At 37.1% G+C, this 60,309-nt stretch overlaps 4 protein-coding genes and 3 long non-coding RNA genes across 14 annotated transcripts; 4 read left to right on the top strand and 3 right to left on the bottom strand.

Annotated features, from left to right (window-relative positions):
- Positions 1-3,017: 3,017 nt before the first annotated feature.
- LOC126616259 (uncharacterized) lies at positions 3,018-12,784 on the top strand. 7 transcript variants are annotated; one of them, XR_007621070.1, is made up of 8 exons: positions 3,018-3,405; positions 3,489-3,648; positions 3,754-3,822; positions 4,522-4,916; positions 5,021-10,565; positions 10,671-10,739; positions 11,438-11,496; positions 12,593-12,784. It is a non-coding gene; the product is annotated as an uncharacterized LOC126616259 (long non-coding RNA). The 7 variants fall into 7 exon arrangements; XR_007621072.1 differs by having other exon boundaries at positions 3,018-3,648; positions 4,522-4,684; positions 4,733-4,916; XR_007621073.1 differs by having other exon boundaries at positions 3,018-3,648; positions 4,522-4,812; positions 4,865-4,916.
- Positions 12,785-14,190: 1,406 nt separating this feature from the next.
- On the top strand, positions 14,191-15,833 carry LOC126616251 (serine/threonine-protein kinase UCN-like). Its single transcript, XM_050284267.1, has one exon. The coding sequence runs from the start codon at positions 14,313-14,315 to the stop codon at positions 15,543-15,545; it is 1,233 nt and encodes a 410-aa protein (XP_050140224.1). The 5' UTR covers positions 14,191-14,312; the 3' UTR covers positions 15,546-15,833.
- A 7,555-nt stretch (positions 15,834-23,388) lies between these two features.
- LOC126616246 (uncharacterized) lies at positions 23,389-28,728 on the top strand. Its single transcript, XM_050284260.1, has 8 exons — positions 23,389-23,532; positions 24,020-25,031; positions 25,285-25,474; positions 25,896-25,999; positions 26,098-26,200; positions 26,297-26,604; positions 27,004-27,309; positions 27,884-28,728. The coding sequence occupies exons 2-8, from the start codon at positions 24,108-24,110 to the stop codon at positions 28,292-28,294; spliced, it is 2,346 nt and encodes a 781-aa protein (XP_050140217.1). The 5' UTR covers positions 23,389-23,532; positions 24,020-24,107; the 3' UTR covers positions 28,295-28,728.
- Positions 28,729-37,407: 8,679 nt separating this feature from the next.
- Positions 37,408-43,901, top strand: LOC126616245 (uncharacterized). Of its 2 annotated transcripts, none has more exons than XM_050284257.1 (12): positions 37,408-38,740; positions 39,113-39,315; positions 39,409-39,606; positions 39,965-40,036; positions 40,205-40,300; positions 40,561-40,640; positions 40,797-40,872; positions 41,356-41,566; positions 41,784-41,980; positions 42,353-42,458; positions 42,591-42,683; positions 42,765-43,901. In XM_050284257.1, exons 1-12 carry the CDS (start codon positions 38,215-38,217, stop codon positions 43,505-43,507), a joined length of 2,601 nt encoding a protein of 866 aa, XP_050140214.1. In that variant the 5' UTR covers positions 37,408-38,214; the 3' UTR covers positions 43,508-43,901. The 2 variants fall into 2 exon arrangements, with proteins under 2 accessions (XP_050140214.1, XP_050140215.1); XM_050284258.1 differs by having other exon boundaries at positions 37,410-38,740; positions 42,594-42,683.
- Positions 43,902-44,909: 1,008 nt separating this feature from the next.
- On the bottom strand, positions 44,910-45,821 carry LOC126616261 (uncharacterized). Its single transcript, XR_007621077.1, has 3 exons — positions 45,687-45,821; positions 45,106-45,176; positions 44,910-45,010 (listed from the first exon to the last, which is right to left on the bottom strand). It is a non-coding gene; the product is annotated as an uncharacterized LOC126616261 (long non-coding RNA).
- A 1,097-nt stretch (positions 45,822-46,918) lies between these two features.
- On the bottom strand, positions 46,919-47,689 carry LOC126616260 (uncharacterized). The gene is made up of 2 exons (XR_007621076.1): positions 47,539-47,689; positions 46,919-47,294 (listed from the first exon to the last, which is right to left on the bottom strand). It is a non-coding gene; the product is annotated as an uncharacterized LOC126616260 (long non-coding RNA).
- A 1,635-nt stretch (positions 47,690-49,324) lies between these two features.
- LOC126616252 (DNA damage-repair/toleration protein DRT100-like) lies at positions 49,325-50,807 on the bottom strand. The gene has a single exon (XM_050284269.1). The coding sequence runs from the start codon at positions 50,640-50,642 to the stop codon at positions 49,539-49,541; it is 1,104 nt and encodes a 367-aa protein (XP_050140226.1). The 5' UTR covers positions 50,643-50,807; the 3' UTR covers positions 49,325-49,538.
- Positions 50,808-60,309: the final 9,502 nt, after the last annotated feature.

The following is a 60,309-nucleotide window of genomic DNA, read 5'->3' as shown; positions in this document are numbered from 1 at the left end:
GAGATGGTAAAATCAATGCCTTAAGTTACAAGTCATGCCAAATTTCCCTCTATTTTTTTAACTAGACTTCCTTTTTTATATCATTTGAAGAGGTTGACCCCAAAAAAATGGAGCGAACAGACTTCTTTGTTTACACGCCTTTAGAGTATAGCTGTGTATTTATAGTTGGAATGATTATTTCTTACTAGCTAGTAACTCTTGGTCTTCGTATAGGTATATATCATGTCCAATATGTATAATTCATTGACACACACAGTATGTTTTTCTATCCGTTTAGGTATCCAAAAACACATCCTAAGTGAAGATTCGTCTTTTGTTCATGGTTGAATATTGTCCTTATCCGAAGATACAACAACTCGTAGAGGTCTCGAGTCCATTTAGCTGAAGTATATAATAGCTAGTCATCAACTTACCATCATCACTGTCATTAACCTCATCAGTCCAATAATGGTCAAATATTTAAAACCCTAAATTATAAAGTCCTTAATCAATAGTAAAAATAATTAAATTGTATGTTAAAGAAAGTTGAGGTTCCATAAAAAACTAATTGGGATTATGAATAGCGGTTCAACTTACTTATAAACTCATGCAAGGTCCCTCATCCCATTAATGTAGAATTCATTCTCAACTCACTTGTGTGTGGCAAATTTTCAAGCCTAACAAGTGAACAACATAAAAGGCCACACGTAGACAACACAAACGGGATGATGTAGAGCACGTATGGTCTTTGGGTTTCACACGTGGAACAACCTACTTTGGGACCATGAAGAAAGTTAAGGTTTCACTATAAAACCAATTGGCAATATGGAAAGTACCCCAACTTACTTATAAGCCCATGCAAGTTCTCTCCTCCCATCAACATGGGAATCATTCTCAACATATGCAACCTCCAAATCAATATAAAAGTAAATATACTTTAATATTAATTGTCACCAAAATTTCGATAGTTTTATTTTATTTTTTATCATACACATAATTTTGAGCATGTTTACATACTTGAAATCAGATAAGTCATCCATCAAAATTATACGTATTGTTCAAGTGTGAGATAAACTACATTTCTTAAGTGATATGATACATGATTATTGGTGATTATGAGATAACTGATTGTAACTGTAGGACTAACTTATCTTTTAATTCCTTATGTGTCAATAAACATAGAATGTTAGGTATTGAACTAATATTGATACCTTGCATACTCATTTTTGATAAGTACTAAGGATAGAGCTATTCACTTACCTATTTTTACTTTCTACATACCCTTGTTAATTTTTTTTTCATTAATCTTCTAAAAATCATTCGATCCGACGACCAAAAATTAAAAAAGTGTATAAAAAGTAAAAATAGGTATATGAATAGCATTCCAGTTCATCCAACTCCTTCTTAGACTGATATATATTCTTTCCCTCACCCGAAGGTAAATACCTTTTTAATACAACCGTCGGTGAAAGCAAACACACATAAACACATACACATTGTCCCTATCTACATTTCATGCGCATTTTCTCTCTATGTCCTTATATTATGTGACACTCCTAATTAAGAACATCAAATTCAAGGCCCCGCAAAGAAATATGAACAACATAAAAGACAAGGGCATAGCTTGACTTGTGACTAATATAGCCAAAGTTCAGGAAGAGTAGTCCTTAATACATGCACCCAACCTTAACGCGACATACGACATTTCCCTAAATTTGATCAAACTTACTCTAAGCAAATTATTCACTGTCGGCTAACTAATTAATAAAGGTCTCTTCATCTTATCTAATATTAATTGGTAGTGTAGCACACATGTTCACTTTAATTAAAAATGAAAATAACATAATTTAAAGAGAGAATAATTTTTTTAAATCAAGTAGAGTTTAATCTTTAATAAAGCAGATAATATATCTATTGTCTATACATAAAATAATATTATATATAACTCAAGCGCTATTAGTTAGTAACTTATATGAAGTTAACCACTCATATAGTCTCCCATTATGAGATTTCCAAATGGAGTGAAACTTTTGCAAGAATGATCTAAGAATAAGGACTTAAGAACTGAGCTGTTCAAATCATGAGATTGTTTTGTGAAAAAAAATGTATAGATAATTAGTTCATGCTGTATTATAAGTTATTAACTAGCTAGCGTTTGTGTACTCCTCCGTAAATAAAGTATAACGAATGTATTATTTCAAAAATTAATGCAATGAGTAAGAGAATAGGAAGGTGGCGACCGAGGACATTCCAACAACAAACCCTAGAAGCTTATAAATAATAGAGTGCACGTTGAGAATTTGCCTTAGATCATGGCAGCTCCCATGTGAGAACCGTACGTACAAACAATTTTCTTGGTCATTTCGTTTGGCTCTATGCATTTTTTTTGTTATGTCTTACACGTGTGTCCTCATTTCTTTTGCTTTCTTGGGGAAAAGCTCCCATCCACTTTAACCAACTCATTACACTAAGACCTCTAAATTTGGTAGAATAATTATATTTGTAATGGTACAAGCACCAGGTGCAATTATTTGTATATAAATACAGCCGAAATTAGATGATATTTGGTACCTAAGTTGGCCCCCTTTGGAATCCTACGTAATATGTAGAAATCTACGTGCAAAGCATGACCTAATTATAAAAAAGATCGTTTCAAAATAATTTGTATATTTATGGACTGAACAAAAAAAAAATTGTTTCACAAATACTAATTTAAGTTGCGGTGTCTAATGCATGAAGTAAGTTATGTAACTTACGTTAGACCAACATTACAGGCGTGATAAAGATGAATAAAATGTTATCAGTGCACTACTTATACAACTTTCATGCCAAACGTGATACTAATGTTGATCCCGTGATGTGCTATGAAACGAGCCAAATTAACAACACGAGTATAACACTTCTATTTTAAACTTGAAATTATTTATCTTATGTCAAGCACTATATCTTATTTGTTGATTCCTTTCAAAATATTTACATACATTTTCATTAATGAATAAATAAATATTGATACAGGTACTTATACATGGGGTGTCACAGCCCGTCCCGGAATTTTTAATTCCGAGGACATGAAATTACGGAAATGTCCCTAATACGTGACTAAGGTATAATTTTCACGTTCGTTATATCTAAGCTCCAAAAAAATTTGGTAATTAGAGTGGAGACTTAGACTTAAATTTTATGATGGAATTTTATGAAATTGGGATTGGTTTGGACATGTGGGATCCCCACACCTCAAAACCCTCCCCATTTCCCGTATACTGTCCTTCATACTCTCTCTCTTCCTCAGACCTCACTCTCTCTCTCTCTCACCCTCTCGAACACACAGGCAACCACCCAAAACCACCTAAAACTTATACCAACGTCGGATTTAAAGCTACCATGGCATTCCTGAGGACTCCACGATCACGTAGACACCAATTTCAGGTAAGTTTTACTTCGGAAAACCTAGATTCTAAACTCCCCGTGAAAGTGCACTGTTCATGATCTTCGAATTGACTTTGTTTTAGGACAATCCAAGCTCATAGCAAGCTTGGTGAGGTCCCAAGGAAGCTCGGAGTGCTTCGTTGGAAGTTTTTGGACGTAAGAACACGGAGATCGACAAGTTCAAAGTTTGGCCGGAGCTTTCGAGGCGTTTTCCGGCGAATCCCCGGCGAGTTAGGAGTCAAGGTAGGTATCAATCTCTTCGTCTCGTCAAGTACTACAACTTTCCTTTTTGTTTCACTCAATTTAGTTGAGTATTGAAGAAGTTATACTCATTTGAAAAATACCCAGTTTCCGGCGACCTCCGAGGCTTTCGAGGCAGTTTCCGGCCAAAACACGGCGAACTAGGTGTTGTGCAAGGTACCATTCTCTTTGTATATTCAAGGGCTACAACTTTCGTTTTTGAATCACTTGATTTCGTTGAGAAATGACAAAGTTATGGCAATTTGAAAAACTGCCCAGAAAACGGCCGCCGGAAAAACCAGTCCGGCGACCCAAGGAAGAAGAAGGTGCTACAGTAAAAATAAAAAAATAAAAATAAAATTATTTTAAAAATATGTCGACGTCCGTGACGTCGAGTAGATCACTGTGGTATATTCATATACCTAAATTGAACACCGTATGAGAAAGTTATTGAGGATTGTTGGTTAGGTGTTCAAATAACGTTTTATAGTTTTCACATTTAGGTGAAAATGTGAATTGATGATCCGACCGTTGGATCATCACCAAACCTTGATACGTTGTAATACGTAATATTTGAGGATTATTGGAACTTACAGATTGGGAATCCGATTTGCGGATCTTCCGGAATTGGAATTGTAAGTCCATAATATAAAATGTTAACCGTCACTTAGTTTTGGAAATTGACGGAGATCCGACCGTTGGATGGTAATGAAATTTTAGGATGTTGTCCTAGAGGTATAATGTGGACCTCTGGAAGTTATGGATTTAAAATCTGAGTGGCAGATCTTCCGGATCGATCAACGTAGTGACATATTTTATATAAGTTATGTATTCTATCGATATGAATTCTGAGGTTGGATTTGATTACTATTCTAGGCGGCGATCGTCATGACGCCTTGATGTGTGGTGCTAGGGAGTTGTTGGACGAACTCCAGGTGAGTGGGCAGTTTTGTTTTCCGTATATATATATATACTTAACGTTTTCCCAGAAATTGAAAATGCATGAAATTATGTTTAAAATGAAATGCATATGAGTTATGTGGAAAAACGGGAAGTGAAATACCATGCATAGAATTGATATGAAAAGTATATAGAAATGTGAGTTGAAATGCCATGCATGAATTAATATATGATGCATATGTATGAATTGGTGCGGTGGACGCACAAGTAAGAATTGATTTATGATGCATATGTATGAATTGGTGCGGTGGACGCACAGGTAAGAATTGATTTATGATGCATATGTATGAAATGGTGCGGTGGACGCACAAGTAAGAATTGATTTATGATGCATATGTATGAATTGGTGCGGTGGACGCACAGGTAAGAATTGATTTATGATGCATATGTATGAAATGGTGCGGTGGACGCACAGATGAGTATTTAATTACTGTTATGATGATGATGATATATATTGAGCTCAAATCCTGCACCATGGTTTAGTGCTTATAGTATTCACCGCATCGCACGCTCGCCTTGGATCCAAGTAGATGCTAGTCGTACAGTCCACGCGGAGTGGGTACGACAGACCAGTCGCGAGAGTGTTAGTGAGATTCCGACTGGTGGGTGACCTTAGATTATGTGCACAGATGATTTATGAGAAGCACTAGAGCGTAACTTGTGTGCAGAAGGCCGGACGGGTCACAGAGGTGACTCCGGTAGAGTGATAATGATAGATTTTGAGCTCTAGGTTCAACCGTATAGGGCTATTAGAGGGCCTACGGTTGATTACTTTCTTGCATCTGATATGATTATGTTGATGCATTCATACCTTATTACTGTTGAGATGATGTGGCATGGCATAATTAATATGAGAAATGTTGAGATGACATGGCATGGCATGATTGATAAAGAGATAATGTTGAGATAGTAAAAATGAAGTTTTGAGAATATATATGTATATTTATATTTTACATTTCTGGGAAAGTATACAGGTTTTACGGAGAGGGGTTACAACGTTTTGAGAAATGTTTGGATTTGGAAAAGAATTGTTTTACTGACCCACTCAATTTTGGTTTTGCGCCCCTCCAGGTTCAGGAATCACAAAGGTGTGGTGACTACGAGGAATACGGCGGGGTTCTGACAGATTGGACAAAATTAGGACTCACCTTCGGGTGTATCAACTTATAAATTGTATCTTAAAGCTTCCGTACTGTGCAAATGGTTACGTCACTCTCACGTGACGGCCAGCATGCCCTCATTCGGGACGGGGTGTGTCAGTTGGTATCAGAGCATGGTTGCAATCTTGGACATCTTGAGAAGTTTCTAGTGAATTCTGTCAGAACTACACCGCCTCGTAGCACACCACGTAGTTAGAGGAATTTAGTCTCCCTAATATAGCGGTTTTGGGGGAAACTATTACTATGGTGATTCAGTCTATTGTCTAAAGGGGCATTTTAAGATGGGTTATGAGTTGAATTTGAATCACTTAAGAGAAATGATGAACCTGAGGGAGCGAAGTAACGGTTTAACCATTTGGAAAAGATGTTTCGGATTATGCAAGTCAAAGGAATCTTCCTTCTGACAAGGGGTCGAGATGACTACCTGGTTTGAGTTATGAACGTGTATCTTGATGGAAGCAGGAGTATTAATTGTTGTCACCAGAGGAATCAGTCGATTTAAAATTGTTTAAGGACTTGTTTAAGGAAAAGTTTATCCCTCCGGCATTTATCGATGGTAGTAAACAAGAGTTTACAAATATGAGACAAGGAAGGTGATGATCGAGGGATATTATAGAAAGTTTTCAGACTTGCCTCGTTCCATCCAGATATTGTTGTTAATTTGGTGGAGGTGTTATGTTGTTTTAAGCTGGGTGGCAAAAAGGGAAGTGGTATTTTGGGTGACCACTATCCATTATACTTCTTACCAGGAATATACGAGATGCTGTTGAGTCTTGAGGACTCTGAGAACATGAGCAACGAGAATAAAGAAGAATAAGAAATGAATGGGAATTAAAAGAAGACGATAAAGTTAATGATTCGTCATATCAAGGAGATAGAAAGATTCAGAGCTTCGAAAGAAGTGAAGCTAGAGTTAATTCTTCCAGCTGAGGTTTTAATGTCGCTGGTCAGAGTAAAAGTGATGGATATACTGGTAATCCCAGATATTTGAGACAAGGTGTCTCGAGTAAAGGAAATGTACCTTGTGCAGCAGGTACAAAATTAACACTTTGGGAAGTGTGAAATTAATGAATGTGTTTATGTGAACAGAGGGGACACAGAATTGTGAATCGTCCCTAGAATCAGTTGTACTCAATAATTTTCCATGATATCATAGTGTCGATTCAGAAGAGTTATAAACTTAGTAGTTTGGTCGGATTGACTGTGAGTACAGAGAGATTTGATGAGTTATATGTTCAGCCGTACAGACCATGAGAAGTGGATTCGATTGACACATGAGAAATTGGTGAGTTATAGGCTCGGCCGTACCGACCACGCGGAGTGGATCCGGCTGACGTATTATTGAGATAAGAGTTGAATCAACCGTATTGGTCATTCTAGTTGACTTCGGCTGATATATTTCTTATTATGTATGTTATTACCTAGAGAGTAGTAAATAAATGTAGTTGAGACGAGTGTATGTATTTTGCCTTGAGTAACAAAATAGTAATGTTATATCTTTGAGAGTGGTTGCCTACTTATCGAGACAACGATGATTTATCAGTATTGCGGGCTGCAGACCGTAATATTAATAACTCATTCGTGGATTCGTTAAGCAAGCAAACCGGTAGGTTATTTTATGTTAGTGTTGTACTTATTTAGAATGCTTAATAATAATAGAATATATATTGTATCAGTTAATTCTGTTCCATTAGATTGGTTGGTTATAATTGTGACAAGACGGAATGTTACGGGAAACCAGTACTTTCCATCGATCTGGATGACCAGAGATTACTTTTGTAAGTATGCAAAGTGGATTGAGTCAGGCCGTTATTTATGCTGTGAGAGCAAAGAGATTGTTTTCGAAAGGCTGTCAAAAATACTTAGCTCATGTGGTGCTAAATGATGTTGTTTGGAGTAGTGTGAATAATGTCGAAAGAGTTAGACTTTTCTTGATGTCTTCCTTGAAAGTATACCTGGATTGCCTTCAGGCAGAGATATGAGGTTCATTATTGATTTGTTGCCAGGTATAAATTTATATTGGAGATTGGTTCATGATGAGTTAAGGGAATTGGAAATTCAGTTGAGGGAATTGGTTGATAAAAGTTTTATTCAACCTAGTACAACACTTTTGAGGAGCCCCAGTTTGTTGGTGAGAAAGAAAATGGACTTAGAGATTGTTCATTGATTATAGACAATGAAGTCGGGTAACGATTAAGAACCGTTATCTATGGTGATGTACTGATGTTTATTTAACCAGCTCAGAAGTAATTGCGAAGATTCAAAGATTGAATTGAGATCTGGTTACTACCAATTGAATATTATAAGTGACGTTGATCATAAGATGGTTTCTGGACTTGTTATGATCCTTATAAAGTTTGGTGATGCTATGTGGATACTCATGCAGTTTTATGAGTTGATGGATGAAGTATTCCAATAATGCCTTGATAATTGATATCATTTTCATTGAAGATATTCTGGCATATTCTGAGCCAGAGCAGAGCATGTAAACGTATTAAGTCGGTGAAGCAAAGATTAAGAGAACGTTGGTTGTATGCTAAGTTTAGCAAATGCGAATGTTGGATGAATCAAGCAGCATTTCTGGGATATGTTATATATTCTTAAGGTATTCAAGTGAATCCTTAAAAGGTAACAGAAATTAAAATTTGGAACAACCACGAGTCGTAATTGAGATTTGGAATTTCTTAGCTTACCAGGCTATCTTGGATGGTTGTGAAAGATTTTTCAGTCATTGCTTTGTCATTGACGAGACTGTTGAGAAAAGAGGTTAGGTATGAGTGGGAAGGAATTGTAAGCAAAGGATTCAACAACTGAAGTATTTCCACACTCATGCACGTATTTTGGTATTCCCAGAGAATAGTGGTAATCATAAATTTTTAGTGATGTTTCTTGAATGGTATTGGAGGCATGTTGATGCAAATGTTAGGGTGATTGCATACGTTTCACGATAAATGGAATCTCATAAGATGAATTACCCTACTGGTGATTTGGAAGTCACGATTACCATTCTTGCTGTGAAGTTATGGAGACATTATATTTTAGTGGGAATGCAAGATTTTTTTTTTACGAATCCAAAAAGTCTTCAATATCCATTACTTGGAAGGATTTTGATATGAGGCAGCGAAAGTGAATTGTATTGCTTAATGAACATGATTGTACGATCAGGGTGATCGTAAAGTTTGTTCTAGCTGAAGCACTTGGTGAGAAGACTACAGTAAGATTAATATCTGGCATGTTTGCCAAGAGTATCATCTTGTGGATTGAAAACCAACGGAAGAAAAATTAAGAATGGAAGATCGAGAAGAAGTTATACTTGTTAAGTAACAAGTTAGTACATTTACTCCAGTGTTGAGTAACAACCTTTCCCAGACAGTGCAACACTACTTATTTGTTTTATGGAAAAGAGAATTGGATTACGGAACTGCTAAGTTTCTTAAGTATGTTGGTTGTGCAGTTTCCGAAGTAACGCCATAAGGACCATGAAATGTGTCACGTGAGTCAGTTTTTGATGACTTGTGAATGGAATGTTTCTGGGTAGAGAAAGATTCGATCAAGAAAGAGTTTTAGTAGACCCTGAGACTATGGATGAGTCTCCTCAAAGTATTCAGGTGATTAAGTTAACCTGAAGTAACCAGGAATGGCAAAAGAGATCAACAGATGGATATGCCACTAATCGAGTGTGTAAGGTAAATGGTTTGATATTTTTGGAAAATTCACCACGAACAGAAATGACGAGAATTGGAAAAGAGACAAGATAAGATTTAGACACATCAGACCATTTTTTTTATCACTAAAGGAATCAATAAAGTTGCATACAAGTTTGTGATGCCTTCAGAATTGGCTAAGGCACATAATGTATTTTGTGTTCGATGCGTTGTCACTAAGTGGCAGGGTCGTTACATGGGACTTTGGTGCAACTATTGAGAATTAAGCCGGATATGATTGGTAAGGAACCAAGGACGACTTTGGATTGGAAAAAGAAGGTCCTGAGAATTAAGACAGAGTAAGTAGTAAAAGCTTTGTGAAGGAAATCATTCAGTAGAAAATTATGTGGGAGAAAGAGAATCGGATGAGAGAGATTTATCCGAGGCTATTGTATGAGTATAGATGATTTGGTTGGTTGCTGGAATTTCGGGGACGAAATTCTATAAGGAGGGGAGATTGTCACAGCCCGTCCCGGAATTTTTAATTCCGAGGACATGAAATTACGGAAATGTCCCTAATACGTGACTAAGGTATAATTTTCACGTTCGTTATATCTAAGCTCCAAAAAAATTTGGTAATTAGAGTGGAGACTTAGACTTAAATTTTATGATGGAATTTTATGAAATTGGGATTGGTTTGGACATGTGGGATCCCCACACCTCAAAACCCTCCCCATTTCCCGTATACTGTCCTTCATACTCTCTCTCTTCCTCAGACCTCACTCTCTCTCTCTCTCACCCTCTCGAACACACAGGCAACCACCCAAAACCACCTAAAACTTATACCAACGTCGGATTTAAAGCTACCATGGCATTCCTGAGGACTCCACGATCACGTAGACACCAATTTCAGGTAAGTTTTACTTCGGAAAACCTAGATTCTAAACTCCCCGTGAAAGTGCACTGTTCATGATCTTCGAATTGACTTTGTTTTAGGACAATCCAAGCTCATAGCAAGCTTGGTGAGGTCCCAAGGAAGCTCGGAGTGCTTCGTTGGAAGTTTTTGGACGTAAGAACACGGAGATCGACAAGTTCAAAGTTTGGCCGGAGCTTTCGAGGCGTTTTCCGGCGAATCCCCGGCGAGTTAGGAGTCAAGGTAGGTATCAATCTCTTCGTCTCGTCAAGTACTACAACTTTCCTTTTTGTTTCACTCAATTTAGTTGAGTATTGAAGAAGTTATACTCATTTGAAAAATACCCAGTTTCCGGCGACCTCCGAGGCTTTCGAGGCAGTTTCCGGCCAAAACACGGCGAACTAGGTGTTGTGCAAGGTACCATTCTCTTTGTATATTCAAGGGCTACAACTTTCGTTTTTGAATCACTTGATTTCGTTGAGAAATGACAAAGTTATGGCAATTTGAAAAACTGCCCAGAAAACGGCCGCCGGAAAAACCAGTCCGGCGACCCAAGGAAGAAGAAGGTGCTACAGTAAAAATAAAAAATAAAAATAAAATTATTTTAAAAATATGTCGACGTCCGTGACGTCGAGTAGATCACTGTGGTATATTCATATACCTAAATTGAACACCGTATGAGAAAGTTATTGAGGATTGTTGGTTAGGTGTTCAAATAACGTTTTATAGTTTTCACATTTAGGTGAAAATGTGAATTGATGATCCGACCGTTGGATCATCACCAAACCTTGATACGTTGTAATACGTAATATTTGAGGATTATTGGAACTTACAGATTGGGAATCCGATTTGCGGATCTTCCGGAATTGGAATTGTAAGTCCATAATATAAAATGTTAACCGTCACTTAGTTTTGGAAATTGACGGAGATCCGACCGTTGGATGGTAATGAAATTTTAGGATGTTGTCCTAGAGGTATAATGTGGACCTCTGGAAGTTATGGATTTAAAATCTGAGTGGCAGATCTTCCGGATCGATCAACGTAGTGACATATTTTATATAAGTTATGTATTCTATCGATATGAATTCTGAGGTTGGATTTGATTACTATTCTAGGCGGCGATCGTCATGACGCCTTGATGTGTGGTGCTAGGGAGTTGTTGGACGAACTCCAGGTGAGTGGGCAGTTTTGTTTTCCGTATATATATATATACTTAACGTTTTCCCAGAAATTGAAAATGCATGAAATTATGTTTAAAATGAAATGCATATGAGTTATGTGGAAAAACGGGAAGTGAAATACCATGCATAGAATTGATATGAAAAGTATATAGAAATGTGAGTTGAAATGCCATGCATGAATTAATATATGATGCATATGTATGAATTGGTGCGGTGGACGCACAAGTAAGAATTGATTTATGATGCATATGTATGAATTGGTGCGGTGGACGCACAGGTAAGAATTGATTTATGATGCATATGTATGAATTGGTGCGGTGGACGCACAGGTAAGAATTGATTTATGATGCATATGTATGAATTGGTGCGGTGGACGCACAGGTAAGAATTGATTTATGATGCATATGTATGAAATGGTGCGGTGGACGCACAGATGAGTATTTAATTACTGTTATGATGATGATGATATATATTGAGCTCAAATCCTGCACCATGGTTTAGTGCTTATAGTATTCACCGCATCGCACGCTCGCCTTGGATCCAAGTAGATGCTAGTCGTACAGTCCACGCGGAGTGGGTACGACAGACCAGTCGCGAGAGTGTTAGTGAGATTCCGACTGGTGGGTGACCTTAGATTATGTGCACAGATGATTTATGAGAAGCACTAGAGCGTAACTTGTGTGCAGAAGGCCGGACGGGTCACAGAGGTGACTCCGGTAGAGTGATAATGATAGATTTTGAGCTCTAGGTTCAACCGTATAGGGCTATTAGAGGGCCTACGGTTGATTACTTTCTTGCATCTGATATGATTATGTTGATGCATTCATACCTTATTACTGTTGAGATGATGTGGCATGGCATAATTAATATGAGAAATGTTGAGATGACATGGCATGGCATGATTGATAAAGAGATAATGTTGAGATAGTAAAAATGAAGTTTTGAGAATATATATGTATATTTATATTTTACATTTCTGGGAAAGTATACAGGTTTTACGGAGAGGGGTTACAACGTTTTGAGAAATGTTTGGATTTGGAAAAGAATTGTTTTACTGACCCACTCAATTTTGGTTTTGCGCCCCTCCAGGTTCAGGAATCACAAAGGTGTGGTGACTACGAGGAATACGGCGGGGTTCTGACAGATTGGACAAAATTAGGACTCACCTTCGGGTGTATCAACTTATAAATTGTATCTTAAAGCTTCCGTACTGTGCAAATGGTTACGTCACTCTCACGTGACGGCCAGCATGCCCTCATTCGGGACGGGGTGTGTCATGGGGTGTGCTAGCTATCTACACACTTCTTTTTACTTCACACATACCCCTCTCAAATTTTTTTCGTTGGATCAAAAAATTTGAAGAAGATCAAATGAAAAAAATTAACTAGGAATGTGTGAGCCCTTATACATATCTACTACACTATATTTCCATATAGCTACTACATTACCAAAGTCATTAAGAGTTGGTGTGAAGTTGCTACAATTAATTTGTTAATTTAGTAACAAATGTAAGAACCACCATGTTGAATAAAAAAAAAGAAACTTGTAGATTTATAAAGCAATGGATGAACAGAAAATGCGATGCTTTTAGAAAAGAAAAAGGTTGCGTCTAATAGGTTACTAGAGTTGGATTCTTTTTTCTTTTTGGTGAGAACTATAGCTGGATTCTCTCCTTATTTTGTTCTTACTTAACTTTTGATGAAGGCATATTACTTACAAATCTGGAAGGGCTGGTTTGATAGAGATGATTGATTTGGGTATATGATTATTTACTATATAGAAAGCATTTTAACAGAATAAATGAATGACAAATTTCTTTTTTTTGTCCAAGTTAAAGGTTACTCATGAATAAAAGATATCTTACAATCCCAACAAAAATGATATCTAGGATTAAAAGGGAAAACTATTATTCACGAGTAACCTTTAACTTGGACAAAGTAAAAATTTGTGAATCATTATTTTCTTTAAAATATATTTTATACAGTGATTCTTCTTTAAAAATAACTTGGATAAAGTAAGAAATTTGTGAATCCTCTCGATCAAACCAGACCTAAGAATTATCTTCTGTATTTTCACGTCTACTATTATACTCTAAAATAAAAATAAGAATTGTTAGATTTGTAATTCCATGCAATGCATGCAAAAACTCACTAATTACTATTTTCGACAGCAAAAAGACTAAGCATTGCATTTAATCCGCAGAAGTGGTCAAATTGAAAGTTAAGCACAATACTATACAGCTGATTTGTAAGACAAATATAGAATTTTACTCAGCAAATCTGCATTGAAATTCTTTTAAAAGTCGTAGGTATAAGTGTATAACTACGTGTAAACTCACTACGCACGTTATTTATAGAATTTTTTTTTTCAATTCAAGTGATTCATTTTTATTTACAGAGATTTGAAAATAAAAAAGTGAACTTGAGACATCGAATGTACAAGTTGATATTTTAGTTAAATTAAGAGGAAAAAATTCGATTTTTAGTGTACATACATCTCACTCTTCGCTCTAACCAGCTTGACTACATCTGTATCTGCATACTATTTTAATCTCTGGACTAGAAAAACACAAAAAAGAATTAAAACTAAAAATTAAAAATACACACGGATACATCAACCAACAATCACTACCCAAAAATACGCGCATAAAAACGAAAGAAAAAATGGAAAAAGAAACCAAAACCAAAAGAAACGAAGCACGCATCATCTCCTTATATAAGCCAAAAACCAACGCTCTCAACCATCTCTCTCTCTTTCCTCTCTCTCTCTCTTTCTCTCTCTCTCTCTCTCTCTCGCTCTAGAACCAGCCATGGACGACTCGCCCTTACCTACAGAAACCTCGCCGGAGCTCGATCTCGAAAACCTCAGGGCCCTCAAAGTCTTAGGCAAGGGAGCAATGGGCACCGTTTTCTTAGTCCACGACCCGTCATCTGACCCCTCCGCCCGCCGCCCGTTCGCTCTCAAAGTCGTTGACAAGTACTCGCTCCGCTCCAAGCTTGACGCCGAGCGCCGCGCCCGTTGGGAAATACAGGTCCTGACCCGACTATCCGCCCCCATCCCGCACCCGTTTCTGCCCTCCATCATGGGGTCCTTCGAGTCCGACGAGTTCATGGGATGGGCCGTCCCTTACTGTTCCGGTGGCGACCTCAACGTCCTCCGGTACCGGCAAAACGACCGCGTTTTTTCCCCCGCCGTGATCCGATTTTACTTGGCGGAGATCGTTTGCGCGCTCGACCACCTCCACAGCATGGGAATCGCCTACCGAGATTTAAAGCCCGAAAATGTCCTCATCCAGCAATCCGGTCACGTGACACTCACAGACTTCGACCTCTCGATTAGCCTCAAGCACCGGACCGCCAAGCCCAGCGACTCCGTTCCGGAAAACGACGTCCCGGAGATTCGCCGCAAACACCGGCGGAACTTGACACGTTGGATCACGATTGTAAACGACAATCACAAGAACGGCGGCAGCGGGAAGGGGTTGAAGAAGGCCAAGTCGGCCCGAGTCAGCCCGATGAGTCGACGGAAGCTGAGTTTCTCGGACGGCGAACGCGCGAACTCGTTTGTCGGAACGGAAGAGTACGTATCCCCCGAGGTGGTGCGCGGGGAGGGCCACGAGTTCGCCGTTGACTGGTGGGCCCTCGGAATTCTAACTTACGAGGCGTTGTACGGTACGACGCCGTTCAAGGGGAAGAATCGGAAAGAGACATTTGGGAACGTCCTGACGAAGACGCCTGAGTTTATCGGGAAGCGGACGGCGCTAACGGACTTGATCGAGCGGCTGTTAAACAAGGACCCGATCAAGAGGCTAGGGTACCACCGGGGCGCGTGCGAGATCAAGGAGCACGAGTTCTTTCGCGGGGTCCGGTGGGAACTGCTGACGGAGGTTTCGCGGCCACCGTGCATTCCGTCGCGGGAGGATGGTGACGTAATGGATAAAGCAACGGCTGGCGGGGGAGTGAGCGTGAGGGAGTATTTTCAAAAGTTACGGTCTCCCCCCTCGGTGCCGCCATCGCCGGATTGTCAACTAACGGAGTTCTGACGCACTTGCGTGAGTTTGCATGTGTAAGAAATACGGTAACTAAAAAAAGTGTATCCTCTTTGTATAGTATAACGGTAGATGCCCGTAACTTTAAATAGCAATAGATTATAGTTAGCTATAGATTCCAATAAAAAAAAAGCAAGAGACTTGTACTATATACGAATTCAAAACGGTGTATAACCTTTTTTCCCGGGTAATTTGGTACTCGTTCCACGGCGGCGCGTGTTTGCCATGCTCTCAAATTTTTGTTGTTGCGGAAGCGGAATGAATAAAATCTCATTAATCGAACTCCCGGCTTCCAATTACTATGATGCACAAGTATAGAAATAGCTGAATTTTGACAACTTCAATATACTTGTTCAAACACTGTTGCATCGCATAATCCACCTTAATTCTAAAGCATTTTTTATTTAATTTAACGTCACAGTTGATTCAATTATTCACGCACGAAATTTTGTTTGAGTGCAAAGGAAGTGGTGAAAAGATGGTTAAAGTTAAAAAAGGTTGGTTTTGAAATTGGAAAGCCCTTTGTGCAAGGTTCGTTTAACTTGAGCTTTAACTTACTTTGATTCATTACCTTACAATGGAAAACTCGTCTTTCTTGAGTGAAAAGTTATTGGTAGGGTCAATAACTGTAATCGACATCATTTTACCTACCAAAAAGATAATTATAGTAACAACTAGTTTTGTTCCGTGAAGAGTGGTCTTATGGTAATTAACCCATGATCATCATAATTAGGAAACTATATATAGTTGGACAAGAAATTATGAATGGCTATTCCTTTTGCACGTGCTCAAGTTCATTGGCTTTGATTGCTTAAATTGATCGATTTTTTTTTAGAATGGTGCTATCTACACACTCATTTTACCTTTCACACACTCCTCTCAATTTCTATCGATCGAATGAAATGAAGAAGACTAATGAACAAAATTTAACAAGAGTCTACGAGTGATATAAAAAAGTGTGTGAATAATACTACCCTTTTTATATTGTTTTAGTTTACTAGTTTCTATAGTATGTAAATTGGGACTCAGCAGAATTAACTTTACTAGTTTATGATCTGTAAACTTGGACTAACCAAGTGATTAGTTATAGCAGTGTGCTCTCTCATTTGTACCTAAATTTGAATTTCGCTTCTTATAGTTAAATGAATTTATTGTGGGATATCACTTATATCATAAATAAAAAACCTTGTTTCTCATCTACAAGTAGATTCTATGAGTTTGATATTGAATTGTGACGTTTTACAGTGACATGTTATTGTAGTGGGCGTATTGACATGTCATAAATATCTTTATAATTTTTTTTTATTCATTTCTAATACTCTGGTTGAAATATCTCTAAGCCAAAAGATAAAAAAAAAGAGAGCGACTCTAGCCTAATAAGGCTGTTCGTTTTGCAAGGATGGAGAGGGAAATGTCTATCATATGCAGCCTTACTCTTGATTTGGAAAGAGACTGTTTTCACGAGCCGAGCATGTGACCTTTAGATCACAAAAGAGCAAGTTTTTTGTTGTGTCAAAGCTCTCAAATGGTTACTTGTATAAGGATTACAAATAAACGACTTACTTGTATACAGATTACAAATAAACTAGCAAAGAGGTTACTTGTATAAAGATGATCACTTTGGACACAAAAAAGGTGAGAGCTTATGTTATGATTTGGGGACAAAATGTTCTTAAATCACGCGGTTTATTAGTAAATTATGGTCTTAGTTCCAACTTTACGAAGCAATTCATACGACTTAATCCATGGCGCCCAATAGAAAGCTGTATTAGTAATGATTACAACTTTGTGAATAAAATTGCAATTTTTTGAACTTGAAAAGGAAATATTGGTAGGCCGAGAATTAGGGTTAAATTAACATAATATTCAGAGCCAGTGAGGCACCAGATGAATATCTAGCCAGCAAATCCATGTATGGACCGTTTGGTGGTGAAGGCTTAAAGGGTACATTTGAATATAAAAAAGACAACCTCAAGCTAACAAAAATTTCTGTTTTGTGAAGGCCATAGTAACGTTTATCGTACACATCATTACCTTTGTGCAAAAAAATTGTTTTCATGACTCTACCCATTGCATGTTCAATCATAAATGAACAATATTTCTGTTGTGACAAGACTTCTCAAAGGATAACATTGAATATCATTTAGATAATGTGGGAAAATATGAGAAACCCGAAGCACAGGATCGATTATTTTTTCGATAATTCAGGGACCACTCGTGTGCAATAAAACTAGCTGTGGGAACTGTTGCAACTCCAGCTTTTGCGAGCAAGTGGATGAAATAGTTAGCCTTTAAAAATGGCGCTCAGCAAACTTTCCGAGGAGAAGATAATGGCAGTGGTAATTGTCTTTAGAGGATTTTCCACTAACATATATAGTGGTGGTGGATGAGATAATATGCTTTGGAGTTTGTAACAGTGAATCTGTCAATGAGCTCTTTGCTAATGACAGTTTAAGGGGTAATTAGCCACAATAGATATGTTTTGACATGTGTTGAACTTTGGACCACACTTGTTAAGGATCGTTTTGATCAAATTTGCCTGTAAAAAGGCAAAAATGTCCTTCATGTGTACTAACATGCTACGGTTATCATATCGTTAGTAAAACCCTAGCTGTCTAGAACAAAACTTGAAGAAAAATTCTCTACCATCAGCCTCTTGCTTTGGATTTGGGGTTGGTTGCAATCTTTTTGAAAATCATTACGGGTCACTTCCGTTTCTCTTTCCGTTTACGTTGTTTGATGTAAAATTATCACCGTGAAATGCTGTAGTCACTATAATAATCATCGTTTTGGCCTACGCACACAGTAAACACAAGATTTGAATCCAGTTATCACCCTCGATGCAGAGTTGAATTTGGAAGCCATATAAACACCAACCATCATTTTATCTAATTACCATATATAACTCTTTGACCGATCTTCATTGTCTTCCTCTGTTCCTCATATTCAATTCCCTTGGCACTATATCCCTAAGCAAACTTGTAATGGTTGTTCTTGCATAAGTTGATCATGGAAATTTAATTACCAAATGAGAGAGGCGCGAATTATATACTGATAGCACTCACGAGCATGATATAATAGCAAATTTAATTGCATTATTTTAAGTGATTGATCAGGTCAGTACTCTAACCCACCAATAATCCCAAAATTGAAGGGAATATTAATTTATCACCTTAATGAGCTTAGGGCAAAACGGGAATTACAGAAATAATTAACATATCTAGGGCAAGTTTGCATAGGTGGCATAAAATCAATGGGTCTAACCTAATGACCAGGACTAATCTATGAAAAAAAGTGAGTCTTAATGAAACACTTTCGGTACTGTTCACTTTTAAAGTTAAGGACTTTTTTGCCTAAAAAATCACTCATGGTACTATTCACTGCACCTTTATTTTGTCATTTTGATCTAAAGTTTTTGAGGATTTTTCGTTAATTATCCTATGAAAAAATGGGAGAGGTTTTATATTCTCTTACAATACTGCTAATTTGCTAAACCAATCTTAACCAACTTTAACAAACGTATAATCAACCAATATTGAGCTGCCACGCGCTCGCTCAATCCTTCACACTATCGTTAAGTTTGAACTTTCTGAAGTATCTGAATTTTTATGAAATGTGAATAATTTTTTTTTACCCATGATTAAATGTATTCGAATTTACTTTAATCAAGGCCTTGTACTTGATGAGAGAGAGTGTATTATGTGTATTTTTTTTTCAGTTAAAAAGGTAAACAAAAGAATATAAAAGAGGGCTGTTCAAAAAAAAAAAAAAAAGAATATAAAAGAGGAAAAGAAGAATAATATATTTACATCAATCATTTGTGCATGAACAATGTTAGCGAGATCAAATTTTTAGACCAATTTGCAAATTATGTGATGTGCTATCAATAAGAAATAAGTATGTTAATTAACATTTAAGTAATAATCTAATCATCTCTCACCTAGGCTTTTAGGGTTTTCTCTACTAGCCACCTTTGGGCCTCTCATGTTTGAGCTTTTGTGGAGGATCTTTTTTCTTTATGGGTTGAAAGCCTTTATGTTATTTCATTTATGTACTATTTTGCAATTGTTGCAACGAATAACTATTACTCGTGCTTTGTTTGCATAAGTGACGTCTTCTTTATATACTTTAGTCTTTTTAGGACTACGTGCATACTTTGTAATATGTCCGTCAAAACTTTATTTTACTAATGTTTCTCTATCTTTGACCCCTAAAAAAAGATGGTCTCTCCTGGTCATTACCCTTGTAGGGCAGAATATAAGCACACATAAATTATAGAGATGTAGTAGGGTAGAGGAAGATCACATCAAGCAGAAAAATATCGAACTAGATTTCCTATGAATTATATATAAAAAACAAAGCCACAGTAGTAGAGCAATTACAAAAAATGGAAATCCATAACAAAGACGACAATAGAATCAAAATATATACAATGTCAGTACTTGTTTGACAGTATATATAGCATCTGGTGCTGAAACCAAACAAGCAATGCTGGAATCAGATGCCAATCAGCATGCAATCAACACGAACATATTATTCTATTTGTCAGTAAATTTAGTGCTCCTGTGACTTTGAGGCCCCAAACACTGAATGAGTACTGAAAACCAAGTGTAATCTTTGTCTTCTACCTCTAGGCTCTAGGGTTAATTGGTTCATATATATCTGCGTTTTTATTAGGAACTGTTCTTGCGCTAAAAAACAACCCACTTTTTCCGGCCATGCATGAATAGGACAAGAGTGAGGCTTTTATGTCTAACCCTAGCTACGCTAGCAGACAGTATCTATTTTCAGCTAAGAATAAAAAGAAAATGTACATGGTAAGCCTTTGGACAATGGATTTGCTCTTTACTTTCCTTCTTTTTTATTTTGTTTTTATTTTTTATCTTTACCATGGCTACAGGTATGGGAAACCTATCTCTGCATCATACCATGAGTTTTATTTTTGACGTTGAACATGGAATCTTTATATACTTGCACCATATTTTGTATGTTGTTTAAAGGGAAAAACTCATACTCAAGTTAAGGAAGCTTTATAGCTTTTAGACTATAGTCAAAGAAAAGCTTTTAGAATGTGACGATGATCACCAATAATTCCTATATATCTATATATATCTTTGTCCATCTCATCCAATAATGTGGTATATCTTATAGTACCACAATGCACCATGATGGTTTTGAGTGAGGAAAAAAAATTAGGTTTCCTTTCCGACAGTAGAACAACTATTAATTTTTTGTCGAGACATATAACAACCACATCCAATACAAGAAAGATATGTGGGCTCAACATTAGGGTTTTATTCTTGTGATACGCTGAATAAATAAGACGTAGTCTGCTCTAATAAGGTAACTGGACTTTTATGCCACTAAAGACATGGGCTATCCAGGTCACTCATAATAAGTCTTGCCATCAGGCCATACCTTGTCCAACAGTGGCAGGGTACCGACTCTTCGGAGTCTCCCCTTGGGTGTCGGTGCACTTGTGCTCTTGCCAACGTGGACCTTTAGGACTACTAGCTAGCAGGATTGCGCCTACATTATCAAAGACTACATAGTATGCTCTGCAGCCTCCCCTCTCCGCTGTCACTAGGGTTTCTTCCTTATAAAATAACCAAGTTAATAAGAGAAAACGATAATCGCCATTTATTACTTATAACTCTTGTTTCTCTCTACTACTTGTCTGACCTATGCATCAAAGGCCTTTTGGCAGACACCCTCCCCTTTGTTTAGTGTGTTCGTCTATTAGACTAATGATATTTGTTCTCTTATAGATGAACTTCCTCAAATCAACCGTGTACGAATTTAGGGTTATGAAAGGTCTTTCAATTAATAAGTAGTTTAATCAACTTTCAAAGCGTTTATTTATTAGGCTATCTTTTCAACTTAACAAAAGCAGACATGACCCACTTCTAAAAGCTTTTCTTTGACTAGTGTTTATCTTCTCCATAAATGTTTCAGCCATAAGAATTGCCAATATAGCCAAGGGGGACTCATAGAATAGAGTAGTTGAACGCATTCAATGACGTTACTATTTCATTTTAGTTATAACTCGCAAAATTATTAATATACCGTAGAAGTTGAATATTTTAATTATATCGTTTATTTTTATTATAACATGATATAATGCATCATATTGTGTTCCTAATACATAAAAAAAAGTTCTTTTTGTAGGCTTTTCATTCAAGAAGAGAAAAGTAAAAATATTCGTAGTAAATCACACTTTACATTCTTCACACTTAATTTACATTCGTCACACTTGCCAAGGAAGCTTTCTAATTAGCTTTAGTGTGAAATAGTTATGTGAAATCTTGGGTCTCCTTTATATAACTCGAAAGTAATTCCAATCAAGAGGGGAAGCAGAAACCAAAGTAACTTAGACTTCTTTAGCATATAAGTCCAAAGAAAAAAGAATATTGATTCGAGGAGGGATGTGCATGCAAGTGCAACCCAGCTCACAACTTGTTAGAATATTTCACAATGAAAAATGTTAAGAGACTCTTAAAAATGAGACTTTTTATTGACTTTTTGTCACCTTATAATTTTACACAATGTTTTCTAATATTAACACGGAAATTGACGTTAAACCGTCAGATGACAAAAAGTTCATAAAAAGTTCAGTTTTTTAAAGAGTCCCCTCAACATTTCTCTTTCACAATTTAATTACTTTCAAATGCATGTCAATCCAATTTATTCTCTAGGCCTAAAATAGTATCTAGCATAATATTGATATAAACAGCTGTTAGTCTACGTTTTAAGGTTGCAAGAATGTCTCTGAGATTTAGGAACTTGAAAGTAACTAGCACTTGCTAGTTTCTTGTAGGAAATATACAACTGTTTACGTAGGAATATTTTCGATATCAACATGGAGAAATTTTTCATTGTGATGGGGATACGAGTGGTACATCACGTGTTCTTATGTAAGCTGTGGGAAATTTTATTTTTTAAGTTATTAACTTTTTAACACATATATCCCACCCTATATATAGTGACACATGATATACCACCCGGTGTGTCAATACATTGAAATCTCTCTATCAATATAGGCATTAGGATAGGTAGTTTGTCTCGAAGAAAACCACATAGAACAAATCTCCCGCCGGGGGGGGGGGGGGGAGTGCCACACATGACACAAACTAACACATAAAAAACGCCGACGTTTTTTTATGTGCATTACACAACTCTACTTACTATCAGCACCATTCTTCTAGACCAAGATAAACAAGGTTAGAAACGAAAGATTAATTAAAATATAGTTACCTTTTCCCAACATTTCCAAGTAAGGAAAACATTACTTCATTCCCAAATTCTATGCATATATATATATGCATTAGATCTGGCAAACGGGTCTTGTTGTGTCATATCCGTTATCTTAATGAGTCGTGTATGTATAGACCTAACAAATGAGTTATATTCATGTCGTTTTCATATCATACTTGTTATCTTATCGAGTTCTTAACGTGTAAACCGATAACGACCATTCATTAACAGGTTCTTAACGGGTGACTCAATATCCAAATCTTTAACGGATTGACTAAAAAAAAAACGTTTTATTTACATGTTGAGCTAACGAGTCGTACAAGAAATTGACAGACCTGATAATATGCATAGGAAGTCCGTACCCAATGAAGTCATTCCTCAAACCAAAGTGGCCCTAAACTATCAACAAAAGAAATATATATTGGGCTTTCTCAAAAATAAGAAAACGAAAAACCAACCATTGGGCTTTCTACTTGTTTTTGGGCTTTTTTCTCCTCCCTTTCTGGTTTGGAGTCCATGTTGTTAATTAATTAACTATTTACCAGAAAAAAAAAGAAAAAAAAACTAAAACACACGTTCCGTCACGCTCTCTCAAGCGTTTGGTTGCCGAAGCAACTAAAAATAAAAAACCTACTCGCGGCTTCTTCCTCCCGATTTCGGAGCTTCTTTCTCTCTCTCTCTCTCTCTCTCTCTCTCTCCCCCCGCATTGAAGCACCTCCATACACAGGTATCGTTTCTCCCGTAATTATATATTTAATTATTTGAAAGTTAGTGCTTCCGTGCAAAATTCCTGAGCTTTTGATTACCTGCAATTTTCAATTTTCTACGATATAGGGTTTTTGGATAATTTCATGATTTAGCGATTTAGGGTTTCATTCTTCTGCAAAAGGCGTTTAATTTCTTTAGAGTTCTGGACTTTAATTTTCTAATTGTTCTCAAAAACAAGTATTTCAATTTGCACCTTAGATCCTTTAACCCTGTGTACTGTTTTCTGGCTTTCGTAACTGCAAAAATTCAGATTTTTCTTAGTGAAATTAAAACACCCGAAAATGTGAAATTGTGAAGATGTGATTACGGCACATCGAAATTAAGTAAATCAAGCATACAGCGTATGTTAACGTTGCACATTGTGAATTATACGCATTATACTTGTGTTGGATCTTTCGGCACTACTGTATGCACGAACACTAACTGTGTGGTGTCATTTATGGCAGGGATTTGGGTCTGGAGTGACGGGTGTTGGAAATTGTTGTGGGCAGTTGGTTTTTGAGTTCCTAGTGAAGTTTTTTTCCGAGTAAGATAATGGCTAGAAGGTATGGTAGTGAGTCAAGCGATAATGATATCAGAGGTGAATATCGTCGTCATAGTAGTAGAACTAAGCGTCATGATGAGCGTTGTAGAGATGTGGACAGGGAAAAGTCCACTGAAAGGGATCCCAGAGGCAGAGAAAGTTCTGATGAAGAAGGGGAGTTGATAGAGAGAGACAGGGGCAGCCAAAGGAATGAAAGAAAGTCTGAGAAAGGGCGTAGAGAAAGGGAAAAAGGTAGTTACCAGGATGAAAGGGAGAAATTACATAGGCGTGAGAGTGAACGTAGAGGGGTAGATACTGATGGTGGTCATAGAAGTAGGGGCCGAGATTCGCATCACTATTCAGAGCGTAAGGATGAAAGGGATGAGCATAGAACATTAGAACGGAAAAAGGATAAAAGAGATGATGATCAGAGAAGGTTTCATAAAAACGAGGAAGATGAAAGACGAGAAGGAGAAGATAGAGGTTTGAGGGAAAATAATGGAAATTCAATACCTCAAGGACGGTTGCCAGAAGGAAAAATGAACGCTGATGTGGCAAATACAGGAAAGAGTGGTGGGGTTTACATTCCCCCATTTAAGTTGGCCCGTATGATGAAAGAGGTTGAAGATAAAAGCAGTGTTCAGTATCAGCGACTGACATGGGATGCCCTTCGAAAGAGCATTAATGGTCTTGTGAACAAGGTCAATGCTGCAAACATAAAAAATATAATTCCTGAAATTTTTGCTGAGAATCTGATTCGTGGAAGGGGCCTCTTTTGCCGTTCGTGTATGAAATCACAGATGGCATCTCCAGGTTTCACTGATGTGTTTGCAGCCTTGGTTGCTGTTGTCAACACGAAGTTTCCTGAGGTTGGCGAACTTTTGTTGAGAAGAATTGTCTTACAGCTTAAGAGAGCATTTAAGCGGAATGACAAGGTGCGTTTTTTCTCCCATGCTTTGTTATTTTACTTCCACTCTTTTGTGTTTATTCTCATAAATTTCATGTCCACACATGCTGAGTACTGAGCCCTCGACTCAGCCTCCACTTTCATTTTTGAAAGGATGAGTTCACACAGCACCATTGCCCAAGGGCCGTTGGCTTGTTTAATAAAGTTTTGGAAGACATAAAATATCTTTTACGTATATTGATTCTAATCCTCTTCTTTAATTGGCTCGACTCTGTGCTCAGCCGCAACTACTAGCTGCTGTTAAATTTATAGCTCATCTGGTCAACCAGCAAGTGGCTCATGAGATTATTGCCTTAGAATTGCTCACGGTTCTGTTGGAGAACCCTACGGATGACAGTGTTGAAGTTGCTGTTGGCTTTGTCACTGAGTGTGGATCATTACTGCAGGACCTTTCGCCTAAAGGGTTGCACGGTGGGTTTGCTGTTTGATTTGGTAGCATTTATGTGCTTTTTGGGTTTTATTCATTAATATGATATACGGGTTTATGATCAATATGTTTCTGTATGCTTATTATGCATTGCATCGTACTAATATTTGGAAGTTTTACCTAGCTAGATTATACAAATTGTTTTTCAGTTGTTTGTTTCCGCATGCTTATTATGTATTGCATCTTACTAATAATTTTGATGATATGTAAGACAGATTGCACCCATGTAAAATTGACTGAATTGGATTTTATTTTAAGTGCATTTTCGATCTGGTGACCTGGGTTCTGCTCTTGGTTACTCCACTGTCCCAATTATCTTGAACTTTATATTGCACAGGGTCCATAGTTCCTTTTCTTTTTCAGGGTGTTGTTTGACATTGCTCTTATCATCTGTAACTTTTGCAGGCATCTTTGAGCGTTTTCGTGGAATTCTTCATGAGGGAGAAATAGACAAGAGAGTTCAATATCTGATTGAAAACTTATTTGCAATACGGAAAGCGAAGTTTCAGGTTTCGTGGCTTGAGTCTATTTGTCTCTGTGATGGTAAACTATATAGCAAGAAAGAACTCCGAGAGCTTACAATTTATTGTTTCATATCCATTTGCAGGGGCACCCAGCTGTTCGTCCAGAACTGGACCTTGTAGAGCAGGAAGACCAGTTGACACATGAAATTTCTCTTGAAGAGAAAATAGATTCAGAAGTTACCCTTGGTATGTCTTATGATGTTAATTTATTCATAGATTTTCTACTTTCCTACGGTTATATTTGTTAGAGATGTTAACGTTTTGATTTGTCTTCATTTTTAGATCTTTTCAAGGCCGATCCTGATTTCCTTGAGAACGAAAACCGCTATGAAGAACTGAAGAAAACCATACTTGGTGAGGATTCTGAAGATGAAGAAGGTTCTGATGTAGCGTCAGATGGTGACGACAACGACGACGATGATGATGAAGAATCTGAGGAAGAGGATGAGGAGCAGATGCAGATAAGAGACGAGACAGAGACAAATCTTGTGAATCTTAGAAGAACTATCTATCTTACAATCATGTCCAGTGTAGATTTTGAGGAGGCGGGTCATAAGCTCCTGAAGATTAAACTTGAGCCTGGTCAAGAGGTGAGTGATACAAGTCATGCATGATGTAGTTATCTTATTCCACATGATAACTAGGAAACTGGATGTGTCTTTGTGCCATGCTAGAATGAACTAAAATATTAGTATCAATGTCAAAACTGCTTGTGCTCGGCTAATCTGTTAACCACAATCTTATAATGTGAATTTTAATTATCCTAATATGAAGATTAATAGAAACTGAATACATTTGCAAATATATGAATCATGTTTAGACTCAAGAATGCAGCAATTTAACAACAAAGCTTTTGAAACTCCATGACCATATAGTATTTTTCTTGATTGACTTTCAATTTTGTTGAAGAATGATAATCTTTATTATTTGACCTTGATTTCTCATATAAAAAAACAAAAAAACAATCGTCTTGATTTGACCTTTTACAGATGGAACTATGTGTCATGCTTTTGGAATGTTGCAGTCAAGAAAGAACCTACCTCCGGTATTATGGTCTCTTGGGGCAAAGATTCTGCATGATCAACAAAGTCCACCAGGAAAATTTTGAGAAATGCTTTGTGCAACAGTATTCCATGATCCACCGGCTTGAGACAAATAAGTTACGGAATGTTGCAAAGTTTTTCGCCCATTTACTCGGCACAGATGCCCTTCCTTGGCATGTGTTGGCCTATATACGATTGACTGAAGAGGACACTACTTCATCTTCTCGTATTTTTATCAAGATCCTTTTCCAGGTAACAAAAGAGAAATTTGATATTTCGACATTTCTGTTTCGTCTTCTGAAGCCTACAATTGCTTGTTAGAATGTTGACAATTATTAGTTTACTTCTACCTCTGAAATAATTATTTTATTTCCAAATCTTTTTAACTCATTGACAATGATAAGTCTGATTGAGAAAAAGAAGACGAAAAGATCAGCAGATATAAATGTGTAATGTGGGTTGGTCTTGGTCAAGAATAGGTTCGAATCACAAATATATCTGATAGGTTGAGGGCTTGCTAACAATCATTAGTGACCTCTGCCTCTAATAAATCCTTGTCCATGTAAAATTTGTTTTGAATAACATGATGCAGGACTTAAGTTCATGTTTGTGTTTATTTTCTGAATCTTAGTGGTTTGAAATATCATTAGCTACCAAATTGACACCTGTTTCTGTGGCTAATTTCTTGAGTTATGATTTACTTCATTTGTCTGACGATTGTTTCTTAGAGAATGTTGACTTACAGATCCTGGCATCCGTTTGCTAGAGATTGTTTCTTAGAGAATATTGTACGCAGTTGTGATTTTCCATTGTTTCTGGTGTGTAGGAATTGTCAGAGCATCTTGGCATCCGTTTGCTAAATGAGCGGCTCACAGATCCAGCAATGCAGGAATCTTATGATTCTATTTTCCCAAAGGATAATCCCAAGAACACCCGCTTTGCCATTAATTTTTTCACATCCATTGGGCTTGGTGGCATCACCGAGAACCTGCGCGAGTACTTGAAGCATATGCCACGACTCATTATGCAACAACAAAAACCAGTGTCTGACTCAGAATCAGATGAAGAATCTGGGAGCTCTAGTTCATCAGATTCGGGAACTAGTTCCGAGTCTGAATCAGAATCAGATTCATCAAGCTCTTCTGAAAGTGAGAGTGATAGGGACAAAAGACAGAAGAAGCGTAGGAGTGAAAGCAAGAGGGATGAAAGACACGAGAAGCGCAGGAGGAGAGATTAAAGTTTGTTTACTGCCTTGGAATTACGTATCACGTTTTTAGGCTATGATCTTAAGAAAATGAATATTTTTGCTTCCGCTTCTAGTTGCAAGGGTATATTGTTTTCGACTGATTCTGGTCTGATACCAGCCCCCTTCAAAACTTTGCTCGCCAAGCTCTATCTCCGGGATATTCGGTTTCTTCCTCCCTCTGCTCCTCGAGTGCTGGATGTACTCCTACCAAGGAAGAGGTTCTCCCTGAGTTGAAAATTTCGTCGTACCGGTTGGTGGAATATTATTACAGATGGTTGTAGGAATGCTGTGTAGATCATATAACTAGGTCTTGCTCTTTGCCAGTTCTAATTTCTGCAGCCTTTTAGTTATTGTACCAGTTTCCAGTTTTGACATTGTATGAGCAATATTCTATGAAAATTTTGAGCTTTTTTTTGGACAGAAAATTTGGAGCTCTCTCTCATGAGCCCTGTGAAAATCTGGGTGACTTGAAAGTGAATGAGAACGCGATAATCACTGTGTGCAGCTCCATTACCTTTCAAGCTACTCTTTTGTTTCAGCTTTGGTTAAAAGTTGACTGAACTCTGCAGTTTCTGCATTGCTATATATTTTGTGGTGCAAGCTGTCTTACAACATGCTTAACGTGATCCAACACATCAAACGGTATCAAATGATGGTGGACAGACTAGGACACTTTACAACGAGGCTCAACCAATCACTTCAATGCTATGCTTAGTAGTTTATTTTAATTTTCCGTTTTTGTTGCAGTTGAAACTTTACTTTTATCTAATAGTCACTTGATTTTGATGGAATTACAATGTACTCGGTATACATGACATATTCTACAACACTATAACCCTTGCACTCTTCTCAGAAAGTAACCTCTAAGCATCAATGCTTCAATGTATCATTATGGAAAAAACTGCCGTTTGACCTCTAGAAATATTTTTTTGATAAATTAACTCGTGAATTATTTGAAATTAGTCAATTAACCCCTCACTGTCAAAGTCGATAAAATCTCATCTACTTTGCGGTCAAATATTGACTTGACTTTATCTTAAAAGTGAATCATGTGCTGGTCAACAAAGGGAATGAAAGGATGAAACCCTTCAAATATAACGGTGAGAGATTAATTAACTAATTTCAAATACTGTAGAGAATTAATTTACCAAAAGAATAGTTCAGGTGACTAATTTCAAGGGTCAAATGGTAGCTTACTCATCATTATACATTAGTTAGCTAATCAGATTGTGCTGCAACTCCATTGATATAAATCGACAAAACAAACATAACTTAGTTTTATGAAGTTACCCTCCTTCAATTCAAGCCCATAATACGTGGTTTCAATTAAAACGGTGAGAAAAACAAACCACACTATTTGTTAATGATCTAACTAAGAGTTTTTCTATTTTAGAATTTTAACAAAACATTCCCGGTATTGTTCACTTTTAACGAAAAACCACATTTTTACCTTTAACTGTCACTATTCACTATACCTTTAAAAATGACTTTTCACTAAAAGGAAAGCTTTTATGGACTTTTCGTTAGTTTTTTTTTTTTTTGGGAAGGGGGGGGGGGGTGTTTGGCATTTTAATGTTGTTTAGCATGTCACATATGCATGGTAATTTTCAAGTATTTTGTAACCTTTTGTTTTTATTTATTTTTGGAGGTAGAGTTATTTAAGGTATTATTTGTAGGGTTACCGATACCGATGGTCCTGTTATCTTGTAGCTTTCACTGCGTTATGGTCTCTTTCATGTCGATGTACACGTCTTACCTACATGACGAGCATAATTTTAAGCCTCAGATCATTTTCCAATAATTCCTCCTATGTTGTCATTGTTGTTATTCCCAAGCCAAGTACACAATGGACGAGTTTTGGAGGTCTTACCATCAATTATAAAACTTAAGAGAGCTCTAAGAGCTACAAGTCTTTTACGGGAAGAGATCTCTCCGGATCTCTTCTACCAAATCCCACCAATCAATTGATCCGGACCTTTGAAATTTGATCAAACAGCTAAAATTATTATAACTTTTTAAGGAGCCTCCTGTTTGTAGCCGTTGGATTAAATTTCAAGGATCTGGATTAATTGATTGGTGAGCTTTTGTGGGAGAGATCCGGAGGGGATCTCTTCCCGTCTTTTACCTTTATTTTATTTTTATTGAGTGGATTCGTGACACCACTCTTTTACACAAGTTTGTACAAAGCCTACTTCATAATGTATTTCAACGATCTGAACTGTTTATATGGTTTTAGAAAGGAGCTCTAAACCTTTAATTCACCGGTCATATAGGTTCAAATCTGTGGTTTTTAGTACACATGATATTTGAGGGAAATCTTAAAAGATAAACAATTTGAATCGTTGAAATACATTACAGAGTGGGCCGCACAAAACATTTCAAAAGTTATGTAAGAAAAGTGATGTCACGAATCCGTCCTCATTACTCTATTTTTTTTTTTAATTTCAAAGGTGCGAAGGAATGTTATTGAAACTTTATCTTAGTTTTTTTTTAAAAAAAATTGCTATTACTAGCGGAGAAAAGAAAATTCAAAACTATTACAATAATTAAAAAAAGAAGAAAGTTTCAAACTCAATGCCCCACTAGAATATTAGATCACATCCTCAAGCCTTATCTTAATTATTCACTCTTCAATTTGTCTGAAAAAAAGTAGAGATTTTTGCTTACACCCATCTTTCCCTTTGAGTAAGGAATGATCCCAACTTCCACATCTTGTCAGCAAATGCAAATTTATTTGTTTGAAAACATTAGAAACCAACCACTTATCGTTTTCAGGATCCTCAGCTGCCTTGTAAGCAATGCAAAGTGCAAATGAGAGCAACAATACATGTGCTGTCATGCATATATAGAATAGGCCAGATTTATTCAGATAAGGGTTTGCGACGAGCTTGCTGCTTAAGTGATTAAGAACGTTTATTTATGCACCCGAGGTTCTATGTTTGGGTTTTTTTTCCCACAATATCGCTTTATATACACACATACATCACACATGCCACTAGGTTATATCATTGCATAAGCAACAGCAAAGGTAATGACTGTAACCGGTAACCTGCAGGATGGAACTGTCGGTGCCTCATGATCTCGTGATTTTTATAGGTTCTTCCTATATCTATACATCACTTGTGACTCAAATATACCTATATATCACTTTTGTGATTTTTAGGTTCTTCCTATATCTATACATCACTTCTTATAATTTGGACATATGAATCGAAGACACACATATGCTTTGGCTAGAAATGCAATAATAAGACAGAAGTTTGGGCAAAAAGGGTAGAGAAAGACCTAAGAAAATTTGAGAAGCGACTCTAAGAAAAGACATGAAATACTTGGATTTAACGAAATATTTGGCACAAAACCAAATCGAATGACGTTCTAGAATTCATACAGTCGACCCTACTTATTGATATAAGGCTTTGTTGTTATTATTAAAATATTTTCTTTTGTCAAACGATAGGATATTGACAAACACTTTTACATTCGCATTCGCAATGCTACGACCAAACTATCCTACCATAATAGAGTTAGTTACAACTAATATGGTACGATCATTATAAATATGTATCATTCTCGACATCTATGTGAATCGAACTTGAAACCCCATCCACCCAAATGAAGATAATACTAGTAAATCAAATATAGTCTATCTAATTCTTTTTAGGTGGGAGATTGTTTTGCAACTTGTTAGCAGATGAGAGAAAAATCAAAAGACAATGGAGCCAGTACTTCATGTTTGCATAAAATGTCGCATGAGTAAAGTTGGTCAACAAAAATGTCCCTCCACATGCAGTAGATCCAAGAAAAAGAAAGTGCATGACTTTGAGTTCACTGTGATTCCTTAGTGCTTTAGGCAATACGCAATCATTGGTCGATAACAAATATCTACTGATGTAATCGTCTGTTCACATCAAAAAATTTATCTTTCAGCGGGCGATACAGTTATTCCTAAAACGAGAAGTTTTAAAACTTAAAACTTCTTGTTTCGGTGTAACATGAGTTCTAAAACTTTTCGTTTCGGTGTAACATGAGAAAGACCAAAACATTCACTTCAATTTTCTTCTATCTTTTAAGGACCATGCAACAAATAACAATTACTAGAGGGATAAAAGAGAAAATTACAAATTGGAATAACCTCAGATCCTAATCTTGTGATGTAACAATGACAGCAAAATTCCTTGGAAGTAAGTAAACATCAATTCTTCTGAGATTAATACAGCTGTAAGATGAAGGATGCTGCCAATATGAATTCTTGAAACGGAGACGTGTGATTTTATTTTAATATAACGACATATTATGCACATGGTTCGTTTAGAAATAATTTTAAAATAGTTGGGAACATTTTTTGTGAAAATATTATTGGTTGCAAACTTGTTATTCCTGAAATTCAAAACTAAGACCTATTACTTACAATTAAAGAAGAATAATACTAGACTGTGCTAATATAACTGATAGACATGTGACATTTTGGATATTATCATGATTTGGAACTATTTGCAGGATAAATAGTTATAAGTAAACGTTTGCTTCACCTACATAATTAATTATACAGCTCATTCGTAAATGATTTTAAAATGATTGAAAACACTTTTAATAAAATTAACTTTAGAATTCTAACATTTTTGCAGGAACCACTTCAAATATCTTTTCCAATAATACTTTCAACAAATTTGAGCATAATAAGAAGTTAACATAATGTTACTTACCTTTCTTATTATACCTTTTTTTTATAATCATTTTTTCATCTCTCTCCATTCCTATGTCGATCACCAATATTACAGATGATTGGAATCATCTGTTTGACCATTCAACATTCATGCTTCCAAATTAAAAATTGTTGATTGATTGATTGATTAGCATTGTGATAAAATATCATTAGTTAATGTAATTAATTTAATCTTTCTCTTGTCTTCTTTTACCTTCCAACTATTGAGGCACCCTTGACTTGTTCACAGCATATATGGTTGTTGGGAAAAAGGATATTCGTGATTGTGACCGTTCAGTGTACATCATGCAATTAGAAATCATTTTAAAATTTAAAATTTAAAATTAAATTCACACGATGTATATTAAGGGTACAAATGTAATACAGTTAGTAATATAGTTAAGTAGTTAGTATTTGGTTAAAGTAGTTAGAATTTCTTTATAAATAGTATGTGTAACCTTCATTTCAGTAAGTCAATACAAAACCTATTTCTCTCTAAACTCTTTCTCTAAAATCTCTCTTGCTTCTCTCTGTCCTCTTCCTCTGTACCAATCTTTTATCTTTGCAATGTAGTTAATATGGTATCAGAGCCACCAAGGCTCACGCCATGGATCTTGGTGGTCGATTCTTCTTCTATCTTTCTTCATTACTTTCTTTCGTTTTCGTGTATTTGATCGTTTATGCTTCCGTATGCATAGTTTTTTTTTTTTACTTTTGGGTCTCTGGATTTTTCCTCTCCTCTTCCTTCACCTTCAGAATACCTTCTTCATCTCGACGGCGACGACGAGAAGCACAGCCGCCCGATCATCAGCAGTGAGCAACTCGACCCTGGCACCGGCCTCACACTGCTCGACGATCTTGGAGTGTTCCTCAGAATTTAGGTCTCCAACACCGAGAAACCGTTCGTCTTCTACGATAATCTTGCTAAGAAAGTCGGCAAGTAAGTACCTTAAGTCATGTTCACACGATGTTCGAAGAAAAGTCTAAGAGAAAAAGTGTGGTACTCGAATCTGTTTCTTGACTGACCGATTTCGATTCACGGTGTTCTTGGACCGTAGCTTTGGATCTTAGCGATGTTAATCAGGGTTGGGCTACAAAGGTGTTCGACGGATTGTTCGTGAGTTGCGTTCAAAGATTTGATTCGTATAAGGTGATATTGTTCATATATCTCATACGCTTGGGTTGTGCACAATATATTCCGATAAGGTTTTTCTGGATCTGGTATTCCTGATTTGAGGTGATATATGCTACATTCTTGGATCTGCAGATTTTGGATTATGGTTTCTTCTTGGTGTTGTTTGCATATCAGCTCTCTGTGCTTCTCTGGTGTTATTTGATCCATGTTCTGTTCTCTGTTCCACTACTTTGATGATCTGGTGGAGCTGCCAATTCCCTGCAAAAGTGTATGTTTCTTTGATTTTGTGAAGTAGTCGATTGATTTCTTTGAGGCACGAAGCCATTATTCCTTGTTTGCGGCACGAAGCCATTTCAAGTTTGTTTCTTTGGGCACAAAGCCATTACTGTTTGTTTGCGGCACGAAGCCAGTTACTGTTTGTTTGCGGCACGAAGCCATGTTTTCTGTATAGATTAGTTGATTGAAGTTTGCGGCACGAAGCCATGTTTTTTGTATAGATTAGTTGGTTGAAGTTTGTGGGCACGAAGCCATGTTTTCTGTAAAGATTAGTTGATTAGAGTTGTAGCTGTTGAAAGGCTTGGTTTGCAGGGGGTTGTTCTTTGCTAGCTTAAAACGAATCTGAGGTGCGCGAACAAGAGAGATCATCCAACCCGAGAATTGAAGGAGAAACCGGAGAACCAGATAGCAAGGAAAAGTAGTTCTCATGTGCACTTTGATGAAAGCAATAAGACGATCAGTGGAACTAATCAAGATCAGGAGTGCAAGAGCGGCATTGACCTTAATGCAATGCCAGTGGTATTCATTTGTTCTCCATTGCTGAAAGCTTGAAGCTTGCAGGATTGTAGAGTTTGCTGTGTTGTGTTTGTTAAAAGTAAAGAGTTTGTTGATCTAGAAGAACAAGAAGTTGTGTATGACGAAAACCTACGTGAAGATCAGAGACTTATTGATGACATATGTAAACATAATGATGCTGTCTTGCATCTGTTGTTTTGGAAGTCTGCAAAAGTTAGGGCCAGACCAGTTAAGAAAAACTTTGAACTGTCAGTTGTGGCACCATAGTGGGAGACTGCAGTTGAGAAAAAACTGAACCATTTATCCATATTTCGGTGTTTGCTATTTGCGAATCTGCTGCAATCTCACACTGGGATACCCCAGTTGAGATTGAGGGGGAGTATTAAGGGTACAAATGTAATACAGTTAGTAATATAGTTAGGTAGTTAGTATTTGGTTAAAGTAGTTAGGATTTCTTTATAAATAGTATGTGTAACCTTCATTTCAGTAAGTCAATACAAAACCTATTTCTCTCTAAACTCTTTCTCTAAAATCTCTCTTGCTTCTCTCTGTCCTCTTCCTCTATACCAATCTTTTATCTTTGCAATGTAGTTAATAATGTACAATAAGTGGTCACGATTACGGGATCCTATGATCCCTGTAAAAAGGATCCGGGGAGGATCCTTTTCTTGGTTGTTGATGGACATGGACATTATTCACACCACATGAACAGCCAAAATATATCTCTACTAATTAATAAAACACTTATTGTCAACCAAAACCTTATGAAATTAGCAGTTTAACCCTCTAATTAAAACAGAACATGAATAAGAAATATGGGGCAGAAATGTAATTTCACACAACCAAATTTTACTGTTTTTTTATTCAAAGCCTCATCTACATGTAATCCTAACATATCTATAATAAAAAAATTAAAAAAAAAAAAAACTTTCCACTCCCACATTCTCTATCACTCTCTTCCTCTCTCATTCCATTTCAAAACCAAAAATAAAAAATTTTCTCACACACTTTGTGTGTGCCCATATGCTAGTGAAAAATAATGAAAGCTATTTTGTAGTAAGGATCGTTCTCCTTGCTAAATTAAGGTTTAGATTGAGTCTTGTTGTCGACAATCTTTCTTAGTGGACAATTTGTAAAATACAAAGGAAAGAGAGACTAAAACTCTCTCTGTAAGTCTTTAAAGAAATTTGTGGTATACTCTAATTTTGGGATAGGGTGGGCACCCCTCCCTCTAAACTTTTTCTCAAAAAAAAAAAAAAAAAAAGTCCAAAAGCTTTCACAAAAAAGAAAGGAAAGTGCATGTTTGAATTGTGAATTATTAAGTGTAAATGAAAAGAATTTTTTTATCCTTTTAAGTACAAATGTGGATAAAAAATTTCATGTAATTTTGAGCAATCAAACAATAGAGAAATAAGGGTAAATTACTTTTTATTCCCTTGGGTTTGGGGTCAATTTCAATTCCTTATAACATCTTTAAAACATTTCAATTTCATACATTTACTTATCATCTTATTTCAATTTCATACATCCGTTAGAAAATCCTTTAAGTGATGATGTGGATGCCAAATTTTTGCCACGTGGCAAAAAAATAATTTTTTATGCATTTTAAATATTATAATAATTTATCTTATTAAAAAAAGAAAAAAAAAGAAAGAAAGCCATCTTCTTCCCCAAGCACACCCATCCCACCCCACCTGTCCTGCAACCCCCCCACCCTACCCACAAACACCTGCACACTAGCGTATCAGGAAGCTTCTAGGGCTTCTTCAAGATCGAGTTGCGACGCGACTTTACGGCCAATGCGGTCAGCGACGACGAGGTCTGCATGGGTGACATCGCACATAACGATTTCGTCCTCCCAGGACATGGCGTTCCGGTGCCCGAGGGTGGGTTTTGGGTAGGGTGGTGTGGGGGTAGGGTGGGATGGGTGTGCTTGGGAAGAAGATGGTTTTTTTTTTATTTTTTTTAAATAGGATAATTTATTATAATATTTTAAATGCATAAAAAAAAATTTGGCATCCATATCATCACTTAATGGATTTTCTAATGGATGTATAAAATTGAAATAAAATGAAAAGTAAATGTATGAAATTGAAATGTTTTAAAGATGTTGTAAAGAATTAAAATCGACCCCAAACCTGAGGGGGGTAAAATATAATTTACCCGAGAAATAATTGACTTAAATAAAAAGAAAACTAATAAAAAATGTTTGAAAAAAATTAAGTTTTAACGATAAGGACAAAATAAAGTATAAAATGAATAATATCAGGATTGATTTTTTAGTGTAAAAATATGATTTTTCATTAAAGTAAACAGTACCAAAAACTACTCGTTACAGTTCCTTTAAATAAAAGTTCAGAAGGATAGAAATTATAAAAAATATAAATATAAATAATGAGTAAAATAAATAAGGACGGAAAGTAGACGGTTGAAATTTCAGTTGAAAAGAGAGCGAAAAGAAGGCCATCTGTTGGTGCTGCTTTCTTCTACTCCACGGGGACATTTCCGATGGCCATCAAACCCCCAACCTTCGCTCGGTCAAACCCGCCTCAAAACACGACACCGTATCCGTGATCTTCACCTCACTTCCCTCTCTCTATATCTCTGTGTAACTGTGTATATATAGATAGATATAGTAAATATATATATATATATATAAATTCTGTAGAATTATTCCTCTGAAAATATTCCAAATTAAATTTACCCAAATAATGACCATTTCTTAGCTTTCACGGGATGGTTTTGGTTTTTGATATAGATTGCAATCTTGGACTCTAGCCTCTCTCTTTCTCTCTCTCTCTCTACTTTCTGTGTGTGTATAAATAGAAGATTAGCCACGCACTCTCACCTTCTCACTCCCACATGTGCTTCTGTTTTTAACTTTTTCTTGTTCCTTCTCTCTCCTTTATAAATTATACAGTTGTTCCCTGAATTTGGAGTGAGTTGTCTTCTGGGTTTTGCCAAAAAACAGATGCTTTGATTTTATTCAATTGGGCTTTTGAGCTCAAACTGCCTGTTTTCTGGTGCTTTGTACTCTAATGTTATTGAAGTTGTGACTTTCAGAGAATTTCTTTGTTGGGTTTTTGTTAAAAATTTAACACTTTGATTATTTTGTGACTTCCAGAGGTTTTAATTGTTTGGTTTTGGTAAAGTTTTATTGTTTTTATATTGGCAGTTGAATGTGAAGTTTGTGGACTGAATTTTGACTGCTTAGTGGGGGTGTTTTTGGTGTTTATTTACTTGGTTTCAATCATATTGGGATCATTTTAATCTGGGGTTTTGATGAAAATGAAGGGCTTTGTGTTTATTGATTTGTTAGCTGTGTTTGTAATCCTTCTTCTATGTGGTTTTGCTGTGGGGAAGGAATGTACAAACATCCCTACTCAGCTTTCATCACATACTTACCGGTATGACCTCTTATCTTCCCACAATGAGACACTCAAGGAGGAAATATTCTCATACTACCACTTGATACCTACCGATGATTCGGCGTGGATGGATTTGCTCCCAAGAAAGATACTGAGGGAAGAAGATGAAGTTGAATGGGGAATGATGTACCGGAAAATGAAAACTTCTGGCGGTTTTGAGGCCTCCGGAGGTTTTCTTAAGGAAGTGCCATTGCATGATGTGAGGTTGCATCCAACTTCACAACATGGAAGGGCACAGCAAACAAATTTGGAGTACTTATTGATGTTGGATTCAGATAGTTTAATTTGGAACTTTCGTCAGACAGCGGGTTTGCCAACCCCTGGAACACCATATAAGGGTTGGGAGGACCCGACTTGTGAGCTTCGGGGTCATTTCGTAGGTTAGTCTTATTTGTTAACTCATTCCCTTTGTTTTCTCTGTCAACATTGTTAAGCCTTTTGATCATATCTTTAGTCTAATTTCTCTGTTCTTACATGTTAATACATTTCTTCATTGATATTGTCTTCTCATATCTATACAATGTGACTGTGTTTACTTCAATTTTAGTTTGGAGAACACTTGCACATTGTTCCGATTATTTTGGGGAACGACTGATATACTATAGAGGCATTCCCTGCCTCCACGTTCTACTGCCTTGGTCTCTGATATATAACTGAAATTCAGCAATGGAGTTGTTTTCAATTGCGATTTTATTTTTTGAAAATTCGGGTTGTGTGGAGGTGTATAAATGTCTTGCTTTTTTATTTTGAAGGGCATTACTTGAGTGCAACAGCACAAATGTGGGCTAGCACTCATAATCAGATCGTCAAAGATAAAATGTCGGCACTGGTGGACAGTCTCTCTCTTTGTCAGAAAAAAATTGGCAGCGGATATCTTTCTGCCTTTCCATCTGAAGAATTTGATCGATTTGAAGCTGTTAAGCCTGTCTGGGCTCCTTATTACACCATTCACAAGGTAGAATCTACTTAGTTTATTATCTATTGCCAGTACTTCGTTTTGATTCGAAGGGATGCATCATTAGCTTTTCTGAATTGTCTACTTCGACAGATATTGGCAGGCCTATTGGATCAGTATATATTTGCTGATAATGCTCAAGCGTTAAAAATGGTCACATGGATGGTTGAGTACTTCTACAACCGTGTTCAGAATGTGATATCCAAGTACAGTGTAGAAAGGCATTATACTGCACTCAATGAAGAAACTGGTGGGATGAATGATGTTCTTTATAAGCTATATGCTATAACGGTATGTAAGATTTATTATAATGTACTCTTGGCTCATCTTTTAGATTGTTCATTTTTTGTGCAGACAGTTAATTCTGTCTTTGACCTGGTTGGAATTAGCAGTAGTAGGAACTACCATTCTTATTTGTTAGGACCTTTCTTTGAAAATATGGTATTTGGGAGATAAAACAGCTCATGTATGTCATATGCCCTGTTCTAAACATTAGGAAAAAGCCCGTGTAGAAGTTTCATGGAATTTACTATTTCGATGGCAACCACATCAGAACTCTAGTTTCCATTGATATGTGAACTACTTTATAGACTTTTAGTGTTTTGAACATTAGAGTTGTGGCATTGACCTTTCTTGTTACCATGCGCAGGGAGATGCAAAGCATTTATTGTTGGCTCATCTTTTCGACAAACCATGTTTTCTGGGAGTGCTGGCAGTGCAGGTAACCATTATTTTCGGTTCAGTATGTCTAGCTTGACCCTAGGTTTCATGCAGATTTTGTTTTCCTTTCTCTTCCCGTTGGTAAACACCAGCTATGACAGCTAATTTCTAGCTTCTCTGAACCTTATATTTTGGAATCCCTCTCATCAAGTAGTTTTGATATTTGCAGGCTGATGACATATCTGGTTTTCACGCTAACACGCATATTCCAATTGTTATCGGTGCTCAAATGCGATATGAAGTCACTGGTGATCCACTTTATAAGGTAAATGATTTATTCATCTTTTAGAGTATCTGAACAACGATTATCAACAAAACCTAAGATCCTTTCTACGGTTTATGTTCCTTGCACATGATCACCATGCGAGTTTGTATGGATGTTACTTATCTTTTTGTAAATGGTATTGCTCTTGCGATTTTTAATCATTTGATTACCATTTTTTCTATTTCCTTAGTGACTACATCATTAGTATTTGTGAAGGGTTGTTTATTCTGACATTTATAAAAAAAATCTGAAATTTTCAGGAAATGAGTACTTTCTTTATGAACATTGTTAACTCTTCTCACAGCTATGCAACCGGAGGGACATCAGTGAGCGAGTTCTGGTACTAAAATTCAGATATTGATGTTTCATTTTCAGCTCATTCATAATAAGCTCTTCCTTTTGCCTGAATCCCAGTACTACTTTGAGGATAAGTACTTATAAAGTCTTAACATGGATCCCAAATTGTTTGGATTTGCTTTCCTCAACTTGTGAACAGGTCCAACCCTAAAAGGTTGGCGAGCACTCTACAAACTGAGAACGAGGAGTCGTGCACAACTTATAACATGCTGAAGGTATGCCCATTGTAATCGTTCTCAAGGCTGAAGGATTTTTTATAAGTTATGCGGGAATTGATTGATTGATTTTAAATTCAAGTTTATTTCATTTCATAAAGCTAGAACTGGTGCTGGCGTACCTTATATATCTTACACGATAGCCCTTATTCTATAAAAGGACCCTTCACTCTCCTCATTAAGAGAGGCCAATTCTTAGGTCTGACGCTCACCCTCTCAAAGCCTCGCTCTCACATTACAGAGGCTCTCTCCCTCACAATCCTCTCAGAGAAAAACATTATCAGTGTGGACGTAGCCCAAACATTGGGGTGAACCACGATACATCGTGTGTTATTTACTTTCTTGCAGATTCACAGTCGGATTTACGTTGTTCCAAGACCCTTCCGGTTTTGTGCATCAACAATTATCGTTTGAGTTTTGTTGTTATGCACGATAAAAGGCCTTTTTCTGCTGCTACTTTACCACATCTCAATGATCTTGTAGGTCTCTCGCCACCTGTTTAGATGGACCAAAGAAACAGCATATGCGGATTATTACGAGCGAGCTCTGACAAATGGCGTGCTAAGCATCCAAAGAGGGACAGAGCCTGGAGTCATGATTTACATGCTTCCACTGGGTCGTGGAAATTCCAAGGCCAGAAGCTACCATGGTTGGGGAAAACCCTTCGAGACTTTCTGGTGCTGCTATGGCACTGGTATGAGATTTATTGGGATTTTCTTGTCCCTCTTACCTTTCCCTTCAAGGGAATTTCAGATTCTTTCTAAACTCGTCATGATCTATATATCGTAATGATGTGCCTTCTCATTTTCAATTTGTTCTGATGGAAGAAAAATTTAGATTGCATTTTGACTTGTTTCTGTAAGCACTGTGAACGACCGTCAGTTTTGTCTAAGTTCTTAATGCTTTTGTAGGTATTGAATCATTCTCAAAGCTAGGAGATTCCATATATTTTGAAGAGGAGAAAGAAGCTCCTGCTCTTTACATTATCCAGTATATCTCAAGCTTCCTTGATTGGAAATCCGGGCAAATAGCGCTTAATCAGACAGTTGATCATGTCAATTCATGGGATCCTTACCTTAGAGTCGCACTAACGTTTTCTTCAGCAGAGGTATGTATGACATTGACATTGACATTATCATTATCAGACAAGTTTTTATCTCTTTCGATGTTCACAATTCATCCTTCTGCCATCTTATTGCTGAAGTCTTTCGGTTGCAATTGTGTTTCTACTCTTTCTCTGATACGCACAGCAGTTCTCTTATTTTCATTAGGATTTGTGAAACACTTTCAAGGACATCATAAACACGTCCTCCAGTGTTTGACACTCATTTAGAAACCTATAAAAGAATCACCCTTGTCTATAAACAAACATGTGTATGTTTCGGTATAGATTCACTAAAACAAACACATGTAGCGTCATTTTGTCTTGTGTCCTTGTGAGTCAAACATAGAATTTTTATACTGGATCTAAATGATGCAGGGGACAGGCAAATCATCTACGTTGAACTTGCGAATTCCAATTTGGACAGATTCAAATGGTGCAAAAGCAGCATTGAATGGTCAAAGTCTGAGTGTTCCAGCTCCAGGTGAGAGTGACACTCGCAGTTCCCTCTCTATTTCTGCAGTTGGTATCAGTTGAACACTCATTCGAACCTCTTTGCGTTTGATTTTGGGTGCAAACTATAGGATTAATCAATATTATTTTCGTATTTGTGAAGCAGGTAGTTTCCTAACAGTCACAAGAAAATGGAGTCCTGGTGACATTTTGACCCTTCAGCTGCCCATTAGTCTAAGAACAGAGGCTATTAAAGGTAGTTTATAGTATATTCCTATAGGTAACCAAAACATTCTTTTATGAATGATACATAACTGACAAATCCTTCAAATTTCAGATGATCGGCCTGAGTACGCTTCGGTTCAAGCAATTCTTTATGGTCCGTATCTGCTTGCGGCTCATACGAGTGGTAACTGGGACATTAATACTGGCTCTGTTAGGTCTCTTTCGGACTGGATAACTCCAATCCCTTTCTCATATAATAACTTCTTGGTTTCTTTATCACAAGAGTCCGGAAGCTCAAGTTTCGTCATAGCCAACTTAAACGAATCAATTGGATTGGACAAGTTTCCTGAAACTGGCACTGATGCTGCTAATCATGCCACTTTCAGACTCGTTATAAGTGACATGTCCACAGAACTCTCTTCAGCGAATGATGTTATAGGCAAATCGATCATGCTAGAACTGTTTGATCTTCCAGGAAAGGTTGTGGTGCAGCAAGGGATAGACGAGAACCTCGGTATAGCAGACATGTCCACTAGTAGGGACACTTCAGTTTTTCGTTTGGTTCAAGGTTTGGATGGAAAGAACACCACAGTATCCTTAGAGTCCGAAAGCAACCAAGGTTGCTATGTGTATAGCGAAAACGTTGAGGCAAATGCAGACTTGAAGCTCGTCTGCAGTTCAGAGTCATCGAGCGCTGGATTCAATCAGGCAGCCAGCTTTGTGATGAACAATGGAATAAACCAGTATCATCCAATCAGCTTTGTTGCTAAAGGGACACCAAGGAACTTTCTTCTAGCGCCATTGTCGACCTTCAAGGACGAATCTTACACCGCTTATCTCAACATTTTGACCTGATAAGTAGTGTTCGGATTGTGGAAGCTGGAGCTGATCTATTCAATAAGCAAACTGTTTGTGATGGTTTTTCTCGGGATGGCATTCGTTGCTTCAGTTTCGTTCATTGCTTCTGTGCACATAGGGCGGGATGAACTTACTCATTCAGGAATCTTAGTAGAGATCACAGAGCTTAGAAGTTGGGTAAAAAATAGGTTATTTATTCTAGTAATTATCTTGAGACCATTTGTATCCATGCCAAGAAATAATCACTGTAGCTTTATGTTGTTATTCATGAAGAATATTTAGGGTGTGAAATATGAAGTGATGAAAGCTTGGCTCCTTGAGATTGAGTAGAAGTAACACTTCAAGATACTTTGTGACTGATTTACGAAACATCATTAATGTTTTTACTGTATCCAATCATTTATTTTTTATACAGTTCGATGACTAAACGATTTCATATTTGTAGATATCATCTTTACAAAGTAATTTGTATTATGAACAAATTCGGTCATAAGCGCAAAGTTTTGTGAATCGGTGACAAACCATCTTGACGAGGAACTCCTACTCATTCATTGAGAGCCAAGCTAATTCTATATTAAATTGGCTGGGGCTTAGAAAATTAAATCATGCATGCTATGTTCGTCTATTTATTTAGTCACGACTACAAGGATTATAAACAAAAAGCGAATATCATGGACGAGAGTTAATACGTTCTGTTATTTGGGGAAAAAAAATCACTCCGATAGTCTAAATTATGTGAAGAAAAAAAAAAGAACATAAATATGAATACAACATAAACAAGAACACCAAAAACGCTGATCATATTTTTAACATGAAAAATATGTACAAATAGAACTGATTACAACATTTTTAATAAAAACAAAAACAAAATTAGTACATAATACGAACAATAAAAAAAATACTAAATTATAATTCACATACGACATTGTTCGATTTTCAAAAATTCTATTTTAGTTTCAATTTTACCCTCACAATCCCACTTGACTATTTTCTCGACAGAAATAGCAGCGTGGGACCAGCGTGACGTGATGACCTGGACTTATTTCCAGCACTACAGTATACCAGAAAAAAATGGGCCCAATTGTTCTAAATGGGCCCTTCTATGAAAAACCTAATAAGACTTTGGGCCTTTCTACATATATGTTCCACCTAGGGTTTGAAATTTTTCTTCGTCGTTTTAGGGTAAGTAGGGGTGGGCGCGGTGCGGTTTGGTGCGGTTTCGAGTGAAACCACAACCGAAATCGAAACTTTTTGCGGTGCGGTGCGGTGCGGTTTTGAAGTCAAAACCGAAATGAAACCAAACCGTTTGGTTCGGTTCGGTGCGGTTTCAAACGGTTTCGGTTTGGTTTTTGAGGAAAAAATGGATTAACGAAAACAGAAAACAAGGAATTACCTTGCCATTCATCTTCTCCAAGGCTTTGTGGGCTTCATCTTCTGAAGCAAAGGTCACGAATCCAAATCCTTTCGATCTTTCTGAGACTCTGTCCGATACAATTTGGGCTGCCAAAAATAAATAAGGTTTAAGAACAAGATGACAGAATATAATCAGTTTAGAGATAGTTGCCTCAGTATTCTTGCATTTGAATGCAAATCACCTTCTATCACTTGTCCATACTGAGAGAACGCTTCAGATAACCCCTTCTCAACTTGGTGTAAAACGATAGTCCTACAACGCGGGAAGACAAAGAATTCTTCAAATCAAGAGGATAAACATCAACAAACAAAGAAATTTGCATGAGAAATAAACAAGAGAAAACAAATCAAACCGATGGCAGTTAAACAACTTCAGGCAATGCAAAAACTATGAACTTATATGTCATAACGTAAAAATTTGGGTGACCGATTGTTCATTTTGCTAACTAGAGCAGAACTATAGAAACCCACACCTTGCTTTTACCACTTAAATAATTAAACCCCAAGACATATTACATAATCTCTTCTCAAAGAAGCTATTCCACATGTGAAATCATGCAAGAATACCATAAATTTTCTTATGCAGATGGCAGATATACAGAGTCAGAGAAGTGATGGAATTGTTCCCATAACTTCTCATCCCACCAAGAACCGGATTTTAGCAAGGGTAATGTGAGCAAGGATACACTAAACAGAGTTCATGATTGCTACTTAAATACATCATTCTGATGAGAAATTTCTGATAAATACAACAGCAACATACAACAACAAAGCAGAGATGAAATCAGTCAGGCAGTCGCTCGCAGAGGTAGATGCAGGCAGAAGCAGTCGCTCGCAGAGGTAGATGCAGGCAGGCAGAAGCAGATGCAGAAGCAGTCGCTCGCAGGCAGAAGCACATGCAGAAGTAGTCGCTCGCAGGTGACCAGGTCGCAAAGCAGATGCGGAGATGCAAGGAGGCGCAGACGTAGTCGCAAACCCACTCGGTGTCGGTGCAAACCCAGAAGTTCTGGCGGCGCAAAACCAAATGTTTAAGTGTTCTGTATAACCTAGTTGAATAATGAACTAAATAAAAAAAAAAGTGCGGTTTCGGTTTGGTTTCGGTTTCGGTGCGGTTTTGAAAACCCAAAACCGAAACCAAACCGTTTTGTGTGCCGCGGTTCGGTTTTGAAACCGAAACCGTTTCAAAACCGCAAAACCAAACCGTTTGGTGCGGTTTGATTCGATTCGTGTTTCGGTTTCGGTTTTCGGTTCCAAGTGCCCACCCCTAAGGGTAAGGGTTTGAGATAAACTTCAGGAATCATGATATCGTCGCTTGTAGTGCAATAACGGTCACGTACACAAGTGTTTTTTTACCATCAATTGAAGTTTTGAGGGGCTTATTTTTCAAGAAACAATACTTTGCTACTCAAAGATGAGCAAGAACTTCTACTCAAAATTTCTTTCGTTGTCAATTTATAGAACTTCGCGTTTATAATCAGAACCGTTCATATTATAAATCATCCTATAGAGATCGTCTTTGCAAAAAATAAATTAAAACTAAGATCGTTTAGTCATCAAATTGTTTAAAAACAAATGAATGGTATTGATAAAAGCATTACGAACCATTTATGCATTTGCTACAATAGATTGACTAAACGACCTTAGTTTTAATTTATTTTTTGCAGAGATGATCTTTATAGTGTGATTTATAGTATGAACGGTTCTGATCATAAGCACAAAGCTTTGTGATTAAAATACTAAGAATTTTGAGTAAGAATTCATACTCATCTTTCAGTAGCCAAGTATTGTTCTAAATGGTTTCAATGGTTTAATCCTGTTTACTTAGCAACTTGGACAGAATGCTCATGGTTTTACCAGATTTTTAAGGTTTGGTGCTGTCTTGTGAGATTTCTTTTGGCTTAAGCTACGTTTAGCCTTTGAGTCAATGCAGAAAACAGTAATGGCCACCTCACACCAAAAAAAAAAAGGAACAAGAATTCTTAAGACACAAGAAAATTATGAACTAAAGATAGATACTGCATTAGAATCTGAGTTACAGGAACTATGGCTACTCAATAACCAAGTTACCAACAATCTATAAGTCAGGGACGCTATTCGTGAGGACCGTGGTGCCTAATTAATTAATTCCTGGAGACCCTATGGAGGAACCTCGGTGACTGTTACTAGAGAATAGAGCTCCTCCTTGCCATCTTCTTCTTCGTTTCTTTGCCGGGCAATGCGCATGCGAACCCTCATCGGCACACTTCGGATACCATGGCTCCAGATTAACTTGTTCAGCTTCACATCGACCCTGACGTCTGTGGTTCCCATAGCCTTCTGAGCAAACTTCCAAATCTCCTTTATGGCATTGGACGCTTTCTTTTTGAATGTGCTGCAGAACAACAACAAAACACAACATCAGGAAATTTCTATCCAGTACTATACTGATTTAGGACAAGACCAACAAACAAAGAATGGCAGTATTCCATTGAGGAGCATGAAGAGAATATTGAGCCACAGATTCAAAATGTACACAACTAAACGGTCTAGCTCTTGAATTAAACAGCTACACATAGCATTTGACTCTCTTAACACCAGAAACTTAGGAAATGATTAGGTTCAACCTCAGATAGTACCTTAATTGCAACGACTCAAAGGCTATATTTTTGGTGTGAGGTGGCCATTACTGTTTTCTGCTGGCAGCACGAGATCATATATGACATATGCTATCAGAAATACTGGAAATAAATTGATATGTTTATCTCGTCACATGGCAACCGGTACACGTCACGCGTTCACAGTTAGTACACTGTTCACCGTTTCGGACCCCCCTTCGTGAATGTAAATTGTACAGCTGGGCCTTAGGAGAGTCATTGTCTCTCAATAATGCTTCACGTGTGATGTCTTGTTTTGATGTTCTTGAATCCTTGAAACTGATATCAAGTCTTAGTCTGAGAAATGTACGTGAGAGCAACTTACAATAACGGGATCGCTGCATTGTAGTGTTTCATTTAATAATGCATTATTATGTGTGCATTTTCAGAAGGAACACCACGTGACGTTAACCTGATTAGTGGATTTGTTTATGTCAACAGCTATGAAAATGGTCAAGTGGGTTGTACTAAGGTTACTGGTTAATTTAGTTGGAGTGCCAGCTGAAACTTGTGGATAGATGAGTTGTAGGCTTGTTGTCACATTTGGCCACAAGTTTTGTGCTTAGGATTGTATTTTATTGTATTACTCATTAGATTTGAGATTTGTTGAAGTGACAAATGAACGCTTCATTTTCAAATTTATTCAAGTTAAAGGAGTCAGATGTTATAAGATGATGACACTGTACTCGTTTGAGGGGATTGAAAATGTTAAGTTTCTTTCACGACTAATCTGTTTTTACATTTGTTTCTTTCATGACTAATTTGTTTTTACATTTAACTCGAACAAAATATAAAAGTTGAAATTTATTTATTCTTTCAAAGTGCAGTGTACGTTAAATCTAATGAATTATCTTTTCTAATTAAATCTAATGAGCTATCTTAATTAAATCTTAAGCACCATACCTGGAAGCTAACGACCTTCCAAACCTATTATCTACCTTTTACATAGGAGGAATTCGAATCACTAAGTTATCCTAATCCTACCCATATAACTTTTCCTTTCACTTATTACTTGAACTAACGTCAAGGACTTCATGAATTTGTAATACTTTTTCCCTCAAAATGTCCCATTTTACCATCCCTAATTTCCCTATGTGTCCTCTGTTTCCCCTCCCGTTTCAAGTTTAGGTTCCCTATTAGTCTAGAAGGTCCATCTTGCACGGTTCTCTCCTTGTCTAGGAGGCCTCACCTCTAGGAGAAATCCGTTAATAGGGCAGTTTAATTTGGTAACATGTAAACCAATTTTTACAAGAGTGAGATCAGAATGAAACCGAAATGCAAAAAGACTCGTTTGTTTATGTAAACTATCAAACAAATGATGTGATCAAGTATGTTGTCCTATTGAATATTTCTCCTCTGAAAATTTAGCTCCGTCACTGGGTAAAGGTTAATTAGTAGGTTAGAAATTTTTTTTAAATGAATGCATGCAAAAGGGTTTTTTTCGAATTTCAAAAGTGGTATGTAATCCTGTAAACAGCTTCCCTTCAATTATTGGCATTCCAAAAGCAAAAATAAAAAATAAAAAAAACCACTATTTCATCTTTTTCCTCTTACAAAATTGGACGATGACTGCTCCTAAAGAACATTTTGCATTTTCATGGTCGATGATCTCATCAATTTGCATAAAATGAGTCGACATAGTTTGCCCTTCCTCTTTTTAGTCACAAGTCAAAACATATTTGTGGCCCCAACCAAATACTCTCCATATATTCATGCAAAATTACGTACATATTAAAAAATAAACACTAAAATTGTCGTAATAACAACGTTATAACAGACGACAGAATATCAATATTAAATAAGTTTAAATTACAGAGAGCAGAATGCAAACATTCGATGCACACTGCTTTATCAATTTAGCTAAACCTAAATCCGCATAACAACGTTTAGGTTCGATAAAAAATTGAAAATTTTGACTTTAATAAGCGCAGTAAACACACCAATAATATAAAATACAAACACCTTCGCAATCTATCTTTAAGCTAGCAAGTTTTTAGTGGCTTGCCACATAAGCAATCGTTGTAGCTAAAAGACGACGCTTCAAGGTGGTCGAACGGCGAGCCGGCCGGAATCCGCCCGCAAAGGTGGTTGTGGCTCAAATCTAAGTGCCCGATATATGAAGCCGAAATGATAGATTTCGGGATATCGCCCCTTAAACTATTGAACGACAAATCAATCGCCGTGAAGTAGGATCGCGGTCCGAAAACATCCGGTATCAGGCCCGAAAGAGAGTTTCGGCTCAAGTTCAAGTTGCTAATGGCCGATACAATTAAACTGGGCGGTATACGACCCGATATTTTGTTGCAATCGAGATTTAGCGTTGCAAGAACCGCCATTTTGCCGATTGTAGCAGGAATCGGACCCGAAAGCTGGTTCAAGGAAAGATCCAGATCCGCGAGACGGTAAATTTGCGAGATCGAGCTCGGGATGGTACCGGTGATCAAGTTTCGGCTCAGCAAAGCCCGGCTCATCATTCCTAGTCGGCCAAAATCTCGGGGCAACTCGCCCAATATTTTGTTGTTTCGGAGGTCAAGGTGCATGAGGCTGGAGAGGTTGGTGAGCGAGGCTGGTATTGGGCCGGAGATGAGGTTATCGGCGAAGTTGAGAACCGTGAGACGGTGTAGCCGTCCGATACCGGCAGGAATCTCGCCGGAAATTCTGTTTCCGATGAGGTCAAGGATGCGGAGGAAAGGGAGCGTAGTGATGCATTTCGGAATCTCGCCGGTAATTCCCTTCCAGTCGGCGATGGTGACGCTGGAGAGACGAGTGAGGCGGCAGATGGCCGGGGAGATCGTACCGGTCATGTACCCGGTCCGGTGGGACTTCTCGTAAATCGGGTCCTCGGACTCGCCCCTCAGGTTTATGTCGGCAACACGGCGGGACTGTTGATCGCAGCTGATGCCTTTCCAGTTGTGGCAGCAATCGGTACCGACCCACGAGTTGAAGATCCCATGCTTCGATTCGTGGAGCGCCGACTTGAAAGCCAGCAGAGCTGCCCGGTCTGAAGGCGGACAGCCCTGAACGGCACAAGTAACTGCGAAGAGTGTAATGGCCACTGCCGTTAAGTAAAGACGCACAGCTCCCATTTTTCTAAAGAATTGCTAACTGTTTGTTTACAAAGTATTTATGTTTTTGTTTGTGAGATTCAGTAAGGATGTGCGTTGAGTTGTGTGCTGTCAGGTTTAGGAACTTGAAGCAGGGACAAGAGGGAAGGAGATGAGCATGAACTTACTGAGTCTCAGTGTGTTTATATATATACAGTTAGATTAATTTTTTGTGACGGTTTTGCCCCTAACATGGGTATTTAGGGTTTATTAGCTGGATTGACTTCGAGAAAATTTTCGTGTGACGAAAAAACATGGCCTGGTACAGTAAGTGTCGTAATATAAGTGATTGGAATTTAATTTTTTTTTCTTAACTATCTAACCATTTGTATTATAACACTTAATGTATCTATCTATCTAATAAGTGTTGTAATACAAGTGGTTGAAATTTAATTTTTTTTCTTAAATATCTAACCATTTGTATTATAACACTTAATGTGTTGATATTTGTTTCAAGCATATTAAAAAATCTCTGATTGACTTAGGTGTTGGGTGACTGCACTTTTCAAGACTTGGAGTATATATGACGATGAGTATCGTTTTCAATTCCTATGCTTCCTCAAATTTTCATTGTATTATTGCCACATCACAAGATTGATTCACACGACATATTATAATAATGCAATTATGTACAAGATATTTGAAAATACATAATGTGTGGATGTGTGTGTGTTTCTTATTGATTGAAGATTTGGAGAACTCATGCAGACAAACATGTAAGGATTAAAATAGTTGATACAGTTTGAGAGAGAGATGGATAATTTAGTACTCATATTAGTATTTATTTTAGGTAATGAGGTTAAGATAAATTATGAATATGTGTAATGACTCGTAACTGAGGTATACTATGTAACTGAACGCATGAACAAGTTGTGAAAGAAATAAGGTTAAATCTTGCATCTTTTCATGAGGAATGTAGATATCCATTCTTTGCAAATAATATATCTTTACTGTATAAATTTTATAACCAAAATCATTCAATTTCTAAACCTTCATTAAAAGATCATCTTAAAAAAAATCATTGAAATCGGATTGTTTATATATCTAAATTTATGGAACAATGGACAAGGTGAGTATCAAGTAACATGTTAACCATCTACATATTTAATACATTCGGATGTCTAAATGATTACTTTGTCGGAGATAAGACTAAAATAAATTTTTAATATGTAGAATCACTAATGATTAGGTAACTATTGGGGAAAAATTATAGTATTGGATAGTATTTAACATTTATATATGATCGATTTAGGAGATGATCAGAAAGGGTGTGGATGAAATTTGAGGCTTGAGGTGGGGCTCAAAAATAATAATTGAAATATATACAGCTCAACGTGGGGGCATATGAGAGTGGGTGGAGGAAGAAGATAAGGGTGGGGAGGGGCTTTGGATAAATTTTGCTGGGAGTACGATGAGAGTTGGAGCACATGGCAGCTTGAGGTCCATATATAAATATATAGGTTAAAACATTACATAAGTTTAGAGAGAGAGAATGTTAGGGTTTTTCATAAATTTTATGTCAGGGATGATGTATCTGCATAAAATAAAGTCTGACTTTGAGTTAATTCCATCGAATAGGTTGGCCGTATGCATGGAACAGAACAAAGTAATTGTCGTAGAAGAGAAAGAAACTTTCTTTTTCTTTCTTGATACCAGTGATATTGCATGATGAATATTCGGACTTGAAACCTCATTTGCATAAATAATACTCCTAGTTACGAGAATAAAAGAAAGAAATTAAATACCAAAAACTTGAGAAGTTCTCCAAACCTAAGCATATATTTAGTCTCGCTAATTTGTAGATACCACATTATTGCAGACAATGTAATTGGGAGATGACAGCCAGAGATGACAAGTTTCACGAAGCAACATTTTATAGAGTGAAAAACTATAGGTAGATCGAAGAGGGAAAACAAGACAAAGGAATATATATATATATACACACCCAAGCAATCTGATTTTTGTACTTGATTCGATGAGCTGCACTTCCCTTTTCTGTCATTGTCTTTGCAATTATGCTTTGATGATCATGACACTGGACGAATTAATACCGACCTTGTCACTATTCTTTTAACCATTTGAACTTTAAATTGACTATTTTAAGTTTATTTTCTGTTGCACTCGGCGTGGAAAAATATTGAAAGCTAACAAATGCGTGTCAAAATTTCACTAGCCTAGACCATTGAATTTCTTCTTATTATGTTTCTTGTGTTCCATTAATTGAGATGAAGCAAAAATATGTTTAGTGTTTGATCAAATTCAATGAATTTTTTAGTGCTAAAGTGCTTGAGTTAGGAGAAGGTTAATTATTTTTGTCCAAAATTTGGGTTTTGAAGGTGTGAATGATAGCTAGGTCTTTTTAGATTATCCCTACCAGTACCTGATCAATCTTTGTCTCCCCAAATTAGAATACCCAATTTGGTTTTTATTTTCAGAGAGTGGTCAATTATTTAAAATGATCAATAAGTGCATTAAAATTTATAGAGCAATTCACATAGGGTTTTTACATCAGTGGATGGTCCAAATGCCCTATCATCAAACAGTAGAAACAGGCCCAAGCTAAGATTGAAGATCATGATCTGTGGACCATCGTTTTGTCTTGCATGTGGATGAGGATGATCATATCATTGTTATTGGTCCATGTTAAGAGGATTTCAAACAAATGAAAAACTATGTAGATTGGAAGTGGGAAAGATTTGAAAAGCATGCATATCTCCAGTTAGATTTTCATGATTTTGATTTATTTTACTGTTTGATTACTTTACCATATAGTTGTAACCAAGGTATAAAATATCGATGATATCGGAAATATCAGTAGTCCAAAAACACGGAAATTTCGATGGAAATATCGGGATATTATCGATATCGATAAAAATTGAATAAAAACCACGGAAATTGTAAGAAAAACTTGGAAATTTTTATTGAAACTTTTTAGGATGTTTATTTAGTCAATTATCTATTAGTTTATCACAAAAAATTGGAAGGAAATGCATTGCATGATAGATATAACTGATTTAAGTTGATTATATAACGAGCTGGCAAACATTGTGAGTGTAGAAAATATGTAGTAATTAATGAAAGAAGTTTAAACACACCATAATCATTTATATATAATGAATTAGTACAATATTTTACACTTTATATATTGCATGGTAAGATACATGAGTAACTTAGCAAGATCTAAAATATCGATGATATCGGAAATATCGGAAATATCGGTAGTCCAAAAAAATATCGGTAGTTCAAAAACACGGAAATTTCGATAAAAATATTGGGATATTATGGATATTTTAGACTATGGTTGTAACTGACTTGTGATATTAACGTTCTGCTTGTTTCAGTAGTAGAACACAATTATCCTAAATGATAACACGAGACTTTAAAATTCACTGGTAGAATACTTACCGCTCTTTTCTTAATTAGGGCTGAATCAAAAGAGAAAAACATATCTATACATATCTTCAGGCACGACTTGTCGTTGATACTCCTGCCCCAATCCTTTGAATTAAGAGATTTCAACAACATGTGCACGATGATGATCATCTTAATAGATTGATGTTGTAGCAAGTGGTCATTTACTAAAGTGGTGGAAATGATTTGAGCCTTTGCACGACGGTTTGAGTTCAAACTCTGTCGGTGACTAATCTAATAAAAAATCTATCGTCGGAAAAAAAAAAATACAGATTGATGTTGTAACTGCCTGCTCATTTTTAGACTTGTTTTTTACTTCTTCCAAGAATTTTGACTTTCCAGCTGCTGATTTTTGCTTTTTTCTTTTTTTTTGTAGGCTGGAAGCTTTTGGGTTTAATTTGGTTGAGATCACCATAATTCATCCTAAAAATTAGTAATTTTTTTATGTGATATTGTTAATCATAACTATATCCCAAAACATGCCCGACTTAGGGTTACAAGTTCACATGAATTATAACACATGTAGCTATAATCTATTGATTATATGAGGAGATACATATATAATATAACATTTGTACACATAACATTTATCTTGGTCGGTGCCGTATCATATGTATTTCTTGCTCCAACTATTAAAATCCCCTTCAAAGAATGTCGTTTCCTGAAAATAGGCATGAGCTATATATTTCAGTATGTTTTATAGTTTTCCCCATTGTAGATCTTATAGAATCATTGGTTAGAGGCTAAAGCTCATGATCTAAAAGGAGAATAGGTAGGTAATGGACCAGATTGCACTGCAGCAATTATTGAGAGAACAGTATGCATGGAGCTCAGTAAAACTTGGTACCATTATTTAAAAGAGTAAAAAGATTGCTATTGTTTCTTCCTTTGCATGTGAGTGTGTTTTATGTGTACAGAGCCTGCAAATAAAGTAGTAGGTTAAACAGCTTCCCTTTTAATCCGGTACGTCTGTGCTCATCTACCAAACAACTAATGTCGTTCACCTTAAGCTTTGGCGTCCGCGACAATCCTTCTTGATTTCTTTCTTCTCTTTCTTCTTTATTTTTTGTAGTGGTCCCTCTCTTGTTCTGTCGATGAAAACTTTCATATTTGTAGTTGCTCTCTCCTTAATATCGAGAAGAGGATTTTGTAGCGGTTATGATTTATTGCTCAATCTCGGATCATAGACCAACGACAACTATTCAAATATAAGGGGGTGAATTTATGGTTTGTGCTCTTGAAAAATGATTATAAGGAGGAAATTTGATGTTTATTGGAGGTGACTCATAGCAGGGATTGTTTGCAAACAAATACAAGATCATCAAAGAGTGGTGCAGTCTTTCTCTCATGATGTTGCAGTGGCTTGAGGGGATTACTAATTATATATGTTCGCCTGACAAAGGATTATGAAGACCTCTTTGTGATGTCTCATAACAAAATTTCCTTGCCAAATGAGTTTCGTCATATGCAAGTTCGTTAAAAGGATGTTAATACAAAATTATTGCTTAATCATATCCTTGTAATACTAATATTGACCTAATTATATCCTTGCAATACTGATATTGACACTTCCTATTGTCTCTGATAATGGTCGCTCTCTTGTTCTGTTTGAGGACAACCTCTATATCTGTAGTCACTCTCTCCTTTTTCTTTGATAATAAGTTGTTCATTAGCTTTCAACAAAATAATAATGAGATTATCATGTTTTATTTGACCAACAATGAATTAGATTATAATTGAATCGACTTCAAGAACCTTATCCGGAAGATCCTCGTTTCGTTTTTGGGAAACATGAAACGACTAAGAAATATAAGAACATATGGATTTTGTTCTCCTAAAATTTTGCATTATAATCTGACAGCTGACAAAACTAGCCGACGTGCATGTTAGATAATTATAATATAGTTGGAATTGCTTATTCCTTTTCCCAAATCTAATTAGAAAAATGATTTAAGAAAATGTTTATAGTACCCAATTAAAATAGTTTGCATCTCTTTAAAACAAATTTGTATCGATAGATATCCAATATTTTATATGAACATCAATACATTTGACAAGAAAAGGGTTTAACTGGATTCTTTATCTTTGGGTTAGCAGTAACAACTCAAACGCATGAAGGAAATCTTGTATTTTGTTTTTATTTTATTTTTTCTTTCGAACAATTTAGATTGACCAAACTACAATCATGCCCTTTCTCTAGTTAGTGATGTGATCGTATGATTAGCTATGTATGAATATATGCATGTGGTGTGCATGTGCGACAGATCTCCAACTCCATTAGAAGCTTATTGGGAAGATCATCATATTTTACTAATTAATTAATTTCAAACAAAGATATAATTATGTAAATGTATATGTAATCTTATTTGCATGTTCAGGTGTAATTTTAAGCAGCTTACCAGCCATATGATAGATGACCAAAAAAACAAAAATATTGAAAGAAAGAAAAAAAAAATCCCTTCTCCTAGAACCACCATTATTCTCGCATTTACCATTATGATGTGATCTTATGTATACCTTGGCTACCACAAACCCTACCAACCAAATGAATTCCTTTTAGGAAAACTAATGAAAAAGACTTCAAATTTTTGCATTTTAATGAAAAACCATACAATAACTTTATTTAATGAAAAAGACAAAAAAATAAAAATAAAAATAAAAACATTACAAAAAAAATTCGCACTGTGTGCGCGCCCCCAGCCACCCAACCACCCAATACTCTATTAGACAACTTCGCTTCTGCAAGTTGCATGTTTACTTTACATGGTTTTGTCAAACTTGCATCCGAACCCAAATTTAATTCAAATTGAATTGCTGCACATCAACTACAACCTATGAAACACTGAATGAAATCGCCCAACCTATTGCGCTTTCGCGCAAGCATAGCCACAATGCTAAATACTTCAAGTTCAAACTATCTAGGTAATTACAAGTGGAGTTTCAGATGAAGGAACACTGATGATTTATCTTACATGGTGTTTGGATTAAAAGTTAACTTTGGGTTCAAGAAATGAGCTGGCCCGAAAGGAGGCCCAAAGGGAAGATAGCCGAAGCCCAGTCGAAGCCCAGAAGGCAGAAATGGCCTTTTCTGACTTGGTGCAGCTCATGAAGACCACTTGCTTACCTACCCAAAGGCCAAGTGGTATAGACTGATCAGCTACACAGCTCATAAAGTACTTTATGATGGCAGTCCATGTAAAAAAGCCGATGAGTCATCACCCTCAAACCACATTCGGGCAAGGCCGCTGCTACAAGAGCCAAGCCAAGTTGTCTATATAAGAAGAAGGAGAAACCAGGAATAAGGACACACAAACAAACAAACAAAAGCAAAAACTCTGCTCAAAACCAGATTTGCCTTCAAAACAAAGCTGTAGTCAGCCTTCATCCCCCTCGGGATAACCCTCTCTTCAACCCTTTGTAATAGCTCTGCTACCTTGTTCAACCTTGCTGTAGTATCGATTCATCTTTTTGTAATCTCTTTCTCTCCCTCTAAGCTTTCAGACCTTTGACAAAACTACAAAGATAGGAACCTGCAAGACGAGCAACCTTACCCGATAAGGTTTAACCTTGCCCGACCTTCTTTGCTTTGTTTTTGTCTTTTCAATATGTTGTATACTTCTAGTTATATGCAAGTTATTTCTAGCAATATGACTATTAAAAGGCTTTCTCAGTACTTGAATCCGATTTGAATATATTGTCAGTGTTCAAACCAGATCCAAGTTCTAGGCCCTCGGGCATGTAAATCTAATCAGTTAAAAGTCATTGGCTTCAAGGCATAAAAAAGAACCTTATGTGGACTTAACCCATCCACGACAGTCCTTGATAAACGAGAAGTCTGAAGTTACTTGGGGCGCAAGTAATCAACCTACCTTCTAGTTTTCCTTCTATTATATCATGATTACTATAGAAAGCTTTAGCATGGAATGGATTCTAATGGAAAGCCTCAAGGCCTACACCTAAGGCCCCACAAAGGCATCCATTTGGATTCATTCCGTTCAGCGATCTAAAGAGTCTAAGTATAGGAATGAGCTCTGATAGGAAGCCTCAAGGCCTACACCTAAGGCCCCACAAAGGCACCTATTTGGGTTCATTCTACTCCTTGGACTCGGGTAATCAGAAGTATAATAGTTAGAAAACTCCGGCAATCACAAGAACAAATATGATGTGTTCAAGCACCGGTTTAGTTATTGATGAGAAGCCTCAAGGCCTACACCTAAGGCCCCACAAAGACACCTGTTATAACTAACACGGTTTCTTGGATACATACATACATGCAACTAAAGCAATACCCATTTTACATCTGCCATGCTAAAGATGGCAGTGGCATGCCTGAGCACCTAAATGTTAACCTTGATAGGAAGCCTCAAGGCCTACATCTAAGGCCCCACAAAGGCACTTCTCAAAGTTAACGCTGTCCTTCTCTTTCAGCCTTGCCTGAAGAGCCTTGCCCGACGAGTCTTGCCCGACAACGCCCGACAGCGAAGCAGAAGCCCGACAGCAGTCCTCAAACCGGCGCCAACCTCCAGGGGAGCTGTGTGCTCGTCGGCCAGGAGACATCCCCAACGGAAATTCCTGACGCGAACATAGTTTTGGCATGCCCGGTGGGATACCTTCTGATCAGAAGATATATGTCAAAATGCCAGAAGGTTTACAAACCACGTTACTACAAATGTTGCAAAGGTTGGAGGAAGCTTCCACAGGCTTCACAAAAGAAACAGACCTGGTTCCTCCCGAGGGAAAGAGACTTAAAACCAGCCCGCCTGAAGAATTGGTGGTAGACAAACCTGCAGTTCCTTTTTCAGAAGTCCCTGTAAATATGATCAATATGACATGGGCTGAGAAGGGAAAAGAAAGAATTACAAGGGAATCAGAAGAGAAGAGATTGGTTGAAAAACCTACAGGAGGGGTGATTGAAACACCCGAATATCCAAAAGCAGCCATAATCAAGGGGATGGTTATGTGCAGTAAGTGCCAGTGCGAGTGTGAGCTCGAAATTCCCTCGGTTGGAGTCCTCATTGACTGTGAACTAATCAGGAGAAAGGAAGAAGACGTCAGAAGAGAAGCCTGCGAAAAGATTAAGCAGGCAACAAAAAAGGACACTTCTCGAAGCGTTTTTCAACGACTAGGAGGTGATTCCCAACCCAAAGCTTTGTCAGAAGTATTTCGAAACCATGAAGTTTCTGAAGAAGCAGAAGATATGGAGGCCAAAATACAAAGGGGTACAGATCATCCTCAAAATGGCCAGATGAGGAGGGAAATCAAGAGGATTGGTGGTATAACCAATCCTGTTAGAAAAGAGCATCCTGCCCACTGCGGGCGAAAATGGTACGTAGTCGGGAAGAACAGACAGCTTACCAAACCAATGGGAGCCTCCATGGTCAGGAGGGTTCAAAGGCAGCACAAAGCCTACATGAATGCCCTGAAGACCCCCACAACATCCGAATCCTCCAAAAATTACAAGTTGAAGAAAACAGCATATGGGGGAAGTAGTCAGCTCTGTTGGAGAAGTAAGAAAGAGGTGGAAAAGGCCAACAGCAAGACAGAAGGCGAGGGGGATCACGTGCCGCAGAGCCAACATCCTGGGAAGTATAGGATCTTGAGGAGAGCTCAAGAAGATCTAATCATGGTACCAACCCCTGGACGGAAGCCAGAGCCTATTTGCTTTGGAACTATTTCATCTGAAAAGAGACTTCCTTCTCTACCCTTGGTGGATCCTTTTGGTGAAGTTCCAAAATAAACACTGTATGCGAACTTGAACCAACAGCAACTGGAGGGGGCACCAGAACCATTACTTCCAGCTGATGCGATGGCCTGGTTGGATGAATTTATGGACCAGATTGGGGGCAATAAAGAAGATCCACCCGAGCCTAGTAATTTCCATATCAACATGACATATGTGTTGTCCGCCACGTTTGGTGCCAGACCTGATCAACCCACTACTATGGAGGGTGATTACTTGACAACTGAGCCAATGATGACACATGTCAATGTAGAGGTAGTTGAAGAAGAAAGCTCGGGCAAGGCTGAATCTTCAGAAGCATCCAAAGGCGGTCCTCTAAGGATTTACACAGATGAGATGGTGTTTAGCCGCCCGAACAGCTCGTTGGCCAATCATCTGAAACCCATATACGTTACAGCTCACCTAGAAGGTGTGCCCTTCAAAAGAATTCTAATTGATGGAGGAGCAGCTGTTAATGTGTTACCAGCCAAGCAGATGAAGAAAATGGGAAGAGGCACG

This window comes from Malus sylvestris, chromosome 3, assembly GCF_916048215.2.
Source record: "Malus sylvestris chromosome 3, drMalSylv7.2, whole genome shotgun sequence".
Classification (NCBI taxonomy): domain Eukaryota; kingdom Viridiplantae; phylum Streptophyta; class Magnoliopsida; order Rosales; family Rosaceae; genus Malus; species Malus sylvestris.
Note: the sequence above shows the minus strand (reverse complement) of the source record. Positions and strands in the feature narration are given on the sequence as shown.

Excerpts from the sequence above, each read along its gene's own strand:
- LOC126616251 (XM_050284267.1), top strand. The coding sequence starts at position 14,313 with ATGGACGACTCGCCCTTACCTACAGAAACCTCGCCGGAGCTCGATCTC.
- LOC126616246 (XM_050284260.1), top strand. The coding sequence starts at position 24,108 with ATGGCTAGAAGGTATGGTAGTGAGTCAAGCGATAATGATATCAGAGGT. Across the intron at positions 26,000-26,097 it reads TACGGAAAGCGAAGTTTCAG|GGGCACCCAGCTGTTCGTCC; the intron begins GTTTCGTGGCTT and ends ATCCATTTGCAG. Across the intron at positions 26,201-26,296 it reads AGATTCAGAAGTTACCCTTG|ATCTTTTCAAGGCCGATCCT; the intron begins GTATGTCTTATG and ends CTTCATTTTTAG.
- LOC126616245 (XM_050284257.1), top strand. The coding sequence starts at position 38,215 with ATGAAAATGAAGGGCTTTGTGTTTATTGATTTGTTAGCTGTGTTTGTA. Across the intron at positions 40,037-40,204 it reads TGGGAGTGCTGGCAGTGCAG|GCTGATGACATATCTGGTTT; the intron begins GTAACCATTATT and ends TGATATTTGCAG. Across the intron at positions 41,981-42,352 it reads TAACGTTTTCTTCAGCAGAG|GGGACAGGCAAATCATCTAC; the intron begins GTATGTATGACA and ends TAAATGATGCAG.
- LOC126616252 (XM_050284269.1), bottom strand. The coding sequence starts at position 50,642 with ATGGGAGCTGTGCGTCTTTACTTAACGGCAGTGGCCATTACACTCTTC.